The sequence below is a fragment of the Chiloscyllium punctatum genome, chromosome 3 (assembly GCF_047496795.1).
Source record: "Chiloscyllium punctatum isolate Juve2018m chromosome 3, sChiPun1.3, whole genome shotgun sequence".
Classification (NCBI taxonomy): domain Eukaryota; kingdom Metazoa; phylum Chordata; class Chondrichthyes; order Orectolobiformes; family Hemiscylliidae; genus Chiloscyllium; species Chiloscyllium punctatum.
Window position 1 is genome coordinate 54,096,459 of NC_092741.1, and position 60,948 is coordinate 54,157,406.

The following is a 60,948-nucleotide window of genomic DNA, read 5'->3' on the forward strand; positions in this document are numbered from 1 at the left end:
GAATGTCAGGGCACTTTGTTAGAAAGGGTAACAATGCACAATATATGAAGTCCCATACTTCCATAAATTAGCTCTGGCAGCTCTGATGAAGAGTCATCTAGACTCGAAACGTTAGCTTGCTCGCTCTCCATGGATGTTGCCTGACCCACTGTGATCGCCAGCATTTTTTGTTTTCCAGCATCTGTAGTAATTTTCTCCTACAAAAGTCTTCACTGGTTGGAGTCAAACTTGGCACATAGGAAGATGGTTGTTGGAGGAAAGTCACCTCAGCCCCAGGACATCTCTGCAGGTATTCCTCAGGGTAGTGTTTTGGGTCCAAACATGTTCAGCTGCTTCATCCATGACTTTCCCCTCCATTATAAGGTCAGAAGTGGGGATGTTTGCCAATGATTTCACAATGTCCAGCACCATTCGTGACTCCTCAATTATTGAAGCTGTCCATGTTGAAATACGATAGGATCTGGGCAATATTCAGGCTAAGGTTGAAAAGTGGCAAGTAATATTTGCAGCACATAAATACCAGGCAGTGACCATTGTTATGGAACTAGGCCAGACCACTCAAAAGATTCTTAAGCAGGCACCCCAGACTATAGTTTTGCAATTTGTTTCGCTAAGTATACAGTGAACATTACCCGAAGTAAGTTAGCGAAGTTGACTACCAGGTTTTAAAACAGACAAAAATTTATTCACAAAATTACACAATGAAACACAAAGAACAGAATAAAAGACCACTACAGAACTCAGTCTATCCAAACTAGACTTAATTATGCTGTTCCGAACATACATAACTGTCCCAATAAGCAAACCCCTTAAAAACAACAGTAAAAATGGAACAAATGGTTACAAGTTGAAGTTAGAAGGGCAGAAGGAGAGAGAGAGCTTTTGCAGCTTGTTCACACAGACCACTGATGAACTTCTAATTAGTTCTGGACTGAACTGCTCAGCTAGAGAGCTGACCATTTCCCTTTCATTATACAGGTCACTTTTAAAACATGACCACTTTGGCCTGAAGTCTCACTCGTTTACATATAAACAAAAATGTCTCTCAGTACCTTTTAATCTCTACGCCAAACTAGTCACCTTAGAGCAGGGAGCAGTTTATGACCACTCTGAAAAAAAAACCAAGGACACAGTATCCTTGATAAAAGGAACAGCTTTTAGAAAATAAAAGGGCCAGCTTTGTGACACCATCGCAATAAGGATAATCTAACTACCATCCCTTGATATTCAATGACATTATCATCACTGAATTCCTCATTAACAATATCCTGGGAATTACCACTGACCAGAAGCTCAACTGGCCTCCTCATATAAATACAATGGCTGCAAGAGCAGGTCAGACATGAGGAATATTGTAGATTGCTCAAAGCCTGTCCACCATCTGCAAGGGACAAAATGGGAGTGTGATGGAATATTCCTGCTTGCTTGGATGAATGCAGCTCCAACAACACCCATAAAGTTTGACATCATCCAGGACAAAACAGCCTGCTTGATTGGCACTCCATCCACAAGCATCTGCTCCCTCCACCACTGACGGTTAGCAGCAGCAGGTATATCTACAAGGTACACTGCAGAAATTCATGTTCCAAATCCATGACCACTACCATCGAGAAGGACAAGGCAGTAGATACATGAGAACTCCACCACTTACAAGTTCCCCTCTAAACCACTAACCATCCTGGCTTTGAAATACATTCCTTTGCTTTCAGTGTTGCAGGCTCAAAATTCTGGAATTCCCTCCCTAAGGGCATTACTCGTCTACCGACAGGAATACAGCAGTCCAAGAAGGCAGCTCACCACCACCTGCTCAAGGGCAACTAGGGACAGGCAATAAATGCTGGTCCAGTCACCCACATCCCATAATTATAAAATCATTTTAACACGAGTGTTCAGGATGTACAATGTATTGTCTGAGAGGGTGGTGGTCAAGGCCGGTTCAATTGAGGCTTTCTGAAATGAATTGAGTCATTATCTGAAAAAGAAGTATTTTAGGGCTATGGACAAAAGGAAGGGGGAGCCTTAGATCAGTTGTTCCTTGGGCTGACCAATAAGTGGTCAAATCCCTCTTTCTGTTCTGTAACCATTCTATAATTCTGTGATTTTATGATAACATCATTAGTAAAGAAGAGTGACATGATTTAAAAGATAATAAGTATTAACAATGTCATAAAATGTTGGTACTTCCTTTGTTTAGGGTAATTCTGTGAAACTGTTGCATTTATTAATGGACACATCAAAAATGAAACTTGTTTACATTTTTACTTGTAGTTCATTTTTATTTGTAAATGCAAATCCCTTGAGTTTGGAATTTGCAAGTTTGCATGTTAAAAATGTGCTTGCATATATTTTTCTTCTATTTGCTCTTCCAGTGGGTGGTAGTTTTAGAGACATGCAGTCTTTAATTGAATATAGAAAGCAATGAGTTGTCTATTTTATTTATGTCCAGATTTATAGAAGTCTTAACCATATGCTTATTTCTTTCCAAACTGATGGCATGGGCTATCTACAAGAAGGACAGACAAGCACATGTTAACTTCAACTGCTGTAGGATAAATGAGGGTAATTATCTGTGGAGCCAGAGTAAATGGGTGAGATACTAATGAGTGCTTTACATTGGTATTCACCAAAGAGAGGGACACGAGAGATGTTGAGGTTAGAGTAAGGTGTGTGAATACTCTTGTGCAGGTCAACATAATTAAAGAGGAAGTATTGAATGTATTGAAATATATGAAGATAGACAAGTCCCTAGGGTCAGACGTGATCCATCCCAGGATACTGTTGGAGGCAAGGAAGACAGATATCTTTAGCCTCAGATGAGGTTCCAGAGAACTGGAGAATGGCCAATGTTGTTCCTTTGTGTAGGAAGGGATACAGATATTCCAGGGAATTATAGCCCAGTGAGCCTGACATCAATGGAAGGGAAGTGTTGGAGAAGATACTAACAGACAGGAATTATTCACATCTGGAAGCAAATGGACTTGTCAGTGATAGGCAGCATGGATTTGTACAGGGAAGGTCATACCTCACCAACTTGATTGAGTTTTTTGAGGAAATGACAAGAATGATTATTGAAGGAAGGGCAGTGGGCGTTGTCTACATGGACTTTAGTAAGGCATTTGATACAGAAGATAGAATCTCATGGGATGAGCTGGCTAGATGCAAAACTGGTTTGGTCATAGAAGACAGAGAGTAACTTTTTGAAATGGATGTCAGTAACTAGTGGTGTTCTGCAAGGATCTGTACTGGGACCTTTGTTGTATGTAATGTATATAAATGATCTAGAGGGAAATGTAGGTGGTCTGATTAGTAAGTTTGTGAATGACACCAACATTTTCGGAGTTGCAGATAGTGAGGAGGATTGTCAAAGTATACAGCACAATATAGGTAGATTGCAGATTTGGGCAGAGAATTGGCAGATGGTTTTTAATCTAGACAAATGCGAGGTGCTGCATTTTGGAAGATCAAATTCAGGTACGAATTATACAGTATACTATGTTATCCGGCATTCGATTAACCTAACGAAATACTCCCGCCTGTGCCCTTCGGATAATCGAGGTTCCTCCATAAATGGCAGAACCCTTAGGAGCATTGACATACAGAGAAATCTGGGCATACAAATCCAAAGATCTCTGAAAGTCGTGACACAGATGCATTAGAATTAGAATTAAGTACAGAGAAAAATTTACAGTCACCGCATTACAGCACCATCTCAGGTACAAAGGCACCTAGGTACATATTCTGAAAATCAAATGTTTTGGAAATAAAAAAGAAATTAGAAATGTTTTTAAAAATCCAGTATTATAGGTCATTGAATAAATTGGAAAAATAAAGTAGTATGACGTTCGGAACATCAGTCTTTCCGATCCAGTCCATGCTGACACCTAGCCCCAAGAGAGATCTTCCCGCTTCACCTGCAGATATCGCCTTGCTGGCACTGTCATCTTGAAGAATCTGCTTCCATTAGCACTTTCATCCCAATTGCTGAAGGAGCTTTGCCACTGCTGCGGCCAGCCCTGGACTCCAGGAGAAGGCCTCGCTGTCAATGGCCCTGAATGGCTGGAGAATCACTTTGCTGCTGCTGCCACCAGCTCCAGATGGATAAGGTGATCCAGATGACATACAGCACACATGCCTTCATCCATGGGGCATTGAATATGAAAATTGGCATGTTTCAGCTGCATAAAATTGCAGTTAGGCCACTTTTGGAATATTGCATGCGGTACTGGTCACCACACTACTGGACTTGGATGCTTCAGAGAGGGTACAGGGAAGGTTTACCAGGATGTTGCATGGGCTGAACAGTTTTAGGTATGAGGAGAGCTTGGATAAACTCCAATTGTTTTCACTGGAGAGATGGAAGCTGAGGACCGACTTGATAGAGGTCTAGAAAATTATGAGCGGCAGAGTTAGGGTGGATAGTCAAAGGTTTTTTTCCCAGGGTGAAAAGATCAAATACAAGTGAGCACAGGTTCAAGTAGAGAGGGGGAAAGTTTAGGGGAGAAGTGCAGGGGAGCTTTTTCACACAGAGGGTGGTGGGTGCCTGGAACGCTTTGCCAATGTAGGTGGTGGAAGCAGGCACATTAGCAACATTTAAGGCATATCTTGATAGATGTATGAATGGGAGGTGCATAGAGGGAATGAAATAATCATGGCTAGTAAGTAGGGGGTCTAAGTAAGGACTAGGAATTGGTGCAGATTTGGTGGGCCAGGGAACCAGTTCCTGTGCTGTATTTTATTATTATATTGTATGATAATACCTGGAAGTTCCTCTTCAAACACAGTCTCCTGAGTTGGAACCAAGCCACCAAATCTTTCAACTTCTCTGAGGCAAAATCCCGGAGCTCCACACCAGCAGCTCTGCGATATCCCGACATCACATGGACTTCAATGATTCAAGACGATGGTTCACTATCACCTTCTGAAGGGAAGTGAAGGAATGAGCAATAATTTCTGGCCTTGTTATCCAATGATTGAATTTTATGAATGAATCAAAATAATTTTTTAAAAAGTGTATGATGAGAGACTTATCTGACAAGTATTGATTTCTTCAATTCATGAACCACAATTATTCATAAACCATAAATAAACTTAGAAATCACATATACACAATCATTCCCCTGTCATATTGATGTTTCCTTTTGCTATGCAACCAGGTGGAAAGTTATCCATGGAAATATTGAGGATAAGAATTGCATGAAAGTAAAAGTAATGAGTTGGTTAACAACAGTAATAAAAAATAAGTTCACCACTTCCACAAAACAACAATGCATGGTTTTAAATTTGTAGCACCACAGTGCAGAGATACAGTGTTTTCTCAAAAATTATTAAGTTCTTTATTTGTGTCCTACTGTGCTGTGTAATATTGTGTGAGATTCAAAATGGAAGCCATGAGTTCTCCTGCTGATTGGGAAAAAGACCATTGGTTTGCATGTTCTGGGTAGGATGGTTGTGGAGCAGTTCTGGCAGAGACCCCTCCCACTTAGAAACACATAAGCAGCAAATACATGAGAATACCACCATGTGTAAGCGTCCTTCCAAACCATGCATCATTCTAACTTGGAACAATATTGCCATTCCTTCAACAACTCTGGATCAAAATACTGGAATGCCCTTCCTTATAGCATTATCCTTATTGCAACATCCCAAAGGTTGCAGAATTTCACAAAGGCAGCTAACCGCCAGCTCCTCCAGGGCAATTATTAATTGAAAATAAATGCAGGCCCAGCATTTTTTTTAAAATGTCCCAAATCTATAGTGAAGCATGTTTGAAGAATTGGGTTTGCTGCAAATCTTTAACATTAATGTAACTGAATAACTTAATGTTAATTGGCTGGAGTAAAGGGTTTCAGTCAGATTGATGACTGCCTACTCCCACTCCTAAATCCAGTTTCTAAGTTCCAGACTCCAGGGTCCAGTAAGTGCATGTTGGGGGGAATGGTCTCATGGCTACCCAGGGAGGTGAGGCTCATGGGTATAACGAGGCGGGTATGGGGGGTGTGGTGGAGACTCAGATAGGGAGGGAGCACCAGCAAAGGGAGCTTGTAACCTTGGGAGTTGGTTTTGACCCATTTGTAAAGCGACCCATTTGCAGATGCCTCTTCCCACTTCAGGATCAAATAGGGTCACAAACCTGGACCCTCAAGGGCCTCAATTATTAAAGGCGAGCAGCATGCCATAAGCTTCACTCACACCCTCTGAAATTGTAGGCACTCTGGGGAGAGGTAGGAGTGTGGCTGCAAGGACAATCTTCTCACTTTCAAACCTGGGCATAGAGGTCCCACAAAGTTCTGATCTCAATACTTTGACTGGTCATATAATTATAAATAAATACATTTTAATTTGAATGTTGCCCTTGAATTACACATGTATTCCATAACGTCCACTTGGTGATTCATTTTTGGGAGCTACAAGGCAACGTTTATTGTCCATCCTCATTGTCATCATCATGAATCATCATGAGTTACAAATGTAGGGCAGAATTTAATGCCCTCTTCATGAAATGTTTGTGGCAGAAGGCAGTTAATCAGGCAGAAAGGTGATGAGTACTAATGAGTGGCATTTGAGATCCTTCTCCCTTTGCCATTGGTGCTCGTCCTGGTCAGTTCCAGCAGTACGAGGAAAGGTTGTGAAATTATAAAATGTAAGTTCAGCACTGAATGCTGGGATGGTAACAATATTAAAGGACACCAGCTTATGACAGCACAGTGTTTCATCAGATAGTGGACAAAACCATTGTCTGGTGAAGGCAATTTTAAAATTATACCAAAATACGATTTATTAATTTTGCACATCCCTTGTTATTTTTCTTAATTCGTTGACTGTGATATATTGTTAAGCAAGCATTTTGCTGAAACAAATTAGTTAGTACTGCACCATAGATTTCCAAAGACATGGCAAAGACTGCATAGGGGAATCAATAACCAATTGATTTACATGAATGTTTTAATATTTTGACATGAGCGATTTTGTAATCCTTCAGGACTCATTCTTTGTATGCTGTGGAAGAAGTTAGGTCAACTTGGAGAGTGGAGGAGAAAAGCACGGATGATTGTTTCAGTAGCTGAGTTGTTAGGCAGAAAGAAGCAATTTTACACAGAAGAAAGAACATAGAACATAGAACTGTACAGCACAGGAACAGGCCCTTTGGCCCACCATATTGTGATGAACATGACATCAAATTAAACTAAAATTTTCTGCCTACGATTCAGCCATATCCCTCCATTCCTTGCATATCCATGTGCTTATCTAAAAGTCTCTTAAACCCCCCTATTGTCTCTGGCTCCACCGTTACTCCTGGCAGCACATTCCAGACTTCTATCGCTCTGTGTAAAAACCTTGCCCACTATATCTCTTTTGAACTTTACCCCTCTCACTTTAAATGCATGCCCCCTGGTTTTAGACATTTTAAGTCTGGAAGAAAGATTCTGATCATCAACCCTATCTATGCATCTAATAATTTTAAAAACTTCTATGTGTCCCGTCAGCCTCTGCCGGTCTGGAGAAAACAACCTGAGTTTTTCTAGCCTCTCCTTATAGTTCATACACTCTAATCCAGGCAGCATCCTGGCAAAGTCTTCTGCACCCCCTTTAAAGCTTCTAAGCCTTCCTGTAATGAAGCAACCAGAATTGAATGCAATACTCTAAGTGTGGCCTAATCAAAATTTTGTAAGCAAGCAAAGCAGAAAATGCCATAAATATTCAATGGGTCAGGCAGCACTTGTGGAGGTGCTGTGCAAAATATTCCCAGCCTCTGAACGATGAAGACCATGGCGAGAAAATTAGGAAAATCACATCAGATGAACTTTACAATGTGGAGGGCAAGAAGTTCCATTTTTCCAACTAGGTGTTGAATGGCAAGATGAGATTCTCACTGTTAAGAGGCCTGTTTGGATACGTTAGCCTTTCATTATTACTTAATCTCGTCACATTCATACATAGTTTCCCCCAACCTCCCACTTGTCAGATCGAAACTAGATGGCAACAATGGAAGTCAGTGTAGTTGCCTGGTGACTCTAATTGCTTCTTGCTCCTGACAGCCTCTGTCATGAATGGCCAGCACCAACATCTCACGGGCCACTCCATGGGCATTGGCCACTGACACACACCACAGAATCACTGACCTTGGCATCTGACACATACCAGCCTCATCAGCTCTTCATGGCACATTACTACTAGTTCTAGTTCTACCTTCAATGCTGCACTTTGGAGCACATTGGCACCTTTCTTGGAATGCTGTTGCAGGGACAATTTGCAAACAAGGAAGAAAATCCAGTCTGCTAAGTTCGTTCTACATTTCCTGCCATTTTCACTTGACTCCTAAATACGGATTATGAATGAAAATGGCTGCATCCACAGCTGGAGTAGGTGGACTGAGTGTTTTTTTTTCCTTATTTCAACATGAGAGCTCTTTTTTTCTGTGATGTGACATCCTTCAAGGACAATTACAATAATTATGCACTGCATAGTACAGGTTCCTTTTTTTAATTCATGCACAGGCCGAGCCAGGATTTATTATTCATCCCTAACTGCCTAGAAAGCAGGTGAGAATCAACCACATTACTGTGGGTTTGAAATCGCATGTCTGCCAGATCAGGTAAGGATTGCAAACTTCCTGAGAGACATTAGTGACCCTTTCTTGAGTGATTGGAGGTGGTGGGAGCTGTTGGGAATACAAGGTCTCAGTACCTATACAGCACATACAATCTCCTACTGTCGCATTGCAACAGGATGGATGCTACACTCATTGCACAAAAGACCAATGTCAAAGTGCCATGAACAGCCATTCCACATCCTACTTTATGGAGAAGTATGCTAAATTGCAATCTGAGTGTTGAGAATGCTGAGTGCTCATTTTACTCAATACCTGTTTTCTTCCTTATGTTTGTCACACAGATTCATTGTAAGTGTGATTGATGGATCCAGCCAAAGTATGGATCATCATCACTACTCTTGCAATGCAACAATCTGTACATTTCTATTTTTCTGTACTTTTGATTGTGGACTGAAATAGGAATATTTGAAAATAGAATGGTGGAAAGGATTGCTGCACTTTTCAAAAGCCAGTTAATGTAAGTGCCATTTACATTACAGTTTGTTCAAGCGGTGGAGATTTCTACACAGCAGCTATCGCTGGGGACTTGCCCGAAGGGAGATTTGGCTAGCAACAAATAGGTCCGAGTATAGTAACCTGTAGTCAATAACAAAGACTTTTTGCTCACCAGCAATGATGCGAGTGGCTTCCAGGCAACTGAACAGCTTGTGGGTGTGAATATTTGGACTGGAACAATTTAAGCTCCAACAGGAAAGGTCCTGTCCTGTTTTCTGTAGTAAAAAAGCCTCAATGCTGAAACAACCGAATTTATTTCCATTTTTTTGTTTCTGTCTGTGGTGTGTTTAGAGTGAATTTTGTAACTCCAGTTAAAACTCTAAGTTATATGTCAGCAGTTCATTATTGTTTACACCATACCTGAAATCTATTTGTTAAAAAAAAATCTCAAATCCAGGAACTTAATCCCTGCTTTGTCAACCTCGACCTAACAGGCAATATGGACAATTTTGTTTGTGACAACTAATGGAGTAGCTGGGCTGGATTTCTAGCGCATTCGCCCAGTGCAGTCTGACAGCAGAGAAATAGTAGAGCTAATCTACCCAACTTTTATCCTTTTATTTCTACAAAGTCCTAACATTATAACTGATAAGAATTTATATGAATAATCTTTAAATCTTGATGGCAGTATTAATACTAATAAAGAGGAAGTATATGGAATATAATGCTTTTTTACATAATGATGCCCTGCCACATTTTAGAGTAACTAATGATAATTTGTTTTCCTGTAACACCTTAGATTTCTTGAACAATATTTACACTGTCATCTTGATACAGATCATTAAAAACCTCACACTGCGACATTGCTAGTGGTATTACACAATTAAACCAAAGATGAAATAATTCTCTTCAAAATTGTTCTAAAGGTCTTGGAAACATAAGTTCTAACTTCAGCTATTCAAATACGTGATATGAAACATTTCTGGATTGTGGTTAAGAAATACTTTGCATTTGGCATCTTCTAAGGTAAACTCTGTCTGAAACATATCCTGTGTTAGATAGGAACTGTCCTACCATCTCAAATGACAAGTGGATACTTTACACAATAAATTATGAAGGAGTCAAACACAAGTAGCTATTTTCTACTTTATTTCCATAGCAATTTCAGCAAAGTGCTTATGTACAGAAAGACTGTGTACATTATTACATAAAATCTCTGGTTGTTGGCCTTAGCCTTTATAATACTGCACACTTTCAAGTTTACGCATTTATGTGAACTTAATAACTTCTAACAGCGAAATCACTCAATTTATGTATAGTGGGACAGTACAACACAACAGAACCAAGTCAATACACATCAAGTCAAACTTAGATCTCCATACAGCATCTCAGGATTCTTCCCCAAATTCTATCATTTTGGTTACCATGCACTTTCAATGCATGTTTGTTGGCATTAATTTATACAAATTTTCATTCAAAATGGAGAAACAATTGTAAGTGGTGGAGCACTCAATTTTTAGAGATGAGAAAATGCTGTACCTTATCGCTGTAAATGGTTAAGTCACCATAAGGTGAGTTACCTATATTTGACCACTGGTAACCATTAAAGTTTATAGACAATTCCATGCACCAATTGCTCAACATCAAAGATACTTACACTAACATTTAATCAACTTACATATAATGCATGCGTGATATATTGAAACATTATGTTCCATGAAGTAGCAATACTTTCCAAGTTGCAAATTTAAAACAGCAGCATAAAGAGTGTAAACTAGAAATAAAACAAATAGTGTAAACTGAAAGCACAAAACTGCCAGCAATTCCACTTTTATATTCTTAAATCATGCAATATTTACTCAACACCTCTTTTGGATTATGTTTCAACTCATTCAGGTTTGATCATTATGCAGAAATTACTGAAAACAGCCCAGTTATGACTTCATTATTTGCATGCCAATGAATCAGATAAAGTAATATTTGTGCAAAATAGAGGTAAAATATTCGTGTAAAAATATTAGAAACACATTAGTCATCGTTATGTGCATGCTTTATCTTAGAAATACATTTATAGATGCTGTTAAACTGTTACATTTCCATTACTATAAAGGTTCTGATTCACAATTGTGATAGTACAATTCTGAATAAAATGGCAAAATACAGTGGATGCTGGAATCTTAAGTAAAATCACAAACTGCTCAAAATACTTAATAGGTCAGACAGCATCTGTGGAGGCAGTAATGGAGTTAATGCTTCAGGCCTATGGATCGTCCAATTTCTCCCATACCTGGAAAGTTTCTTTCAATATTTTATGTTATTTTTGATCATGACTCGACATGAGCTCTGATCAACGTTTGGAGTTAGGATATGAAAACTCTTAGAATACCCATCACACATTACTTACTATCCAACATATGGGACATAACTACAATGCAGCGCCATTTCATTTAACAGTCACCGATCCAATGGAACTCCTGGCCACTTCAAAACTTAAGTTACATTCTTAAATGAAAATGATTACAATTCTTTCAAAATATTCACAAGTTACTGCAGGGAAGCCATTTAGATATAATATTATGATTAAAAATAACAAGTGATTCAAAATTCAAGTTTATATTATTTACACATATAAAAATGCAACATTTCAATGTAACATTAGAGAAAAATAGACAAATATTCTATTATATAATGTACACAGGGCCAGGAGACATCTCAAAGGCTGCTTCCAGTACTATCCTATAATGAAATGGTACCAAGTACAATCAATATTGGTCGAGTGATTTTGGATTTCACATTTAAATTTTGCTGCTCACCTAACAGAGACAAATAGAAAAAGAAGTTTAATTTTCAACTTGGAAGTCACTGAGTTAAGTAATGTTCTGGTAAAAAAATATATGAGTAAATGGTATCACTTTCTACACTATGGGTAGTTTCAGTTATATCCCCAAGAACACTTGCTGTTGACGGATGGTTACAGATTTATCTAAATAAAGAAGCCCGTCAGCCCACTCAACTTCACTTTTTGATTTGATTAGTACTATCTCCTGATCTCCATTCCTGATAATTTACTCTGGCTGTTATCATCTCCTCTGTAAGGAAATAGATCTTGATACTTGTCCTGGATATGCCTTTCAGTGATTTCAGATAAAAGTATCAAAAATCACTAACAAACCTCAAGTCCATTTATAACTATCATCTGAATATCAATTCTAACAATTCTATCCAGAAAATACTCTAATGCTTTAAAAGACGACAGACATTATGCTTGTAATATTTTGTCAAGTAGTTTCATTGCAAACACTATAACCAAGATGCACCTTCATCAATTGACAATGTGTTAACTAAGCCATGGATAATTGTTGCTTATTCTAGATCTACTTATCTGATAACATATGCAGTTTTTAAAAAAAAACAGTAGTCCATCCATCTTAAAAATAACTAACTGCATTCTTTTCAAATGGAACAACGAAAACATCAACATTTCCTACCTTAAAAGGTATTCAAATTAATTAGTGAACAGTGCAATGCTATTTGAAAGGTTTAGCTTGTTGACAGAAACGTGAAGATGGAAGGATTGTAGAGTTAATGTAAATAAACCAATTCTAGCAACATGCATTTCATACATCCAGAAGAGAAAACATTAGTATCAATAAATGGAAACATCAGACTTTGTTTCCACATGAAAATGGATAATGTGCTAATTTGAATTCTGCTGAAAATAGTGACATATCGATAAAGTTTTGCAAACATATCTCTAATGATCACAATAATTTATATGACACTGAGAAAAGAATGCTGATTTATTTGCAAGTATATGCTGATTGGATAAGGCATTGCAATAGAGACAAAAATGGGGAACTACAGGCTCACAAGCTCCTTGGTAAAAATCCTGCAAAACCTGAGCATATTTCTTGTTTGCAGCATAGAGATCTCTGCATATGAATGCATTTTGCTTCTAGTAATGATAAATAATTTATGTTGCAAGCTTGCCTGGTTATTTAAATTGGTTAATGTACCTTTTAATGGACTCAAGATTATTTAAAATGTGCTCCCCAATAGTGGAATCACATATAACATTGACATTATGTTTTGGATTTTACAACCACATACTGCTTCTGTATGTCCTATTCTCTGCCTATTAAGAACAACTATTTTGCCTAACACACAATTGAACATGAAATATGTTAGCTTCAATGCCAGTACAATGCCTCATACAAGCAGTGAATGTCTGATCAAATCAACAGCAAATTTCTTTTGTTATTCAAAATTGAGTTAACCAGGAACTTTGGAAGTTGATAGCAATTTGTTGCTTTCTTCAATCTCAGCCAGTCAAACTCAACTTGCCAATCAACATAGATTGTTGTGATTGTTTGAAATTTGGCTTTCTATCCTTTGACTTGATGTGTACCAGACAAAATACTTTGGCAATATGTCTCTATTTTCACCACTATTCAAGTTCTGTCCTGACACACAAATGTACAGCAGACAAAAAGAAAGCAAAATCAAGAAAAAAAAACTCCTTCACAGTAAAATGGGTAGGATAATTATTTTGTTTTAGTACATGCATGCTTTTGTGTCCTTTCAAAAAAGTAGCATTTTGAATGACCTGAAAATTACTTAAGGGAGGGATAAGTTATGCTTTACATTTAAAAACAGTTGAACTACAATGACTAGTTCAGATTTCTACCACCATTTTCATACTGAAAGAGTATTAAAAATCTTGACTCGTGAAATTTTCTAAGTTAATTATCACTACAAATCCAATTGAAGTATATTTTGCAAATTATTCCCCAACAAATTGTCAGCTTTAATCACTTTAAAGAAAGCTTTAAACGGACTTGGTTCACTGACCGTTGCTACTAATAGTAGTTTTCACATTAGAACTTAATCCATGGGAACAACAATTATGTAACTGTTTTTAGGAGTCAGACTCCCTGCAGAGTTTTCAAATATTTTTATGCTGAGAAAGGAAGAATTCAGAAAGTACTTTACTGTTGGATCCAGTATTCTAAAATAAAACCAACAGTATCTGCAGTTTAAAATTCTCAGGTTCCATACAACATTAAATGCATTACAAGTTGCCACTTAACCCCCCCCCCCACCCCATGTATAACCATCTGCCAGAACAAGCATCAGGGTCACATCAATTGCAGTTAAACACTAATTAAATCAATAGCCAATGAATTATTTCAAGTGTGCACAAAATGGCCAAGGATTAAAATTGCAACGTATGACAATTTTGCTTAAAACAAACATTTAGCAGAATGTTTCTATCACGGATATTTTAAGAGGTAGCTCACATTCAAAGAACTTAAATCTGTTATATTTAGTATTTAATCAAATCCTTTCTGAATTACTCTTACTCCAAAACTGGATGTTTGGATTGAGGGTTTACAATTTCATAAGGTTACCCAAGTACAGAAGTCTAAAGCTATTAACGTTAAGACTAGTCTTCAGCAACTCAGTAGAATGACACATAGATGTCAATTGGGATGTCAGCAATTTAAATCGGTAGTAAAATTAAACCAAGGCAAGATGCTGCTCAAGCTTATCCATGCCTTCTCACACATCAGCAGCCACTGAATTAAGAAGCTTAAGCATTATCCTATTTAGACAGCCTAATGTCCAAGCCTACCTCAAGCCTTCAAAATAAATTGGTCCTGTAATGCCACACAAATCAAATCCATTTCAAAAATCCAGATAGTTCAGATGATATTGTCTCATCAGTCAAGACTGGTTTTCCATAAACACAGGTTTAGTATTAGGAATAGTCTACTCAGACTAATAAAGCTACTCAACTCAAAAATGAAAAGGGTTTTCTACTGTTTCATTACTGATTCAAAATGGAACAGAGTTTTACTGAATTTAGGATATACCTGGTTACAAGTCAATAAATGTGGCTGAATCATTCTGAACTCAAAACTCAAAAGCTATAGTCTTCAAATTATTCTTGGACATTTTAAATATATTGTTCTAATTTTATGCTGCAGTTTTATCCTGTTGCAGACACCTAATCTAGCAAGACAGTGTTGGCACTCATTACAAATATAATCCATGACATTGATAGACTGTCTACAAGCATATTAGAAATTTAAATTGTAAAACTTCTTTAATGGACTTCATTTATTAAATTATAGAAGTTTTGAATGTATGAGTGAAGGACAAATAAATATATGCAAAAAAAACCCTAGTCAGAAAAGGGACTTAAAACAGATTTATCCATTGTGATAATTGCAAAGGATGCGAGCTCTTCTTGTACATAATGAATTTGTAAACTCTTCTGCTGAGAGTATTTTGCTGCACACAAAGAAAGGTTTGCAGCATCAATGTGCTTGCACTATCAATGCAGCAAATCAGCCCTATAAAAAGGAAAACTTTGTTTGAAACTAGATTATTTTACCCTGATTAAAGATGGACCAGTTTGACTTGACACTCAACCTGTGAGAAATAAATCTGTGCAGTCAACTTGAATCATAATTGTGACAATTAGTCCCAACCTGTGCTGTACCTTTACATCATTGAAGAATTTTATAATGCAAATGTGTTAGTTTAAGATGTGTACAGAAAGTGCAACTTTCTTTTAGCTTCTCTGTATATTGGTGTCGGTGTCTAAACTTGATGATTATCAGCACAAAAGAGGGAAAGTCAATTGCTTAAAATTTTAAACATAACTTTGAAGTGCTTTTCTGTGGATGTGAAAAAAATCTCGCCTTTAAAAAGCTGATGCCAACAGGTCTGGTTTTGTAACCATTTTGTTGCCATTGCCATACACATGTGCATTTCTAGTATTCCATTTTTTAAAATTTTGAAACCCTCTCCATTTAAAGCATGCACTCCAGTCTGGTATAAATTGCTGGGCATATAGATATATACTGTAACAGCAATGCACAATTCATTGCAGATCCTTATACTTTAACATTTCTGATACTCAATATAAATTGCAGTGTGATTTTATGATCCCCATCTTAAAAGTTACATTCACAGGCTGTTCCAGTGGTTCAGTGACTTAATTTGAGTTGATATTAAGCCACAATATCAAAAGGTGCTGGTTTATGCAGAATTGACTAAGGTCAGCCACAACATTTGCAGCCAGAAGACTTCACTTGGCTTTAGTCATGTTACGGAGGGAAGATCAATTAGGGTTCCTTGCAAGAGCTATTTGAACAAGGGATGATGGAGAATGCATGTATGTGGATCAAAGCAAAGTAGGAATGTCCTTAATGTTGAGTCCAAATTCCACTCAGTAGGTCAATTAGACCACTAATACTTATTGCCTAGGCTCATGCAAAAAATAATATTGCAGTGGGTAGAATACAACTATCACTCAGAAGACTGTACACTACTGGTCACTTAAAAGCTTGGAAGAAAATTGTGTCTGGATGGGCAGAGGGGATGCTGAAATACATGCATTGTTCATACAAACCTGATTACATAAAATCAACAAAACAGAATTATGATCTTTGCTGCAAATCATAAATCTGAGATTTGAGACCTGTTCTGGGCTCAAGGTAAAATTTTAATGTATCCCAAACAATATTCATTGGTTTACATGGGTCTAGATAATGATTAGAATTGTCATTCTACTTTTTACCTTAGGGCCTTCCATACAGAGAGAAACATTAGATGTAACAAACACAAACTGTTTCTACCACATTCCTGTAACTGATAATTGATAACCTGCAATCAAAACTAGCATTGGATTTGTAGACGCCTGGGCCGGCAACATGGGATTCACCAATGTTTGCATGTGGTAGAAAATGGAACCACAAAAAGCAGCATTAAAACTGAGGTAGTGGTAAAGTAAAAGCTATTTAGCAAGAATTCACAGAAACACAAAACAGGAAACATAACTAAATTTAAAAAAAAACTAAGGTATAGATTTGAAAAAGGGTAAATGACCAGATTCCTCTATCATAAAACCTATTCAGTGCAATTTATTTAATGGTGAATTTTCTTGTCTATCATCACGTCAATACTATTGTATTGATCACAAATATCATTTACAAAGTAAATACAATAAGTTACAAAGACAGCAAAAAATACAACAGATCGGTTGAAAGCCAGCTGAAACACATGCAGTCATCTTTTGCTGACTCGATATTTGGCTTTAAAACACAACCTTTTGTTTTTCACCTTGCCCATGTATCTTATTCACGCTTAGCTTTTCCTTTCTTCTTCTTTTTCCCATTTTCTACTATCAGCTTGTTTTCTGATTTGATTATTCCATTAACAATTCCATTGCCATTCACAACTATTTTTCCATTCTTTATGAGCTCTTTCTTTGGCTCCCTGTAAGTCTGGTAATAAAAGTTGGCGAAGAGGATGATGAAGGAAATGGCGTAAGCTATCAGTGCCCAGTGCATCCATCTTGGGAAAGGGCAATCAATGTACAAGGAATAAGCTGTGTGGCCTATCGTAACATGAAACTGCACCTGTGTTAAAAGAATAACATTTCTTAAAAGAAAAAACATTGCTTAAAAATGTTGTCCAGATGTTAATTGAAAATTTTGGCACTTTCTTTCTCTTTATTCAGCCCATGTATTTTCATACTTTTACTTTCTCCTCTTTTGTTTTGGGAACATTTTACTTTCTGAACTTCAACTCTATATTGAAAATAACTCAAACAGGGTGTGAAGTTTCTAAATGTTTCTGAAGATAGAAAAATATTTTGAAAGAAAGCACAAAAAAGTAGAGAAATGATTTTAGCAAAAGAAAAAGGTGCAGTTTAGAAAGTACTGACCAACCAGTACATTTATTAAACAAAACACTGTAATGGAAAAGAGACATTTGGCTGCCAAGAGTAAACAAAGAAACTACTATCAATTATCGGTATCCTGTCTAGTAATGTGAAACGAAACACCTATCCATATATTGTTTGGAATAAAGATTTAAATCTTGAAATTGAGTTCTACAAAGTTAAAAGTTGTTAACACTAGTGAGTCTGGATGTAGATTTGCTCACTGAGCTGGACGGTTCGATTTCAGACGTTTCGTCACCATACTAGGTAACATCTCAGTGAGCCTCCGGATGAAGCACTAATGGTGTAGTCCGCTTTCTATTTATGTGTTTGGGTTTCCTTAGGTTGGTTACGTCATTTCCTATGGTGATGTCGTTTCCTGTTTTTTTTCTCAGGCGGCGGTAAATGAGATCCAAGTCAATCTCTTTGTTGATAGCGGTCCAGTTGGAATCCCGTGCTTCTAGGAATTCTTGTGCATCTCTGTTTGGCTGTCCTGGGATGAATGTGTTGTACCAGTCGAAGTGGTGGCCTTCCTCATCCATACGTAAGGATACTAGTGACAGTGGGTCATGTCTTTTTGTGGCTAGTTGATGTTCACGTATCCTGGTAGCTAGTTTTCTGCCTGTTTGTCCAATGTAGTGTTTGTTACAGTTCTTGCAAGGTATTTTGTAAATGACATTAGTTTTGTTTGTTGTCTGTATAGGGTCTTTCATGTTCATTTTGTGGGCTACCATGCTGCCAAGGGGTCTGAGTAGTCTGGCAGTTATGTCCGAGATGTCTTTGATGTAGGGGAGGGTGGCTAGGGCTTCTGGACATGTTTTATCTGCTTGTTTGGGTTTGTTGCTAAGAAATCAGTGGATTGTGTTCATTTGGTACCCATTCTTTTTGAATATACTATAAAGGTGATTTTCCTCTGCACTGCAGTGTGTGGTGGCTCGTTGAAATAATGTTCTAATGCAGCTTTGTTTATGGATCTTGGGATGATTGCTTCTGTAGTTCAACATTTGGTCTGTATGTGTTGTTTTCCTGTAGATGCTGGTTTGAAGTTCGCTCTACTCCAACATCTAGGAATGGCAGTTTGTTGTTGTTTTCCTCCTCTTTAGTGAAGTTTATGCCAGTAAGGGTATTATTGATGGTCTTGAAGGTTTCCTCTAATTTATTTCATTTAGTGATGACAAAGGTGTCATCCATATAGCAGACCCAAAGTTTGGGTTGGATGGTTAGCAGAGCTGTTTGTTCGAGTCTCTGCATTACTGCCTCTGCTAAGAACCCTGATATCTGAGAACGCCTGGGTGTTCTGTTGGTTTGTCTGTAGATTTTGTTGTTGAAGGTGAAGTGGGTGGTAAGGCATAGATCCACTAGCTTGATGATATTGTTCTTGCTAATAAAGTTAGTGGTGTTTGGTGTATGTGTTTTAGTCTTTGGTGTAGTTCCTTGGTCAATCTGTGCATTGGTGTTCCAGGTAGAGAGACTATGGTCTGAGGGGGGCTCCAGGTTTGTGAATTTTGGGTAATCCTTGGAAGCGGGATGTATTGGATCTGTCTGGTGTCATTTTTTGGAAGTCAGTCTTATATATTCCTCCAGATTTCTGAAGTTTTTTTTTGTTAGGGCTGCGATTCTGTTTTCTAATTATGGGGTCGGGTCTATCACCACTTGTTGGTAAGTGTTGGTATCTGTCAGTACTGCGTTCGCTTTTACAATTAGTCTCTTTGACTTAAAATGACTGTCAAGCGTCCTTTGTCTGCAGGTAGGATAACAATAGTTTTAATTTTTTGTAGTCTTTGTTTCCTTCCTTCCTAGGAAAGCACTACTCAACACACAAGAAAGGAAAGCATTAGAAAGACAAAACAAAATTGTTATCCTACCTGCAAAGGACGCTTGACAGTCATTTTAAGTCAAAGAGACTACATTGAGAAAAAACGAACGTACTACTTGCAGATACCAACACTGACCAACAAGTGGCAACTGACCCGACCCGACAACTAGAGAATCGAATCACAGCTCTATTCAAAACAACTTACAAATCTGGAGAAATCAATAAGACCAACATCCAAAAAATGAAACCAGATGGATCCAACACACCACGCTTCTATGGATTACCCAAAATTCACAAACCAGGAGCCCCCACCCTCAAACCCATAGTATCGCTACCTGGAACACCAATGCATAGATTGGCCAAGGATCTAAACCAAAGACTCAAACACTTAGTAAAAGATTCACGCCATTCCATCCACTCCACCCAAGAATTCCTGAAGATCAAAGACACCAAGATAGAAGAGGATGAAATAATGGCCTCCTTTGACTTAACAGCCTTGTTCACATCCATGAACATCAACCTGAACAAGGAAACACTGACTACACTATTAGAAGAACCAAAGACACATATACCAAACACCACCAACCTCATCAGCAAGGACAATGTCGTCAAGCTAGTGGACCTATGCCTTACCATCCACTTCACCTTCAACAACAAAACCTACAGACAAACCAACGGAACACCCAGGGGTTCTCAGATATCAGGGTTCTTAGCAGAGGCAGTAATGCAGAGACTCGAACAAACAGCTCTGCTAACCATCCAACCCAAACTTTGGGTCTGCTACGTGGGTGACACCTTTGTCATCACTAAATGAAACAAATTAGAGAAAAACTTCAAGACCATCAATAACACTCTTACCGGCATAAAATTCACTAAAGAGGAGGAAAAACAACAACAACAAACTGCCATTCCTAGATGTTGCAGTAGAGCGAACAGCCAATGGGGAACTTCAAACCAGCGTCTACAGGACACAAAACACCTACGGACCAAATATTGAACTACAGAAGCAATCATCCCAACATCCACATACAAAGCTGCATTAGAAGATAATTTCAACGAGCCACCACACACTGCAGCATAGAGGAACTATGAAGAGCAAAGGAAAATCACTTATACAGTGTATTCAAAAAGAATCGGTACCCAATGAACACATGTCTCAGCATCAAATTAAACAAGTAGACAAAACACGTCCAGAAACCCTAACCACCCTCTCCTACATCAAAGACATCTCGGAAAAGACTGCCAGACTACTCAGTCCCCTTGGCAGCATGGTAGCCCACAAACCCACCAAAACACTAAAACAGGAACTAATGAATGTGAAAGACCCTATACAGACAACAAGTAAAACTAATGTCATTTACAAAATACCTTGCAAGAACTGTAACAAACACTACATTGGACAAACAGGCAGAAAACCAACTACCACGATACGTGAACATTAACTAGCCACAAAAAGACATGGCCAACTCTCACTAGTATCCTTACATACGGATTTGGAAAGACACGACTTTGACTAGGACAACAAATCCATCTTAGACAAGCCAAAGAGAGACATGCATGAGAATTCCTTGAAGCATGGCATTCCAATCGGAACTCTATTAACAAACACACTGACTTGGATCTCATTTACCAGCACCTGAGAAAAAGAAAAAGAAATGACATCACCATAGGAAATGACGTCACCAGCCCAAGGAAACCCCAACACATAAATAGAAAGCGGGCTACACCACCAATGCTTCATCCAGAGGCTCACTGAAGAGGTTACCGAGCATGTGACGTAACATCTGAAATTGAACCTTCCAGCTCAGTGAGCAAACCTACATCCAGAACCTCAACCTGAGCTACAAACCTTCTCAAAACTCACTAGTAGCGAGTCAATATGTGAAGAATGTAACACATTATATAACTAAAATATATATTAGCCTAAATCACAGACGGTAAATTAAACAATGATTTTAAATTTTACTGCACAATAATTTTGAAAATATTTCCTGATTTTTCTGTGCAGTAATTTCCTTTCTCTTTGTCAAATTAGGTGACAGTAAAAGTACAGCTTATAGGTTAATGGGAAGTAAATGCTCTCCTTTGAAGGAATTTTGCATTTTGTTGTGAAAGTCTAAAGTTAAATGCTCTCTGCTAGCCTCTACATCTCAAGATTCCCCATTTGGAAGCCCTTTATTGAAAAACCTATTCAACTATACCATGAATCAGTTCATGGATTAATGGTGCTGGAAGAGCACAGCAGTTCAGGCAGCATCCAAGGAGCAGTGAAATTGACGTTTCGGGCAAAAGCCCTTCATCAGGAATAAAGGCAGTGAGCCTGAAGCATGGAGAGATAAGCTAGAGGAGGGTGGGGGTGGGGAGAAAGTAGCATAGAGTACAATGGGTGAGTGGGGGAGGGGATGAACGTGATAGGTCAGGGAGGAGAGGGTGGAGTGGATAGGTGGAAAAGGAGATAGGCAGGTAGGACAAGTCCGGACAAGTCATGGGGACAGTGCTGAGCTGGAAGTTTAGAACTAGGGTGAGGTAGGGGAAGGGGAAATGAGGAAACTGTTGAAGTCCACATTGATGCCCTGGGGTTGAAGTGTTCCGAGGCAGAAGATGAAGCGTTCTTCCTCCAGGCATCTGGTGGTGAGGGAGCGGCAGTGAAGGAGGCCCAGGACCTCCATGTCTTCGGCAGAGTGGGAGGGGGAGTTGAAATGTTGGGCCACGGGGCAGTGTGGTTGATTGGTGCGGCTGTCCCAGAGATGTTCCCTAAAGCGCTCTGCTAGGAGGCGCCCAGTCTCCCCAATGTAGAGGACACCACATCGGGAGCAACGGATACAATAAATGATATTAGTGGATGTGCAGGTAAAACTTTGATGGATGTGGAAGGCTCCTTAGGGCCTTGGATAGAGGTGAGGGAGGAGGTGTGGGCGCAGGTTTTACAGTTACTGTGGTGGCAGGGGAAGGTGTCAGGATGGGAGGGTGGATTGTAAGGGGGCGTGGACCTGACCAGGTAGTCACGGAGGGAACGGTCTTTGCAGAAGGCGGAAAGGGGTGGGGAGGGAAATATATCCCTGGTGGTGGGTCCGTTTGGAGGTGGCGGAAATGTCGGCAGATGATTTGGTTTATGCGATGGTTGGTAGGGTGGAAGTTGAGCACCAGGGGCGTTCTGTCCTTGTTACGGTTGGAGGGGTTGGGTCTGAGGGCGGAGGTGCGGGATGTGGATGAGATGCGTTGGAGGGCATCTTTAACCACGTGGGAAGGGAAATTGCGGTCTTTAGAGAAGGAGGCCATCTGGTGTGTTCTATGGTGGAACTGGTCCTCCTGGGAGCAGATATGGCGGAGGCGGAGGAATTGGGAATATGGGATGGCATTTTGCAAGAGGTAGGGTGGGAAGAGGTGTAATCCAGGTAGCTGTGGGAGTCGGTGGGTTTGTAAAAAATGACAGTGTCAAGTCGGTCGTCATTAATTGAGATGGAGAGGTCCAGGAAGGGGAGGGAGGTGTCAGAGATGGTCCAGGTAAATTTAAGGTCAGGGTGGAATGTGTTGGTGAAATTGATGAATTGCTCAACCTCCTCGCAGGAGGATGAGGTGGCGCCAATGCAGTCATCAATGTAGCGGAGGAAAAGGTGGGGAGTGGTGCCAATGTAATTACGGAAGATCAACTGCTCTACGTAGCCAACAAAGAGACAGGCATAGCTGGGGCCCATACAGGTGCCCATGGCTACCCCTGTGGTCTGGAGGAAGTGGAAGGATTCAAAGGAGAAATTGTTAAGGGTGAGGACCAGTTCGGCCAAACGAATGAGTGTGTCGGTGGAAGGGTACTGTTGGGGACGTCTGGAGAGGAAGAAACGGAGGGCTTGGAGGGCCTGGTCATGGCAGATGGAAGTGTAGAGGGATTGGATATCCATGGTGAAGACGAGGCGTTGAGGGCCGGGGAAACGGAAGTCTTGGAGGAGGTGGAGGGCGTGGGTGGTGTCTCGAATGTATGTGGGGAGTTCCTGGACTAGGACAGTGTCGAGGTAGGTAGAGATGAGTTCAGTGGGGCAGGAGCATGCTGAGACAATGGGTCGGCCAGGGTGGTCACGCTTGTGGATCCTGGGAAGGAGGTACAACTGGGCAGTGCGGGGTTCCCGGACTATGAGGCTGGAAGCTGTGGGTGGGAGATCTCCTGAGGTGATGAGGTTCTGTATGGTCTGGGAGATAATGGTTTGGTGATGGGGGGGTGGGGTCATGGTCGAGGGGGCAGTAGGAAGAGGTGTCCTCGAGTTGGCGTTTGGCTTCAGCGGTGTAGAGGTCAGTGCGCCAGACTACCACTGCACCCCCTTTATCTGCTGGCTTGATGGTGAGGTTGGGATTGGAGCAGAGGGATTGGAGGGCTGCATGTTGTGAGGGTGAGAGGTTGGAGTGGGGGAGGGGTGTAGACAGGTTGAGGCGGTTAATGTTCCGGTGGCAGTTGGAAATGAAGTGGTCGAGGGCAGGTAATAGGCCTGCGCGGGGTGTCCAGGTGGATGCAGTGTGTTGGGAGGTGGGCGAAGGGGTCCTCGGAAGGTGGGCGGGAATCCTGATTGTGAAAGTAAGCTCGGAGGCGGAGGCGACAGAAGAATTGTTCAATGTCACGGTGTGTATTCAATTCATTGATGCGTGGACGGAGGGGATGAAGGTGAGTCCTTTGCTGAGGACTGATCGTTCGTCCTCAGTGAGGGCGAGGTCTGGAGGGATGGTGAAAACGTGGCAGGGCTGGGATCTGGGATCTGGTGTGGGTGTAGAGCTGGGAGTGGGGGCGGAACCTGTAACTGGAGTGGGTGTGATGGTGGAGAGAATGGGGGTGGAGTCATGAGCAGGGGTAGTGTTCCCCTCGGGGTTCTGGGGGGTGGGAATAGTGACAGTGGGGTCTGTGGGGGGCATGTCAGCAGAATGCAGGTGAGTGGCATTGGTGGGGGCAGAAGTGGTGGTGACCACGGCAGTAGGGGTGGCGGAAGTCACTGAGCACGTGGCATCAGCGATGATGTGATGGGTAGAAGGACGTCACGTGTGATGCATGAGGAATTGAGAGGGGTGGAAGTGGTTGTGGGAGTGGCCATGATGGGGGCGGAAGTGACATCAATCAGGGTGGGGGTGGCAGCTGCATCAGCCGCATGGCGAACGGCGTCGGAGTAGATTCCGAGGCCAGGGAAATCTTCTGAAATGTTTGATGAGCGCTGGTTATGGAGGTGGGTGGATAAAAGTTTGTTGTACTTACAGTTTTTTGATGTTTGAGATGGAGTTGAAATACTGTTTGTTGAGAGTGTGAATTCTCTTGTGGATGTAGTACAGAGTGGGTCCTTTGCAATTCTGAGAGAGTGTGGCCCTCAGCTGAGGCAGGGCTGACTGGAGAGAGGTTAGGTGCCGGCGCATTGCTGCAAGTGTGGAGCGGAGGATCTTGAAGGAGAACTGTTGCTGGTGTTTTTGAATCTGCAGTCTGTACTGTTTGTCCTGTTCAGTTCCGAACTCTGCTGGTTTAAAAGGTGGTCCGGAGTCCGTGTGGGATGAGTTGGTTACGGAGGCAGGCACTGAGGAAGCAAATGTGGCTGTGGTAGCGAGTATGTTTCACGACATGGTTGAAGAGCTTCCGGCAGAGGAAATGACCTGGGAGTTGCAGTGGGAGAGGGACTCCCTGAGATTCTTGTAGAGAGAGGAGGAAAACTTCTTCAAGGCAGGCATCCTTGCAAGAATCAGTTCGGCCAACTATCCATTTTAGCTTAGAAATGCATTCTGTTTTGGCATTTGACACTTCTACATTGCACTGTATAAAATGGGGTTTATGTCTTACTGCTAATATTTATTCAATTTGCCTCTCACCTCTAAATTGTAAGCTTCTGAGTTCAAGACCCACTGCAGAGCCTGAACACAAGTGAAATAAACAAGGTTGCCACTCTACTGTAGTAATGAGGAACCTTTGCACTGTTGGAGGTATTGTCTTTCAGAATACATATTAAACCAAGTCTCCATCTACCTGTTTGAGTGTTTGTACAATATTCCAAGCTACTATTCTGAAGAAGAGTATTCATCTCTCCTGTCCTGGTAAACATTCATTCTGCAATCAACAACTTAAGAAACAGAAGTGATAAAGGGCTTTTGTCCTAAACATCAATTTTCCTGCTCCTCAGATGCTGCCTGACCAGCTGTGCTTTTCCAGCACCACTGTAATCTAGACTTTGATTTCCAGCATCTGCAGTCCTCACTTTTGCCTAACTTAAGAAACAGCAGACCTGGTCATTAATATATTGCTGTTTATGGGAGTTTGCCAAGTGCAAATTAGCTGCTGTGTTTCCTACATTACAATGGTGATGTCATATGTACTTTATTAGCTAGAAAGCATTTTGAGACATTGTGGCCCTGAAAAGGGCTCTATAAATCAAAGTCATTCTTCTCTATCTTTTTTTCAATTACAGGTTGACACAATATTGTTAGTGACTTTTTTCCACTGAGGAAATGGTTGAGATATATTTTTGGACCTATGTAACTGCAAGATTAAGGTCAGTTCAATTTAGCATTGTAAAGATCTTATGTCAATCAGCCAAACAGTAGAAGGCAACTAAATTAATATGCCTGGGTTGCATCTGAATCAAGTTGTAGAGAAGAATGTGCAAATACTCTCTAATCACAACATCGAGAACTCTCTAATGCACTCTTAATTTTTCTGTTGCAATTGAACTTAAATAGTTTCAAAACTTCAATTTACCAGTTGCAGGATGGTCAAATATCGTTTCCACCAGAGATATTTTTGAAACTGTGGGCCACAAGCTGCTAATCCATAGTATAGATACATAACAATATGGATAACGGCATTCATATGTGCTCCAAAAAAAGCTGGAATTGCAAAACAAAAGGTGTTATTGACCTCACTGAAATACATTCTTCAAATTTAGTAACTGACAATGTTAATAATTTGTGAAAAATCTAGATCACATATTTGGCTTTTTACAATAGATATTACTATAAAGCAATCCCACTTGCCAAAGGTTGACTCACGCTGGTTCATAGCTCATAACTGCTTCAGTTAGGGATATTTTCTTCTTTGACATTTTGTAATAATGATTCTCTACAATACATCCCTCCCAGTGCCTACACTTGTTTAATACATTATCTATAACTATGAAGGTGAACAGTGGACAGAATGCTGAATAGTCTCAAGGAAACAAATAAAAACTTGGGACTTCAATAAAATTAGATTTGAAAGGCACAATTTAAAAAAAAAGCTTTCAGAACTACCAAAGCTAAATGACCCAATCTTAAATGCTAAACTTCATTACAAGACAGACTTCAGTGTCACCTACCTTTTGCATGACCTTTGCCATTTTTGAATTAGTTCAGTTTTTCTTTATAAATGAATAAGGGAAAGAAACAACTATTGAAAATTCTGCTTAGAGAGAATGCCTATTTGCTTGGACAATTTAAAACAGAGATTAGTTTTTACAACCTCACATTAGACATAGCAATCCTACACACAATGTTCCGAACTCTTAAAAGATTTGCTATTTGCTTCCAACACAAAGGCTTGATTTTCACCCAGAATCAGGCTGAGAAAAGCAATAAAATCCTCTCACCTCTATGGGAAATAGCAACTGGCTGGTTGGTGGAAAAGGGAATACGAGGCACCCAGAAGTTGTTAGGGGAAGACTAACATAACAGCTGCCGGTACTCAGTCAAGTCATAGTAAGAAATGTTGAGTGTCTCAGAATGCAAAAATGGGGAACGTTCCTCTAGTATCTCAAGGTGAATCTAACTCAACTGTAATTTCAGTTCTCTTCCTTATAGTTACACTGAAAACTTAAACTATATACTTCCTTGCAATTATGACAATGCTGCTCCTTTGGTAAGGTAATGTTGTCCTTGTTCTTTTCTCCCAGAGATGTTGTTAAGGCAGAGGTTCCAATATGTCTGGAATATATACTTGAAAAAGCTTTTAAGTGTTTTTTTTAAAAAGCTTATACAATGAAACGGCCAGTTCTCCCAGTTCAGGGTTTTTTTTCGTTTGATTTGGTTTGGTTTTAGCAAGCGATCTGTTTGAAGTTGCTGGTCAAGTTTTCGCTGGAAACCCAAGGAAACAGCTCCATGCTGACCACACCCCGCCCCCCCACCTCCCTCTCTCTCCTGTAAAAACTTGTGTTTGATTTCACCTTTTGTTTTGCCAAGGGGATGTTTTAGGGATGTTGCAAGTGCTTGGAACAGCATCTTAAGTTGAGATAGAGTTGATTGAGTTTTCAGATAGGTTAAATTATTCTAATCGTGGGTCTCTTTTGTTCATGTTTCATTCAGTAGTCTATAAATAAATAGTTTTGTTTAAAACTGAGTAGTTGGGCCAGCTGCATCACTCCTGGAATATCCACTTACACCTGCTTAAAGCAACTAGAAAAGTTAACGTCTGGGTGACCTTCCTGAAATGTTTTGAGGTCTGGCCTGGCCCATAACACAATACAACAAGTCCCATCTATCTAGAAGTCTATTGTGTGCTTTTTCATGCATCATAACCTTGTTTTGATAGATGACAAATGTTGTTTATACAGCAGCTTGCAATCCAAGCCACATTAATTCATGCACATTAATTCTATCAAAATATTACATTACGAGGATGATAAACTTTAAATTACCTTAATTCTCCTGGGGATTTCCCCTCAAGACTAACAAGACCAACTGGCAAGCATGAACAATGACATATTGCAACATTGTGAAATCTATTTAAAGGCTCCAAATGAATGATATCCTCACAGGATTAACAATTGCTCCCCAACTGTAAGAACAGTTATATGCATAGTTCAACTTTGAAATGAAGAAGTTGCTACTTCTCAATCACTGACTTCCTATTCTTCCACATGCTGGTTTCGTTGAGTTCCTCGCAGGTAGCAAACTTTCGAAATTACTGAACTGTCTAGAACTTTCCATTTTATGTTGTACTATCAATATTGGAAGTATCTGCAATTGTGCTGGAATATAAATGAATTTTTAAATAGAAAACATAACTACTCTAAACAACTTCTCTGGACTTGGAATATTAAACTTTATATTTGAATATGCCAAATAATGTGCTAAACCTCTATAATTTTGAATAAATGTTTTGAAAAAATTCATTACATTTGATTATATATTGAACTAGGTGTCAATCTTTATTTCCCCTCTCTCTACTTGATGTGCTGTCTATGGAAGTTCTTTGGTACGACTGGCTGCTTACCCTCTTTGATGACATCATGGTTGCTTAACATTTGAAGGTCCTTTGAATTAGTGTCTAATTCAAACTAACATTAGGAAAAAGAAAATCAATGCAATAACAATTCCTGGACCTCTGTATGCAGCTTTCTTCGCGGTTATCAGTGAGCACCATTGTTTTACGAGCAACTGTGAAAATTGACTTTCTTTTCTTCCATCGACACTTTAGAATCAAATAAACTAAGTACAGAATTTTGGGCAAAGTAACCACATATCCAGAAATCTATGTAAAGATTTTCTCATGTTCTAAGTAACCTCTTATGATAAGAGCTGAGAACACCAACCAATTAAAAGATATAAGAATACCTTAACATTTTGGTGCTTACTCTCCTGAGAGCAAATTCCATAGACAACTATAAATGAAAAATTTATTTTGCAAAAGCAGTAGTTTCTGGATAAAAACCCAAAGAGCTGCAGATGCTTGAAATCAGAAGCAAAAAAAAATTACTGGGAAAACTCAGTGGGTCTGGCAGTACCTGAGAAAGCAGAGTTAATGCTCTTCTGTTCTGAACAATGGTCACTGGACCCAAAACATTAACTCTATTTTCTTTCCAGACATGCTGCCAGATCTGTTGAGTTTTCACAGCATCATCTCTTTTTGTTTTTGATGCAGTACAGTCGGCCTGCTATAACATGTGTTTCGTAAACACCAATTCACTATAACACAACTGACGAATTGAGGACACTGTTTCTAAAGCGTAAAGTTTTAAAGCATTTATTGGTTATAATGTGATTCTGGCCCCATTAGTTTAAATGGTGCTGTGATTAAATTATTTTCTTATAGCACAGGATTGCACAAGAATGGACCTACTATGTTACAGCAGAACTGACTGTACCTTATGGTTTCCTCTCATTACTATTTTATCATGTTTCTAATTTACTTTAGCAGGACCAGAATAGACATGATTCATACCACCACATTCTTCCTCAGCAAAACTTCGCATTTTATAACAATGATGATACATATTTAGATCCCCTGTTAATCAGGTGTCTAACATTTTGTAGGCAATTCTCTTTTTGTACTCACATTGCCCTCCTGCTACCCATTTGATTCCGATCCACCAGAGGGTAAACATTGTGAAGTGATGATATACGTGCAGAAAGCTGACCTGGTTAAATTTCTTCCTCAATATAAAAAATACAGTGTCCAAGTATTCAATCCCTTTTGAAACATAATACCACCACAAGGCTGACGCTATCTGTGATAACAAAAAAAATGCATAAGACAAGAATTACTTCATTGGTTATATAAAAGATTAACTTTCAAAACACGCACATTTCATGACTGATATTTTTGCAATGTACAGAGGAACCTCAATTATCCGAATATCAATTATTCAAATTTCGGGTAATCCGAAGAAGATCTCAAGATCTCGCCAAAACGTTACATAAAAGAGGTACATGTATTCGATTTTCCTATACTGAAGAGCACGTGAAAACGCTGGCAAAAACAAAGAAACACAAGCACCTCAAGCATCAGCGACTGGATATTGTTTTGGTAAGGATTAGTTACACAGATCTTTGCAAAGCTAAATGTTTTACATTATTCCCATCACTTTACTGGGCCATTTATGAAAAAAATGGCTTAGAAAGTTAACACATGCACAAGGCGGCGCTTCTGTCTTTCTATCGTGACACTGAGCTCCTGGAAACTGACAAATGTTCTTGCGATCATAGAAGCTGTTCAGGACCTTGATTAATGCTGAGATTTCATATCCAGTATTTATGTGACAGTAAAGGTTTAATTTAATCGGTAATTTGCAGAATGCAAAGAGTAGTTTGTTTTAATAGCAGACTCATTAAAATTATAGATTTAGACAAATTCTCTGGTAGAGCACAGCATTAGATCAGTATGGCTTCCCTTGTTTAAGGTAAAATTATCCGAATAATCAATTATCTGAACGAAATAGTGTCCGCCCATCTCATTCAGATAATTGAGGTTCCTCTGTAAAACAAAAATTACAAATGCTGAGAATCTGAAGAAAATGCTAGCAATACTCAAAACTAGTTGAAGTACTTGTCTCCTTCAGATCAATGAGTGAGACTCCATAAAAGCTGCTACCATTTGAAATGATATGAAACTCTTCTATTATTGGAAATACCAGTTCACTAACATTCTTCACTGTTCTTACCTGGTCTGTAACCCTAGTTTCACACAAAATGCTTCACATCCTTTAAGATGTTCCAGCAAGAAATCCAATAAACACGTTCGAAGGGAACTAATGACGGGGAATAAATGCTGTTTTTTTCCAGCAGCACCCATATGCCAATAATTATATATTTAAGAATGATGCATCGTTCCATTACTACAAATTGTTGCATATAAACATTTTTAAAACAAAAATAATGGAAAGGAGGAAAGAACAGAAAGATGGAAAGACAACATAAACAAGAGAGAAAATGGCATTAACTTTTGGTGTCAGAGTCACAAATCTGAAAGTTCTGCTCCCAAATCTAGTCCCCATTATCTTCACAGTTTGGTGAGGGGAGAACAGAGATGGCTTGCTACTGGGGCTATACAAAATATGACTGGTAGAAGGGTCAAACTTACCGGAGTGTCTTGGAGACACAGCACCCTTTCGGTAACTATTCATAGACGTCAAGTGCCATTTGTGAAAAATCAAGATCCCTCTGTGATTGGTAGCAGTAGATACAGAAGTATTCAAAAAGTGGATACACATTAAAATGGCCAAGCCAATTGGAATCACTCGAAAGAGGTGTACAGCTATTCAAGTTTCCTGCCTTTTTAAATACTTGAAAATGAACTGAAAGTAAATTTACAGAAATTCAGTGTTTGGTATTTACCTCTGTGGTGGCACGGTGGCCCAGTGGTTAGCACTGCTGCCTCACAACACCAGGGTCCCAAGTTTGATTCCAGGGGAATCGAGCAACTGTCTGCGATAAGTTTGCATATTCTCCCAGTGTCTGCATGGGTTTTCTATGGGTGCTCCGGTTTCCTCCCACAGTCCAAAAATGTGCAGGTTAGGTGAATTGGCCATGTTAAATTGCCCATAGTGTTAGGTGCATTTGTCGAGGGAAATAGGTCTGGGTGGGTTGCTCTTTGGAGGGTCGGTGTGGACTTGTTGGGCCGAAGAGCCTGTTTCCACACTGTAGGGATTCTAATTCTAAAATAAGCCTGAAGGTTATCTGCTGCATTACGAGATCACAATCAATCAATCATCAGTAAGATGCCTGTCAGTTCAGTTTGATTGACAGCTCCAAGTGTCTATAAAGTCTCTGAAGTGGGACTATGACATTCTCATTAGAGATTATAAGAAAATAAATGAGTCTTTATCAATACGGTTTAACAAAATGAAAATCAAGCATCGAACACTCAAGAATTTTATTTACTCAGCACGGGCTCTGAGTTCTGCCCATGGGGAAACTGACAATTACCATGTAGGTTGTATGGGCAAAGAATGGTGAATGGAGCGGGGGGGGACGTGCTGTCACCAAGTTGGAGTCTTTTATAGCTCCTGCACCAAGAAATGAATTGGGGGGATGAAGTGGCATGGGAAGAGTTTTAGGGGGTGGGGAGGGAAAGGTATGAGAAGATGAGAGTAGAGGGCTGTATTTTATTTTATCCCCCAAAACTTCAACAAGAGCCAAATCACCAAGGCTAACCTTCTTTCCAGACTAACTCTGTACCCAATAGCCCAAATATCTGCTGGAGCAGCATTCAAGGAACGAAATTCAAACTTTTCCCGAAGTCAGGCTTGTACAGCCCATCATGGGAGTGAAACTTCAGGCCAAATTTAAGCTATGCTATGTAATACATCTTTCCTATAAGCAAAAATTATTTCCAGTTAAGCACTGTAAACTGACCTATCTTGACACATTTCCATCAATATAATTTGAACACTGTGCATTGAGATAAAAGAAGTGATACATCATTTGATGCATAACAGTGCAGGAAAGCAAAATTACATGGGTTAAGTGCCTGACATCATGGATATCAAAAGTATCTGAAAAGACTGTGTATTTTGCCCTTATGAATACACCTTAATCCTTGCGGGATATGCCAGGATGCAAAAGTACACGAGCATTTATCTTCAATGCCAGCTAGAAAACAAGAAGGTTCATGTCCATCACTTACCTATTACATGTTAGTTCCCATGAATTGCATAAATAATGAAAGTACCTACCCGTACTTCATTGACATCATCTGTGTAGTTGACAGTCTGGCAAATATAACTGTATCCTGCTGCTCTTGCAGCAAAGAAGAGCTGTAAGGAACAATAAGTCAACAATGTCAAGAGTGATGAATAACAAGGATAGACTGCTAAATATTTTACATCTGTGCCTGAAAATGTACAAAAATGCCCATTTTAAGGAAGAGAAAAAAGGTCTTGATTAAAAATGCATTTAAGGTATTGGTTAGTGTTTCTGTTATAAGGCTGATTATCAGCTTTTCACATGTAATTAATCAGCAATTAATAGAGGTATTTTAAGATCACCAAATTTTGCTATCAGCAATCATTTTACATTTTCTACACTGCAGCATTGATTATAGTTCAAAAGTATTCACTGTCTGATTAAGCATTTTAGAAGGTCCCAGAATTATGAAAATAAATTAAATGAAATTTCCTTATTTCTATAATTTACAGACAAATTTATACATTTTCTCATTCATTCCCAAACATACAGAATCATTACTTGGTGATTTCTGTAGTCCGAAGCCTATTTCATGTCAGTGATCATTTGTTTGCCCATATTGGCATCCCAGGTTTTGAATTTGAGGCCAATGTAGTACCTTTTGGCTAAGTGGTTTGACAACAGTCTGGTCAGTATATGGAGTCCTCTTTATAATACCCACAATTACACAGTTGGAGAAATGAAAGAAGGGAACGGACTTGAATGAAATGGCAATGAGGTAAATTATTGACCAGACAACACAACTGCTGCTAAATTCAGCCTCAGGTGTCAGGAAGAATGGTGCGATTTAAAACAAGAAAATTGTGTGATTATTTATTTTCTTTTCTCTTTTTCATTTATGAACCAAGTAAAGGAGACAGGGTAGCTAAGTCACCTACTTGTCAATTTATGCTGTAGTGCTCACCTACTTTTCAGGAGCTTACAATGAATTTATCCTTCCAATCTCTTCAACTTTCACTTAGCATCTCTGCATGATAGTGTGGCCAAGACCGATGATTTCTACTTTTAGATCTGAATGGAATATTCTCTAAATTCAACAGATTGAACCAGCTCCTTGTCTTTTACAGTAAAAAACTAAAAGGTGACCTAGTAGAGATGTTTAAAATTATGAAGAGGTTCAATGTAAAAGTCAATGTAACAAATGTTACCATGGTGGCAAAGTGCAAAATATTGGGCCATAATTATCAGAAACACCAACTAAAGAACTTAGGAGAAAATCCTTTACCCAGAGGATGGTTAGCTAGGAGTAATTTAGGCTAATAGTGTAGATGCAATTAAGGGGAATCTAGAAAAACATGACAGAGGAAATACAAGAAGGATATGTTTACAGCATGGGAAGCTGATTGAAGAAGGTAGTGTGATGCATAAACACCAACAACTAACATTGGTCAGAATGTTTTGTTATGGTTTGGTAAATGTTACATAATGTTTTCTTTAAAATCTCAACACACACAAATAAAAATAGCATACCTCCCAGGACCCAGTCGAAAGAGCCGAATGAAGCAGAATATTTAGGTATGATAAGACTAACCTCTTTAAAGATGTAGAAATTTAGTATCACCATTCCAAAGTTGTAGAAAATAAGCAGTGAGCGTAGTTGAAAAGGCTCCCTGTTATTCATCCATTTTGGACCCAGCCAGACAAAGAGAAGGTAAAGACTGCTCACTGCCAATGTCGGCAGGGGTGACTGCATAAAAGTCCAGTTTTCCACTCGCTTGTCTGTTAAAATAATGGACAAGTTATAAATGTGCTTTTATGATTTAAAAAGATAGCTGCATGAATAAACAATTTTTAATTCAAGCTGCTATAATAGTACTACATTATATTGCTATTATATTTAATTCCTTGAACAGGTGCATGCATGTCAATGTTAAATAGATTGTATATCCCAGCAAACAGGCTGAAATGGAAGTACTGAGTCTTCTTTGGTAGAAGGGCCTCCAAAGCAAACTCCTGAAGAAGAATTCAGCATGACCAAAGCATCTTCTGGGCCGCATGTAGTCAGAATAATATTTAGTTCATCTGACATTTATGCCATCTCAGAACTGCTATATTGCTAAATTATTGTTTCCAAACTGTTGAAATGACTGTCATTCCCCACATATCCACACTTGGCGCTTGATCATTGTTTTCAAAAAGTCTAACTGATAATATTCAATCTTCAAATACCCATTGTGACAGGACTGTGCATTTTAGGTGATAAATGGGGCAAGAGATCTCACTTGGGCTTGAAATAGCTTTTCATTTGTCTGAGGAGAATACTGATTTGGCTGCAGCACAGAATTTTCTGTTACATATTCTTACCAATTGTGCAGAAGTCGCATTATGAAAGCATGACTGAATCTTATCAACAGGAAGTAGGAATGCCAAAGAGGAAACTGAAGATTTCTAATATTTTATATTAATCACAAACTAGTATCTACATAAACGGTAAATGCAAAGCTATCCATGAACAAATGTCAAGATATCAAATTAAACCAACAAAGTTGTCATGTTTTTGTCCATTTCATTTTTACATTTACACATGTATGCACCACTCTCTCAAAAACTAGCTCAGCCAACTCTGGTCCAGTTCTTTTCATAGTCAGTCCTCCAGCTCTCACTCCCCAACTAATGCTCATAGTCCCCCATGCCCTCTCATCTAGCATCCTCTAACTGCAAAACTGCATAATAATATGGACAATTCATTTAAATTAAAACCATTCTACGTTCCTGTTGAAAAAGGCTTACCTTCATATATTATAATAAACTGTCAACGCAAAGAGCCAGAGAAAGTCCAATTGAAAAAACCTTTTATCCAGTTAACACCATGTAATCTTGTCCTTACAATGAAGTCCATTCCACCTTCTTACCTGGATGCAGGACAGCCAAAGTAACCTTAACATTCACCAATGCTAAAATATCAAATGAAGGAAAACATAACTACAGTTCCCCACTTCCATCTCTGGAAGATATAAGTCACAACAACCAATTGACAATTCTGTTCCTCAATTATATCGTTCTTCTGCCCATAGTGTTACCATTTAAAACTAGATAGTTAAGGACAGCAAAATCTAGCCTGATCCAGACAGTAAGAGTAGTATAATTGTCAATCTGTGATATTTATTTTTCAAAGAAAAGCACCATATATTTCCAAAAACACAAGTCAGTATTTGCTAGCTTTACAGATAATGGCTTGATGTGCAAAAGTAAGGAAGAAAAAACCTTTACAAGTCATTTTTAGGCATTGTCTACAATTGTACACAGCACACCAGTGACTTGTGATGGTAGACATAGGATTTAGAACAGGGTTTTCCAAAGTGGAGTCACAACTCTAGAGGTAACAATGGTCAATCTTCCTTCATCTCCTCTTGTAGGTCTTCTCTGCCTTCTTCATGCAACAAAACATCACAACAATTTCAAGCCACAAAAAGGAGTTACAACAGGACAATAGTTTGGGAAACACGGATTTAGAAAGTGGATAACTATGTATTTTCTTCATCTGCACCTTCTCTGGTCATTTTGGGCATCTTGCTCTCAGACTCACATTTTACTCAATTTGTTTCACCTTACAATTATGGCATTCACTTTGAAAAGCTTTCTCAAAGTGTGCTTTTCAGCTCCGTTTTTAGCCACTTCCTCCAAACTCCCTACTATGCATGCTTCTGAGTCCCACTTATGAAGGTTGAAATAGAAGGTTCTAAGAGGACTTGACAAGGTAGATAATGGAAAGGCTGTTTCCTTGCATAGGTGACTCGAGGACCAAAGGACATAATCTCACAATAAGGGGTCGCCCTTTTAGAGCACAGATGATCTTCTCAGAGAAAGTCAACCTGTGACATGCTTTACCACAGAGGGCTTTAGAGGCTGGATTGTTCAGCATCATCAAAGCCGACAGATATTTAATCAGGAAGGGAATCAAGGGGTATGGGGAAAAGGCAGGAAAGTGGAGTGGAGGATTAGAAGATCAGCCTTGATCTAATTGAATGGCAGAGCAGAATCTATAGGCTGAATGGCCTACTTCAACCTCTAAATCTTATGGTCTTAATTACTGCTGGTTTCAAACCTTGGAATTGCATGGCTTTGGTCTTTTCAATTTCATCCATTTATCAAAAAAAAAGTACTGGTTCCTACCAAAATCTTAACACCTTCCTATAACCTTAATGAGTCAGAATAACACTCAAATGCAAGAGATCATTCTAGAAAATAAGTCAGCAGACTCACAACTAATTTTAAACATCCACTCCAGCTACCAGTGTGTGGAAGTGTTCAGCAGGACAGAAATGTTTTCCAAAGGGTGACAGGAACGTTTTGTTCACACTCTTCAGCACTTCCCACCAGCAAGGTTAAATATTTAGACAAATGTGGACATAATGGAAACAAAAACCAGAGCCCAATATTTCTAAATATTTAGCAATTGAGGCATTTTTCAAATTGTCTCACTTCAGAAACTTGAACTATTAAAAAAAACACATCCATTAGGCAAATCATTCATATATAACCTTTGCAGAGAGTGTGTCACTGGAAAAGTACAGCAGATCAGGCAGCATCCAAGAAGTAGGAGAAAGACGTTTTGTGCATAAGCCCTTCATCAGGAACCACACTTTTCCAGTATCACACTCTCAACTCTGATCTCCAGCATCTGCAGTCCTCACTTTCTATTATATATAACCTTTGGTTTGGGTTATAGTTCTGCAAGAGCCACTCAGCACCTGACTTCATTACAGCCTTGGTTCAAACATGGATAAAACAGTTGAATTTCAGAAGTGAGGGGATAGTGACAGCCCTTTACATCAAGGCCATATTTGACAGAGTGTGGCATCAAAGAGCCCCATCAAACCTGGAATCAATGGTATTGGGGGCAAATGCTCCACTGGTTAGAATCATACCTGGCACAAAGGAAGATGGTTGTGGTTGTTTAAGGTCAGTCACCTCAGCTCCAGGAGTTCCTCAGGGTACTGGTAGATGGTAAATATTCAGCATGGAGTCCAGTTACAAGTGGAGTTCCGCAGGGATCAATTCTGGGTCCTCTGCTGTTTGTAATTTTTATTAATGACTTAGAGGAGGGAGTCGAAGGGTGGGTCAGTAAATTTGCAGATGATACAAAGATAGGTGGAGTTGTGGACAGTGAGGAGGGCTGTTGTCGGCTGCAGAGGGACTTAGATAGGATGCAGAGCTGGGCTGAGGAGTGGCAGATGGAGTTCAACCCTGCCAAGTGTGAGGTTGTCCATTTTGGAAGAACAAATCAGAATGCGGAATACAGGGTTAATGGTAGGGTTCTTGGTCAGGTGGAGGAACAGAGGGATCTTGGGGTCTATGTACATAGATCTTTGAAGGTTGCCACTCAGGTGGATAGAGTTTGTAAGAAGGCCTATGGAGTATTATCGTTCATTAGCAGAGGGATTGAATTCAAGAGTCGTGAGGTGATGTTGCAGCTGTACAGGACTTTGGTTAGGCCACATTTGGAGTACTGTGTGCAGTTCTGGTCGCCTCACTTTAGGAAAGATGTGGAAGCTTTGGAGAGGGTGCAGAGAAGATTTACCAGGATGTTGCCTGGAATGGAGAGTAGGTCGTACGAGGATAGGTTGAGAGTTCTCGGCCTTTTCTCGTTGGAACGGCGAAGGATGAGGGGTGACTTGATCGAGGTTTATAAGATGATCAGAGGAATAGATAGAGTAGACAGTCAGAAACTTTTTCCCCGGGTACAACAGAGTGTTACAAGGGGACATAAATTTAAGGTGAAGGGTGGAAGGTATAGGGGAGATGTCAGGGGTGGGTTCTTTACCCAGAGAGTGGTGGGGGCATGGAATGCGCTGCCCGAGGGAGTGGTAGAGTCAGATTCATTGGCGACCTTTAAGCGGCATTTGGATAGGTACATGGATGGGTGCTTAATCTAGGATAGAAGTTCGGCACAACATCGTGGGCCGAAGGGCCTGTTCTGTGCTGTATTGTTCTATGTTCTATGTTCTATGTTCTACCACTATCAACATCCTTGGGGTTACCATTGACCTGAAACTCAATTGGACTCACCAAATAAACACAGTAGCTACTAGAAAAAGTCAAAGGCTAGAAATAGTGCCCACCATATACATGGAAAGAGAGTGATGGAATATTCCCCTCTTGCCTGGATGCGTGCGACTCCAAAAACACTCAAGAAACTTGATACCATCCAGAACAAAGCAGTCAGCTTGATTGGCATCACATCCACAAGCACCCATTTCCTGCATCACTGACACTCAGGAGCAGGAGCATGTACTCTCTACAAGGTACATTGCAGAATTTCACCGAAAGGTCCTTTGACAGCATCTTCTGAACCCATAATAACTGGCATCTAGAAGGACATGAGCAGCAGATACATGGGAACACTACTGCCTGCAATATCTCTCCAAGCCACTCAACATCCTGACTTGGAAATATATCACCTTTCCTTCACTGTTGCTGGGTCAAAATCCTGGAATTCCCTCCCTAAGGGTCAACCTATACCTCATGGGCAGCAGTCGTTCAAGGTGGCAGCTTAGCACCACTGTCTGAAAGGCAATTAGGAACAAACAATAAATGCTGACCATCCCACAAAAGAATTTAAAAAAAATCTGCAGTGGATCTTAATTAGCATTATGAATTAACAATCAGAAGTAGACTTGTTGGAGGTTAAGATTAAGCTGTTTCACAGTAAATAAATTGATGTGGTATTTAAATTAATGTACTCAGATCTTGCTAATGTGTCATTTTGGATGACGCGACAACAAATGACTACATGATTAACGTAATTTAGTTGCCAGACTTAGTGCTGAATGAAACTATAACACTAATTCATTTAGGATAATATCAGTTAGCTTTCATAAATTTAATCCAAGCCAAGAGCTACAGAGTACACCATTTATTTTTCCTCCTGCAGCAATGACAATTATAGGCAACGTATGGAAATTTGCAGCATTGTCAATTGGTTGCGTGTAACTTTGAAATTTGCTTTCCACAATTAAACAGTAATTTGCACTGGCATATCTTAAGGAAAAGATATTATTTCATTGGATCCAGTTCAGAGAATGTTCAATAGGCTGATCCCAGTATCAGCAAAGGTTAAACAAGTTGGGACTCTACTCATTGGAGTTTAGAAGAACGAGAGATGATCGAATTGAAATATATAGGATTCTTAAGGAGCTTCACAGGTTAAATGCTGAGAGATTTGAATGTCGTAAGATATGCTATGCAATTTACACGAAACAGAGATAGAAATGTTCTTGATTAATAAGGGGATGAAGGAAATCGGGGGAAGGCAGGATAATAGGCTTGAAAAACACATCAGCGATGATCAAATGGCAGAGCAGACTCAAATGTCCGAATGGCATAATTCTGCTCTAATAGGAGCAGAATCAAACAACTCAACACTAAGCCACAAAATAAGATATCGTGAAAAAAAAAAGACCAAATACTGGCTAAAATTTTTTTAAACACTTCTTTTCAAAGGATGAGAGGTACAGAGGCAAGGGGGTTAAGACAGGCAGTTAGAGTTTGGGGATAGGCACCTGAAAGTAATACCATAAATGATGATGCAATTAGACAGGAAATACACAACAGGTTAAAAAAGTGAAGAAATATTAGAGCTCTGCAAGGCACTTTTAGGTTGGAACAGGCTATAGAAGAAGGGAGCGATAAAGCTAAGGAATGATTTGAAAACAAGAATGGGAATTTTAAAATTGATGGGTTTCCACACTGGGAGCTAATGTTGGTCAGTCAGCACAGAGATGTGTGCAAACTGGGCTTGGTAGGAGTTAGGATGTGGGTTGAATTCTAGATGACTTCAAGGTTATGGACAATTGCAATCAAGATATGTTATGGAGCTGGAATTAGATACTTTTGGTGATAGCATCAATATATGGTTGGAAGCTTATCTCAGACTGAAATACAAAACCAAGAACATATGATTCATCCTCAGACAAAGATGGTGGAAAGGGAACTAAGATTGAGGCATGGGCCAAAGTCAATGACTTCAGTCTTGGTAAAATTTAGCTTGAGGAAATTCCTGCTCATCAGTACTGGATGTTAATGAGGTAGAAGAACAATTCAGAAAGTTTATGGAGGAGCTGAAAAGGTAAAATAGAGCACCATCAGAATATGTTCAGCATGCCCTCAGATAATGCCAGTAACAACTTTTGGTGAAGCACCTTTCACTTTTAAAATCATTCCATCCTATTTCCCCTTATTTTTCTTTTTGTGGGATGTGCGCACAAACATAATAAGCACGTTCTCCTTAACTGATTGTAAAGCACATCAGCACATCCTGCAGATACATCTTAAAAATATGATAAACATTAAGATTTCTACATCAGATGACATTAAAGTGTGAGGAATGAATTACAGACCATAAGATATAGGAGCATAATTTGGCCATTCGGCCCATTGAGTCTGTTCTGCCATTCAATCATGGCTGATATGTTTCTCAACTCCAGTCTCCTGCCTTCTCCCTATAACCCTTGATCCCCTTACCTATCAGAACCTATTTATCTGTCTCAAATACACTCGATGCTTGGCCTTGGTAATAAGTTCCACAGATTATCAATCCTCTAGGTGGAGAAATTCCTCTACATCTCAGTTCTAAAGGGTTGCCCCTTCACTCTGAGACTGTGCCCTCAGATCCTAGTTTCTCCTACTGGAGACATATTCTCCATGTCCACCGCATCCAGGTCTCTCAGTGTTCTGTAAGTTTCAATGAGATCCCTCCTCATCTTTCTTAATTCCATCAAGAACAGATCCAGAGTCCTCAACTGCTCCTCACATGACAAGCTCAAGACAAGACAATGCAAGACAAAAAGACACATGTTTTACTGAATTTCATTTTGACCAATCATTTTCTCCCTGGGCCTCTAACAATGAATTCTAAGATTCAAGGTTATCAGAATAATGTGATGCAACATTAATGAATAGGTATTGCATGAACTGATGAGACACATACATGTAACTGACAGAGAAATTGAATGCTATGATTGAGGTCAGGTGGGAATTTGGGGAGTAAGGTTGGCAAATGGGATAGAAGGGGAACAGAAGTTGAATGGTTTGTAATTCATGAACATTTGAGAGTGAAAACTAGCTCTCAGGAGTGACTAATAGCAACAAAAAAATAGGTACTGTCATAAAATTTACAGCTGGAACTGTAAGCATTTTGATAGCAGGGATGATGGGCTAAAAAACATACAATGAATAGTGTGTGAAATCTTGGTGGTATCTTGAAAGGTGAAGCATGCTGAAGCCTAATGGCATATAGATAGGATTTAATTCTGATAGTGTTGGGCTCAAAATCTAACACTATTTTACAATGGCCTAGACCACAAGCCCTATCATCAAAATGAGTCTATTCTCAAATGCAACAAATCCTGAACAATATCCAGGCTTGGTCTAAAAAGAGACAAATAACCTTCATGCCACACAAGTGCCAGATAACGACCATCTCTAACAAGACAGAACCTAACAAATGCCTCTTGATATTCAATGATATTATCATTGCTGAATCCCTCACTATCAACTCATCTACTTGAGAGTCACCAGTGACTAGGAACTGAACTGGATGGAAAAGCTAGTATAAATACAATGTTTACGAAAGCACGTCAGAGAATGGAAAACTTGCAGTGAGTAACCTTCCGATTCTCCAAAGCATGTCCTTCATTTACAAGGCACAAGTCAGGAACTTGATGGAATGCTCTCCACTTTCCTGGATGAGTGCAGCTCCAACAACACTCAAGAAGCTTGACACCATCTAGGTCAAAGCAACCTGCTTGATTGGCATCACATCTATAAATATTCACTCCCTCCACCATTGACACAGTAGTAGTTGTGTGTACCATCTACAAGATGAGTGCAGTGTAGAAATTTATGAAGGGTCATTAGCAACTTCCAAATGCATGACCATTATCATCTAGAAGCTCAAGGATAGTAAAAGACCAGCATCTGCAAGTTGCCCTACAAGCCATTGGTCATCCTGATTTAGAATTAGATTTGTCCCTGGGTTAAAGTCCTGGGATTTCCTCCTTAACAACACTGTGGACTTATCCATACCAAATAGTCTGCAGCAGTTCAAGAAAGCAGCTCATTACCACCATCACCTTCTCATGGGCAGTTAGGGATGGGCAATAAATAATTCAGGCCCAGCCAGCAACAACCTCATCCACCAAAAGAATAAAAACACTGCATTTTGTTGCATCAAGCCACATAAAAAGGACAGCAAATGATTTAACCTTCCCTGGAACTGAACTCTTCCTAATAAAATGCAGGCTTTCAAATATTAGCTTAGTTTGCTTCAGTCAGTGTTGCTGGTTCACAAGAATTTTGTACTGATAGGCTGTAGATCCAAAAAGTGCAAAACCAACATTTGTGTCAAAGTCCATGTTCAAGTCAAGATGAAGGAAGTAGGACTGCATTGAAGGAAAAAAAAGATGAAAATGGTGTAAAGGAGAAAGTATGGAAACGTGCAGAAGATAGGATCATTAACCTGTAAAAAAGGGAAGGCCTCAAGAGAAATTGAGAAAAGTGCAAAAAACCCATTGTCAACTGATTAGGCAAATAAACAATTAAAAGCGATCAAACATCAGCCAATCAATTCATTTGAAATGTCTTCTAAACTTTTCAGGAGATATTTTGTTTTTCAGCTACTCATGAGAACATAAATACATTTTAATCAAAATAATTCTTGACAAACAGCATCAAGTTCATCAGCTCCTGCTGCAATGCCTTCAGGCAGAGGTAACTGGTCTTCAGTGGCAATAACAATTCTCATTTTCTGCTATGACTCAAGTCATCAAGGAACATTCCTTCATCCTTCTATAGCTATGCTGATAATTAGGAACAGGCTGAATTTGACTTCCTTCTTGTTGATATGATTATGTATCATGATGAAGTCTGACCCAGAAGCAGTACATCAAGGAAAATGTGTAATTTCTTTCAAAGGTTTGTGAACCTGTCCCTTTTTTTAAAAAAAATATCTGCAAGGATTGTTTTGAGTTTGCATCAGTGTGAAAGGGAATTTTTTTTGGACAAAACATAGGTCTATGTGGTCTGGAAGCAATATCAACAGAAGGACACTGAGGAAGAAGTTGTGTGACTGGTAGATAAAAGAGAGCTACAGACACAAAGGAGAGATACAAGCAGAAGAGCTGGATGGAGGATGAAGATTCAAATGCAGACAAAGATAAAGGAGACACAGACAGAGACAGAAAGAGAAACACACTGAATTCTTGTGACGAGATGAAGTAAATCACTCTAGAAGTCAGTTTTTCAGTTAGGCAGAAAAGCTGACAGGAGTTCTTTGAGGTATTTTTTAAGAATTCATTCAGAGGATGTGGGTATCATTTCCCATGCCTAATTGCCCAGAGAACAGTTAAGTCAACCACACTGGAGTCACATGTAGGTCAGACCAGGTAAGGATAGAAATTTCCTTCCCTAAAGGACTTAAGTGAACCAGATATGTTTTTACAATGACCAACATGATTTACATTATTGCCATTAGACCAGCTTCTTCAGATCCCAGATTTTTAAATGAATTTAAATCTGCAATGGTTGGAACATTGGTCTGCGGATCTGGTTTGCAAATCCGATGACATTACCACTACTCCACCGTCTCCATAACTTATGAAGAAGTCGTACCCAGACTCAAAATCTTAACCCTGTTTCTCTCTCTCTCCAAATACAGTCAGTCCTGCTGAGTTTCTATAGTATTGTCTGTGTTTGTTTCAGATTTCCAGCATTCACAGTATTTTTCTTATATTTTGGTCCATGATTGGCTTCAGTGTCATTTCACTGTTAGCTCTACCTGATTCCCTAAACAATACTGAATTTCGCTCTCCTTACACAAATCCTCCCACTGTTCGAAGAATGTCACAAACAATCCGGAGTCCTTAACTTAGAACTTCCTATCACTAAGCCTCCTTTCGTGGCTTACTTCTAACACCAGATGTAAGGATATCATTTCCATGTCTTCAAGATCAAATTCATACCTTCACTTGCCTAAAACACCTCTGTACCTATCTCTCTGAACTGATCCCATATCATTTTGAAAATTTTCTGTTCAGCCATCATCTGTGATCTCCACCAGTCATTTTCAGTCAACTATTTCTCTTCAGGCTCTACTTTTGTATCTTTTTACGGATGCTATCATTACCCCTCTTTAAAGGCCCTACTGGGTTTCTCCATTAACTGTAGGCAGTGACCATTTCCATTTTTACAAATCCTTTATCATTGTGAAACCCCAAAAATTTCAATAACTTGAGAAGTTAAAGTTGGAGGGTACCAATTACTTACGATGTGAATTTGTCCAATTTAGTTTCGATCCCACTGACAGCATTAAGGCTACTCAAAATTTCTAAAGGCATTCAATATGGCTATGATCCCGGTGTTCTATTCCAAGCAAATTTCCTTGATCTCCCTGCAGTATTCAACATATTGCTACTCCTGTTCTATTTCTTGTGGTCTTTCCTGAATTATTCTTTTATCCTTAATGTATTTGTAAAATAATTTACAATTTTCCTTTATTTTACATGCTATGATCCTTTCATATCGCCTTTTTAATCTTCTAGTTTCAAGTTCCTGTTGCATATTCTGTACTCCTCTAGGGCTTTAACAGTTTTGAGTCCTCAGTATTTGACAAAAGACTCCATTTTTTCTCTATATCCAATGGTGCATATTCTTCAATATCCAGGGTTTATTTGAAATTGTTGATCCCATCCTTCCCCCTTACTACAACATGTTGACCCTGTACTCTTCCTATTCTCTTCCGGAGTGCACCACACTGCTCGGACATAGACTAATCCAAAACAAAATCAACTCCCAGTTGACTCTGTTCAAATCATAGCCGACCTTATTAAAATCGGCCTTCCCCCAATTCTGGGGGAAACTCACCTTGTCCTTTTACTTAATAATTTTGAATCAAACTGAATTATGACTTCCCTCTGCAAAATGCTACGCCACTGATACTTCAACCACTTGCCCAGCTTCATAACCCAAAATCAAGTCTAGGACCAGTAGGTTAAATGAATGGGCAAAAACTTGGCTGATGGAATATAATTTGGGAAAATGTGAGGTGATGCATCTTGGCAAGAAGAATAGAGAAGATAAATCAATTTAAAGAAAGCTGCAACATTTGGATTTTGTGAATCACAAAAAGCGAGCATACAAGTAAAAGAAAATGGAATGTTGGTGTTTATTTCAAACGGAGTGGAGCATTAAAATAGGGAAGTCAGACCACAGCAATAGGTCGCTGAACAGTTTTGATCCCTTTATCTAAGAAGAGATGTACTGATATTGGAGACAGTTCAGAGAAGGTTCACTTGGTTGACCACAGAAGGGATTTCTTTATGAGGAAGATGGGCCTATACTCACTGGAGTTTAGAAGAATTGCAGGTGACCTCCATTGAAACATAAAAGTTGTTTGGGGGCTTGGCAGGGTGGATGAGAGGTTGTTTCCCAGTGTAGAAGAGTCCAGAACTGGAAAGTATAATCTAAGAGTAAGAGATTGCCCATTTAAGACAGAAATAAGGATGAATTGCTTCTTTCAGAAGGTATTGAATATGTGGAATGCTTTACAATACAGGACAGTAGAAGGTAGGTCATCAAGTATATTCAAGGCTGAGAAAGACAGATTTTTGATCTTTTGTGAAGATCTGGAGCTCAGATTGTGCATGAAGTTGATGGTTGGCTCGCCGAGCTGGTTGATTTTCTTGCAAAGGTTTTGCCTCCCTCCTGGATGACACCTTCAGTACTATGTAGCCTCCTAATGAAGCGCAGTTGTTGTGATCTGCTTCGAATCTATATGGCTCTGTCTGTTGTGGTGGGTGGTTCTACTTCCAGTTTTGTACTGTAGCGATCTGTAGATGGGGTCTATTTCAATGTGTTTGTTTATGGAAACAGTGGATGAATACCAGACCTCCAGGAATTCCCAAGCTCGTCTTAGTTTAGCCTGTCACAGTATTGTAATGCTGTCCCAGTTGAATTGGTGTCCTTCATTGTCGGTGTGGATTGAGAGAAGAGAGGATTGGTCCTGTCGTTTTGTTGCAAGATGATGCTTGCGTATTCTGTAAACGAGATTCCTGCCCATGTAATGTTTCTCACAGTTGCTTCATGGAATCACATTAATCCTGCATTTTGTGGGTATGGAGTCTTTTAGTCAGTAATGGAATGAGGGGTTATGGGGAAAAGGCAGAAAAGTGAAGTTAAGGATTATCAGATCAGCCATGATCTCATTGAATGGTGGAGCAGACTTGATGGGCCAAATGGCTTACGTCTGCTCCTACAACTTATTTTCTTTGTCATTTCAAGACTTAGTTACTCGAGTGTTCTTCTTACCAGCCTCTTGCAGTTTCCTTTCAGAAACTGCAAATCCTCCAAAACTTATGCAATCTATCATATTCAGTGTAATTATAAATCATCGGTGCCATCATCAACCATTATCCATCTCTTAACAACTCAGAACTTATAATTTAGACCTTCTGTGAATCTACACAATTGGTTTACAGTCAACTCCAAACCACATTTTGAATCCTTGCTCCAATTATTTCCACTTTGCCTTTCTAGGTCTACCCAACTTAAATCTTTGACCTACTTTCAGTCACCATTCTTAACATTCTCATATCACTGCCATTTCTTGTTTAGACCTCATAATGCTTTAATAGATTAAAATTGCTGTCCTTTTCATTTGTATCATCTCACATACATATGACACTTCATCAGGATTATGATCTGTATCCAGAATCAGATGTTGGTTTGAAATAATTGTTTGGAAGAAGACAAATTTACAAGAAAGGCTCTTTTCTACCCAAGCTGAGGCTTAACATAGAAAAGTACATACAAGTAGTTCTGGGATAACATGTGTTTCGACAGTGTGATTTGGCTATAATGTCGCTGAAGAATTAGGAAATAATATTTTGGAAAATGCTTACCTCCATTAGTAATACTGCGACTCCAGCAGGAATTGGTACACATGCTGTGTTCTGCGCATGCGCAGACTTGCACACTGAAATCTCTGCTATTCTACACATGCATTGGTGCTGTTACAGTTTTGCGCATGTATCATTCAATGTACTGTTCTGCGTGTGTGCAATGTCAGTACCGAAGTCTGTGTTGCTCTGTGTCATGTGCACTTGTTTTCATACTGTTCTGTGAGGTACTGTACAGAAAGCAGCTTTCTGACATTTTTAAAAATGTCTTGTGTTAAATTTACTTTTGTCAATAAATATTTTTCCAACCTTCATTCAGGTTGTGCTATACTTTGCATTAGATTTTTGGGTGATTTTTGAGCAATCATGAGTGATACTTTTTTGCTGGTCTGCCCCAACCCCATTTTTCCCATAAGCTCCGTTATTTCTATTAAGCGATTTTCTATTAAATGAGGTTTCATTGGAATCCGACTTCGGCATTATAGGAGAATTACCTGTACAGAGTAATGTGAACACACTGTAGATGAAGTGGTGTACAGAATACAGAAAGTACAGTAATACAGTATTCTAAACATAATATTGACAAGTACCTGCAATGATAAGGCTCCAACGATAGAATTCCAGAGAATCATTAATGAGGTGGACGACTGCATCCATGATTTCACCCAAAAGCAATTATCTTTATAAACCTATGAAAAAATATCAAAATAAATCTTGGCATGTTTCATAAATTATCCCAATCACATGGTATTTTTATACCTTACTTCACCTTGTCGACAATAAGATATTCATAACATATAACATCCAATAAAATTCATGTTATCTACTTCAGGTACTTTGAAGTATCAACTTCAAAATTAGAACTATGAACTTAGGTGAACAGTTTAGCTCACTTGAGTCAGAATGCTGTGCATTAATGCTCCAGAATAAATATTTCAGTACATACTCTAGAATGACACTTCAATCCAAGGGGAAAATGCTGTATTATGGAAGAGAAGTGAAACCAAGGCTGCCATCTTCCTGGCAGGTAAAGATCTTATGACACTATCTGTAGAAAATCAGCGTGTTCTAAGTGCCAACATTTATTCAACTAACACGGAAAGCAGAATGATTTGGTCATTTATTTATTTCATTGCCATTTGGGGATTCTTTTGAAATTCTCCATCTACATCTTTGGGAATGTGTTAAACACACTGCAAAAAAAACAAACACTTTTCTTTCATTAAAATGAATAACTCAAGCCCACCACCATCCAATACCATTGCATTCCAGCTAATGGCATCACTGTTTTTCATTGTCTTTTGTTATTTCAGAGTCATTAAGTTATTTTCATTGATAGGATAAACAAGCAATTTGCTTCTGTAAATGTCACCTTCTATTTGAACATTTGGAGATATCTTACAAGTTAATTTGTAGATTTTCTCATCTCAGGGACAGATGCCTCACTCAATTTATCACCTCTGCTAGAAAATAATGTTAGCAAAAGATATTCAGGCTGGAGCTGACAAATTGCAAGTAACATTTGCACCATACAAACGTTAGGCAATCAGCATTTCTGACAAGAGAGAATGTAACCATTGCCCCTTACATTTAATGGTATTACTGTAACTGAATCCCCACTATCGACATCCTGGGGATTTACCAATGACCAGAAACTGAACTGGACTCATTATATAAATGGTGGGGCTACAAGTGCAGTGCTGTGTGTGAATGTTTTAAAAAATCTTTGATTCAGCTAATAGTGATTAAAAAAAGTCAAGTGAAGCGAAAATTTTGACTCAAAACTAATTCAATAATAATTGAAATGGCTTTTAAGGTTCAACTTTGTGGTTAAGGCGAGAAGAAGTGATGAATGGATGTAAGACTTATAAAAATGTGTTAATTCTGATGCAAATTAATCACCTAATAATAAAGCCAACTACTGCAATGACAGCAGTACAGACACAAATGCAAGTGTTGTGCAAATGGATTTAATTGTTTAATCAATTAAGTTTACAAATGAGAAAATCCAGTCCTGGATCATTGGGACCGTTTCTGGGTAAAGTGGGACTTGTACAAGCAGGACGGTCTGCACCTGAATTAGAATGTGTCCAACAACCCTGTAGGTAGGGTTTGCTAGTGCTGTTGGAAGATATTAAACTTACAGCAGGGAAGGAGATAAAGATTGTTTGTTACAATAGAGAAGCAACATACTTTAGTAAAGGAAGAGGCAGTTCAGCCATGATACTTGAGGGAGTAAGGTGAGGCTGGATAGCCTCTACTTTAATACTTGGAGTATTCTAGGTAAGATAGAAAAGTTAAGGGTGTGAACTGAGTTGTGGAATTGCGATGTTTCCAGAGACATTGCTGAGGGAGGGAAAAGACAGGCAACTTAACATTCCATGATATAGGACCTTCAAGTAGGACAGGGAAAGGTGTAGAAGACATGGTGTCACTTTATTAAAAAAGGAGTAAGTTACTGCAACAGGAATGAATGATATTCTCGAATGTCTTCAAATGAGGGTAGCTGAATAAAAAGGGGGCAGACACACTGCTGGGACTATACCACTGACTCTGAAATAGTCAGCAGACAATACAACAGATATGTCGACTGTTTGTTAAGGTGAGGAAACAATAACAGGATAACTATGTTGGGCGTTTTCAACTTTTCCAATTTTAATTGGAATAGTCATAGTGTAAAGGGTTAGAGAGGGCAGATTTTTTTTTAAATGTGCTCAGGAGAGGTTTTTATAACAACATTCAGAAGGTCTAACAAGGGATACTGCATTGCTGGACCTAATTCTGAGGAACCAAGCCATTTTGATGTACGAGGTGGCAGTTGGGAGAGTATTTTCGTGATAGCAACTCCAACACCGTACATTTTAAATTGCTAGAAAAAGAAAAATATAGGTTGTCATAATAAAGGTTTTGGATTGGGGAAGGTATATTTAATTAAAATAAGGCAAGATGTAGCCAAAATAGACTGAAAACAGCTACTTCTGGGTAAATCTATAGCAGATTTATAGCAGGTGCAGGGGTGAAAAGGAAATAGAGTACATGTTCTGTTTAGGATGAAATGTAGAAGCAACAATCCCAGAGAATCCTGGATCTCTAGGAATATTCAGACTGGATAAGAAGGAACAGGAGGCTTTCAACATCAGGAAAAAAAATGAATGAATGGAATATATAAAGTGCAGGAATGAACTTAAGAAAGCAATTAGGAGGGAAAAGAGGGCTCATGAAAAATGCTGGAGGATAAGATTAGGGAGAATCCCAAAACATTCTACTTGCATATCAAGGGCAAGAGATAACCAGGGAAAGAGAAGGGTCCAATCAGAACGAAGAAAGCAATCTGTACATGGAGCAAGTAGACTAGGGTGTTAAATGAGTTTTTCACATCCATCTTTACTTTGGAGAAGGACATTGGTACAGAAGTCAGAAAGGAGGATTGTGAAGTTCTTGACGCAGGGAATGAGACAGCAATGGAAGTTCTGTCAAGCTTAAAAGTGGAAAAATCACCAGGTTTGGATCAGTTTCATTCCACGCTGCAGCAGACGAGAGGAAATTACAAAGGCTCTGACCCAAGTTCTTAATTCCTCTCTGGCCACAGGGGAGATGCAAGAACACCAGAGGATAGCTAATGTGGTTTCACTTTTCATGAAGGGTGGTAGAGATAATCAAGGGAATTGTGGACTACTGAATCTCACATCAGTGATAAGGAAACTATGGGAGAAAATTTGAAGGGAACAATTAATCTCTTTTTCGAGAGGCTAGTTTGATCAGGGATGCTCAGTATGGCTTTGTCAGAGGGAAATTTAACTGAAGTTTTGGGAAGAGTTGACCAGGTGTGTAGATTTATGACGTAGTTCACATGGATTTCAAAAAAGCGTTTGTCACGTTCGCACATGGGAGATTGATAAGAGAAGGTACAAGCACATGGAACCCACGGTAATTTGACAAGTTGAATCGAAGATTTGCTTAATGGTAGGAGACATAAGATGGTGGTAGGAGGCTGTTTGTGTGACTGGAGGCCGGTGTCCAGTGGCACACCATAGAGGTCAGTGTTGGGCCCCATACTGTTTGTGTTATGTACTAATATATAGTAGAAAATCTGGAGGGCTGATACAAAGATTGGCCAGGTAGTTGACAGTGAGGAAGAAGGTCTGAAGTTATAGGGGGCTATAGATGGATTGGTCAGATGAGATGGAATTTAATCCTGACAAGTGTGTAGTGATGCACTTTGGAAGAGGTAACAAGACAAGTGGGTACTCAATGAATGGCAGGACACTAGGAAACCAGAGGAACAATGGAATCTTGGCTTGCTTGTCCAAAAATGTTTGAAAGTAACAGGACACATTAATATGGTAGTAATTAAGGAGGCATACAGGACACTTGCCTTTATTAGCTGTGAATTAAATACTAAGAGTACGGAGGTAGAATCTGTGGATGAGTGCCATGACTCTAGGAATTCCCTGGCTGTTCTGTTCCCTGGCTGGCTGTTCTCTGTAATAGTAGTGTTGTCCCAGTCAACAACGGAATGAGGACATGCCACAACCCAAAGGACTAGCCACGTTACCACACATCAAGAACATTTTTGAACTGACAGCCAGACTACTACGACCACTAGGACTCATAACAGCACACAAACCAACAGCCACTCTCAGACAACAACTCGCCAGGACAAAGAACCCGATACCCAGCATGAGCAAAACCAACGTAGTGTACAAAATCCCATGCAAGGACTGCACAAAACACCACATAGGACAAACAGGAAGACAGCTAACTATCCGTATCCATGAACATCAACTAGCCATGAAACAATATGACCAGCTATCCGTAGTAGCCACACACGCAGATGACAAGCAACATGAGTTCGACTAGGACAACATTACTATTATAGGACAAGCCAAACAGAGAACAGCCAGGGAATTCCTAGAGGCATGGCACTCATCCACAGATTCTATCAACAAACACATCGACCTGGACCCAATATACCGGCCACTGCAGCGGACAGCTGGAACTGACAACCGGAAGCGGCAGAGACAAACCACTGTAAATGCCGGAGGAAACATCACAGAAGCGCTTCACCGGAGGCTCCCAAGCACTGAGGATGTCACCTAGACAGGAGATGAAACGTGTACAACACAAATTCCCAGCTTGGCGAACAGAACCACAACAAGGAGACATAATTTTAAGGTGAAAGGCTTAAAGGTTTAGAAAGGATTTGAGGAAATGTTGTCACCCAGAGGTTGTTGAAAATCTGTAATGTGCTGCCTGGGAGGGTAGTCGAGGTGAAAAACCTCAATATTTAAAGATTACTTTGATGAGCACTTGAAATTTCATATCTTTGAAGATTTTGGGCTAAGATTTAGTGGGTTTTTTTGTCAGTGCAGACTTGATGAACAGAAAGGCCTATTCTGTATGATTTTACAATATTTTCACCCTGATAAATGGAAAGTACTATCTGTCAGAAATCATGAATTGTAATTGTACAAATGGAATTGAATTAGTAGAGCAAGTTTTCACTTTCAAAGTTCAAACTATATACAAGGAAATTTAAGAATTTCAGAATACACATTATTTAGGTTTTATAATACTCTGCTCAGAGTAGTGTTGAGTTTTAGTTAACAAACCTCAATAATGATAAAAACCTGTGAATGGATTCATTAGAGGACATGACTAACCTCAAGTATAATGGGATGAACGAGGAAGAAAGATTAGAGAAGCTCAGCTTTAGTCTGGAAAGACAATTAAGAGGAGCTTCAGAATTAAAAATGTATAAAACGGTGTAAATAAGAGAACTAGGAATATGGAACCCTAGGATATAAATGAAAAATAGCAGAATGTAAATTTAAATCAGCCACAGGATCTTATTTGAAATGATCTGCCAGGCAGAAAAGTCGACCAAAAATAATGCCCAAATATATATTTGGATTCTATATACATTAATGAAATGTATTTCCATTGACCAAATGGTCTTTACTATGGTTGTATATTTTCTGTCCAACTTAATTATGGAATGTACCCAGAGAGCAACAATGCTGCTCCATGGTGGTACACTGGTCAAATGACCAAATGGGAGGCTTTCAGAGAGACACTCTGGGTAGTTTCAGTTCCACCAACAGCTTGTAAGAATATCTGTATGTGCAAAACTGTATTGCAGTTTGGCTCTTCTAATTCTAATGTCATCACATTAAATTGTGCCTATTTCACTCAGCTTTTGATATTTTCAAGCCAACTATTTTCTGCAAATTTTCTCTGTACTGTGTTTCGAACACCAATTAATTTATAATATTCTTTAATTCACATTTAAACTGAAAATTCCTAGTTACACTACAGATGTACAAAGTTGACAGATTTTATTATTTGGCGCATTTCAATAAAATCGCCCAACAGTCTGTAACACTGTCCATCTCTCAGTTCACAGTTCTTCTAAGTGTCATCTGCAAATCTGGAAATTGCCTCTCACGGCAAGATCCAGACCATTAATATACATCAGGAACTTATAATTGGGTTTAAATCCTGACCCCTAGGAAATTCCACTTCAGATCTTTTGCCAGCCTGAAAAATATCCATTGACCATTGGTTTGCTATCACTCAACACATTTTATATGTGTTTATACTTTCCCTTTTATATTACGACCTGTAGTTTTTCTCAAGCTTGGCACTGTATCAAACACCTTCTGGAAATTCATGCATATCACACCAACAGTGATATCCTCATTGAGCTTACCACTTCTTCAAAACACCCCAGCAAGTTAGCTAAACATGATTTTCCCTTTAGAAATCCATGTTGACTCTTCTGAACCAACCCACCTTTTCCCATGTGACTACTCATTCCAACCCAAATAACTGTTTCTAGAAACTTTCCCACTAAAGCTAAAGTGACTGGTCTGTAATTGCTGGGACAATCTTTACAACATTCGTGAACAAAGCCATAATCTTAAATACTGTGATCACAAAATCCAGGCAAAGACAGGGCATTCTGCAGCGAATAACCCATCTGCTGACTTTCCAAAGCTAATGAGGCACATGTTAGGACTGTGACCCTCTTGTCTGTAAGTATTCAGCCTCAAAAGTTTTCAGGAGATTTGACAAATGCTTCCAGGAAAAGTAGCCTGTTTGAATGGCAACTTATCCAGCACCTTCACATTCACTCCCTTCACCACTAGTGCACAGTGACAGCAATATGTGCCATCTGTGAGGTCCACTACTTGCAACTCACTAAGTATCCTTTGACAACACCTTCTAAACCCACAATTTCTGCTGTCCATAAAAACAACAGCAGACATTGCATGCAAACACTTGCAAGTTCCTATCCAAGTCACACATCATAATTTCTTGGATGAAGATCCTGGAACAAGTTATCTAACAGCACTGTGGTATACTTATAAGGCAGATTGCAGCTACCCAAAAACATAACTCTTCATTAACAATAAGAATAGTTAGAGATGAACACTGACTGTGAGTCACTTTGAGAGCAACTCCCACATCTACAAATGAAAGAAGTGAGGTACCTCTGACTGTCATTGTATGTTATTAATGCAACCAGAGTGTCTTCTGGTATCTTGCGTCTGAGCAATTTTTCTTGATTAAATATTAAGTGTCATAATAAGAAAGCTAGAAGAATAACTAAAAACAAACTGATGATCTCAAAATTGACCATTGAGCTGTATCAACAAGCCAACAACTTCTTGATAGTCAATTAAAATGCTACAGTTTTAAGGATCATGTAAATTAGAATAATTGATCGATCATTTAGTACATGAACATAATGTAATCAAATTTCAGTTCAAATATTGAAAGACTAATTACTTTCCCAGAGTAAAAACTTCAACTGTACTCTGCATCTTCTCTAAAATCATATGCCAGTTGTTTTAAAATTCAAATTTAATAATAAAGACTAGAAGATGCAGTCATAGTTCATAGTCAGAGATGTACAGCACAAAAATAACCAGATATCCTCACCTCATCCAGTCCCATTTGCCAGCATTTGGCCCATATCCCTCTAAACCCTTCCTATTCATATACCCATCCAGATATCTTTTACATGTTGTAATTGTACCAGCCTCCACCACTTCCTCTGGCAGATCATTCCATACAAGCACCACCCACTGCGTGAAAAAGCTGCTCTTTAGGTCCCTTTTAAATCTTTTCCTTCTCACCCTAAACTTCTGCCCTCTAGTTCTGGACTGTCTTTCTGTTTCTGAAACATGGATTAAAATTCAGTCTCCAATCTCTCTCAGCTATATAAAGATTGAAATTCGAATTATTCTGCTCACTTCCTAACAGATATGATTCCACACTGACTACTTCTGCCAAGTGATACTGGACTCCTAACTATGTTTGGTAGGTGCCAGAAGGAAGCCCGTGTAAAGAAGTGGAATCTTAAAATGGAGTCTCACCTTCAAATAAAAAAAGTCCCATTTTCCTTTGAATTTTTTTTCAAATTGCAATTTCCTCTCATTTATAAGATTCAAATAACTTTGAACTTCCTATGTCTCCTTGAATTACTTCACGAGTTAAATTACAAGGAGAGATTACAAAAATTAGGCCTGTTATCTCTAGAATTTAGACGGTTAAGGGCTAATCCAATTGAAGTCTTCAAGATATTAATTGGAAAAGACAGAGTAAAGATAAATATTTTGACTGATTGGGGATTCCAGAATTAGGGCAAAACCATTCAGGAGAGATGTTCGAAAGCACTTTTACATACAAAAAGCAGTAGACTTTTGGAATCCTCTTCCATAACAGCAGTAGATGTTGGATCAATTGTTAATTTTAAATCTGAGATACCTTTTTGTTAAGCAAAAGTATTTAAGGGATTAACATTGAGCTTCTAATCTCTCTCAGCTATATAAAGATTGAAATTCAAATTATTTTGCCCACTTCCTAACGGATATGACTCCATTCTAACTTCTTCTGCCAAGTGATATAGGATTTCTGACTACGTTTGGTAGGTGCTGGAAGGAGGTTTATGTAAAGTATTATTTCAGGAGTTAAGTTATGAGGAGCGATTATAGAAATCAGGCCTTTTTTCTCTAGAATTTAGAAGGTTAAGTAGTTAGTATGGTGTCATATCCATTATGAAGTATGCAGAATAATTTAAATTTTGATCTTTATATAGCTGAGAGAGATTAAAGACTGAATTTTAATCAATTTCTTGGATCGAGGAAAACAACTATGACTGAATCTTCTAGTCTTCATTATTAAATTTGAATTTTAAAACAAATGTCACAAACGTGGGCGGCATGGTGGCACAGTGGTTAGCACTGCTGCCTCACAGCGCCAGAGACCCGGGTTCAATTCCCGCCTCAGGCGACTGACTATGTGGAGTTTGCACGTCCTCCCCGTGTCTGCGTGGGTTTCCTCCGGGTGCTCCGGTTTCCTCCCACAGTCCAAAAATGTGCAGGTCAGGTGAATTGTCTGTAGTGTAGGTAAGGGGTAGACGTAGGGGTATGGGTGGGTTGCGCTTCGGCGGGGCGGTGTGGACTTGTTGGGCCGAAGGGCCTGTTTCCACACTGTAAGTAATCTAATCTAATATAATTTTAGAGCGGAAGCAGAGTGCATTTGAAGTTTTTACTCTGTGAGAAAGTAATTATTTAGTCTTCCAGTATTTAAATGTGGTTACATTACATTCATGTTTCTGGAACTAAGTGATCTGAACAAAATCTTTAAGAATATTAAGAGGAAAAGACAGAGTAGATCAACTATTTTAACTGGTTTGGGATTCTAGAACTAGGGGGCATAGTCTGAGAATTAGAGCGAGACCATCGAGATGTTAGGAAGCATTTCTATACACAAACTGCAAATGTTAGACCAGTGGTTAATTTTAAGTCGGAGGTAAGTTTTCGTTAAGCAAAGGTAATAAGGGATATCGGCCAAAGACAGGTATATGGAGCTAGGCAACAGGTCAGCCATGATGTCATTGAATGGTAGAACAGGCTCAAGGGGCTTAACAGCTCATTCCTGTTGCTATGTTTCTATAAACATGTCACAATGTCTTACCTCGCCTGTCAAAGCTATAATATAATGTGGAGATGCTGGTGTTGGACTGGGGGTGGACAAAGTCAGAAACCACATGACACCAGGTTATAGTCCAACAGGTTTATTTAAAATCATAAGCTTTCAGAGCACTGTTGCTTCATCAAGTGAAGTGATGAAACATATATCAATAATGAGACAATGTATAATCATCTAAGGTATACTGTAGAAACTTAGTCAGCCTCCATCAACATCACATTCCAAACAATGATCAGTACCACCCAGAAGGACGAGGATAGCAGATGCTGGGAACCACCTGCAAACACCACCCCTTAAAGCTACATACGTCTCTGTCTTTACTACCACTGAGTCAAAATCATGAATTCCCTTCCTAACAACACTGTGGATGTCCTTCCATCCCATGAATCGTAACTTATTGTTCAAGAAGACAGTTCAACACCACCTTCTCCAAGGCAATTAGGGATGGCCCATAAATCACAATAATATAACGAGGTTCCTTATTCATGTTGACTTAGCAGACCTCACAATAGGGTGGCAGTGGTGCACTAAAATAGATCTCAAACATTCTGGATTCATTGTAAGGATTCTTAAATCTGACTGTTAACCAAGATCCATCTGAAGCAAAGCATAAATACTGCACTAATCCAGACTTGCTGCAATGTCTCATTTGGTGGATGGTCAGCTAAAGACAATGTTCTTTATCCAGGCTGCATCATTTCTCCCAATATTTCCTTCTTTGGCCAGCACCCATTTATCTGATTAACATAGGAAAGCACTTGGAGATGCTTTACAAAATAAATGCAAATATATAAAAGTAAACTATGGTTGCTGGTTTTCAACTTCATAACTGAAGAACAGTAAAGTCCAGGATGGCTGCCAGTTCATGTGAAATTGTGCAGCAGCATGAGTCACTATATTCAGTAGCCTATGGGCTGAATAATAATTTGGGACACTAGCACACTAAAATGACCTTAAAACACTTTCTGCAAAATTTGCACCACTTCTGTAGTTTATTTATTAAAATTAATGACATATTTTTAATACTGCATTGACTGGTTTGTTTTTATTTCTACTTATATATTGAAAAGACGTCTAGTGTAATAATTTCTATTTTAACTAGAAATATCAAACACATCAGCTGTTAAATATATATTTAGAAAGAGTTACTTCTGAATTACACACTTTTCCATTTTCAAAATAAGTTATACTAAAACATGAATTAATTGGTCATAAATATTTCCAATATTTATCTGAAGCAATATTGATTCTTTTCCCTGGGTAAGTCAAATATACCACATTTAGGTTGAAGTATAAAGTAACGACCTCTGCATATTTAACAAAATCTACTGACAGGGATATTACAGGCAGACCCGATTTCTTTTCATCAGTGAACTCTTAGAAAGTAGCACATTAAAAACAATCGGCAATACAATTCCTTTCGTCATTACCAGGCTGAGACCGAAAACTATCGATTTCTTTCCTCAAATATCGATCATCCCTGGCTTAAACTGAAGACTGATCTCTAAGCAAACAATCGAATTAGCTTAGTAAAAACAAAATAGGCTTAATGGCTTATAATACCCTGTCAGTTTATTTGAAATAATAACCGAAAACTTCAGAATCATCATTGAAATAATTAATGTGTGGCAAAAAACGGCTGAGGTCACCGTGTATTTTCTCCACATGAAAAAAAAAGTCAAAAAGCAGCCCAAATCAAACGAGTATTTCATTTTGAAAACAAAAAGCTGCGACTCTACGATTCCTTATCTTTTCTAAAATAATTAACGTGAGTCCCATGTCATAGACTGCACTGCCTCGACATTAAATTTCTGAAAACATCCTTTCGCCTGATAAGACCACTGGATGAATAAATCAAATTGGTGAAGCACAAGATCGAAACACCATGACAGGGAAAACCATTTTCGAAATATAATCGCTTGTGCACGAAGGTGGATTGGAAATACAAACGTGGGGGAAATGGATACTTAATCCTGCAAACTGTTCAGCAAATCCACGGGCAGGCAAACCAAGCCCATCGCTGACTTCAAATCCTCCTCCGTCTGATCAAGCTCAATAATCGCATGGTATCCAAACCCATCACCCATTTATTAGGATCATTGCGGGGGACAACTGATAATGCACGCATGTTTCTGGCCACTCCAGCCCAGGGAAACGTGTGACTCCCACCCTAACTCTTGTGGGCGATATTTAACGCTGTTGTCGTTCTTACCTTGATCGAGTGTGAGCTCGAGCTCCTCTTGTCGCACATTCACTCCAAGGTCAGCGTCACCCCGCGCGCTCCCCCGTGTCCGCTTCGCCGCGGCCTCGATCGGCTCCTCCTCCTCCTCCCACACGACGGTTGCGCTCAGTCGCGCGCCCTCGCCCCACAGCTACGCGCGCTCGAGCTCCGCGGGGCAGGGAGTCTCGCACAAACCTGTTCCCAAAGCAGGAACGCCGGCTCGAAAAGCGGTTATTATAAGAGTGATTACCGACGGGTACCTGGCGAGCTTTCGGCGTAGTTGATTTTTGTTTTTGAGGTTGCGGCGGGTTAAAGGGTTTGGGAAATCGGAGATGTTTTCCTTTGACACCTTGGATGCTTGCTGACCCGGCTTGATCCAGTCCGGTCCGGCCAGCGACTGTCACTCACTCTCCTCTCTCCATCACTGTCCGGACCGCACATTGCCTCCACTGCGCATGCGGCTGCACCTGTCACTCAACCACGCTGCGACCACCTGCGCGTGCAGCATACCGGGACCTGCCATTCAATGCAAACAAGCGTAAAGGTGCTAACTTAAGCACTATCATCTCAGCAATAAGCTCGCCAAGGAGAAAGCAGACGATTTTTTTTTGGTTTGCTAACGTTGACATCTAATTGCGACAGCTTGCGCATTCACTCGATCTATCAGCAACTCTTTTCAAAAATGTTATTTAACTCTACATCACAGGCCGTGCTGTATATCTTTCTGCCATAAACAAGTTTAGATGCGGACCATTCTAAGTCCTTAATAAATATAGTGATTCATTAAGACCTCCTCGATGAGCAGTAGGAAATTAGTTCATGAATATTTCTGTACCCTAATAAAGA

The 60,948-nt window shown here is 39.3% G+C and overlaps 1 protein-coding gene across 3 annotated transcripts; it reads right to left on the reverse strand.

Annotated features, from left to right (window-relative positions):
* Window positions 1-10,174: 10,174 nt before the first annotated feature.
* On the reverse strand, window positions 10,175-60,554 carry elovl4a (ELOVL fatty acid elongase 4a). Of its 3 annotated transcripts, XM_072553411.1 has the most exons (8): window positions 60,094-60,554; window positions 48,470-48,568; window positions 34,517-34,704; window positions 32,976-33,056; window positions 29,858-30,029; window positions 26,309-26,436; window positions 24,827-24,954; window positions 17,309-17,478 (listed from the first exon to the last, which is right to left on the reverse strand). In XM_072553411.1, the coding sequence occupies exons 2-8, from the start codon at window positions 48,534-48,536 to the stop codon at window positions 17,457-17,459; spliced, it is 786 nt and encodes a 261-aa protein (XP_072409512.1). In that variant the 5' UTR covers window positions 48,537-48,568; window positions 60,094-60,554; the 3' UTR covers window positions 17,309-17,456. The 3 variants fall into 3 exon arrangements, with proteins under 3 accessions (XP_072409511.1, XP_072409510.1, XP_072409512.1); XM_072553410.1 differs by lacking the exon at window positions 24,827-24,954 and having other exon boundaries at window positions 10,175-17,478; window positions 60,363-60,551; XM_072553409.1 differs by lacking the exon at window positions 24,827-24,954 and having other exon boundaries at window positions 10,175-17,478; window positions 60,094-60,550.
* Between the last annotated feature and the right edge of the window lie 394 nt (window positions 60,555-60,948).

What these genes read in the sequence shown, in the direction of transcription:
- elovl4a (XM_072553410.1), bottom strand. Translation starts at nt 48,536, where the DNA reads ATGGATGCAGTCGTCCACCTCATTAATGATTCTCTGGAATTCTATCGT. An exon ending in ATGGGTAGCAGGAGGGCAAT is followed by an intron (nt 26,437 to 29,857) that starts GTGAGTACAAAA and finishes TTGCAATTCCAG; the next exon opens with CTTTTTTTGGAGCACATATG. An exon ending in ATTTGACCATCCTGCAACTG is followed by an intron (nt 17,479 to 26,308) that starts GTAAATTGAAGT and finishes CTTTTAACACAG; the next exon opens with GTGCAGTTTCATGTTACGAT.